At 40.4% G+C, this 72,089-nt stretch overlaps 2 protein-coding genes and 1 pseudogene across 3 annotated transcripts; 2 read left to right on the forward strand and 1 right to left on the reverse strand.

The window, feature by feature from the left end:
- Positions 1 to 9,808: 9,808 nt before the first annotated feature.
- Positions 9,809 to 18,734, reverse strand: NXF3 (nuclear RNA export factor 3). Its single transcript, XM_088794755.1, is given in 20 exon segments — positions 9,809 to 9,913; positions 9,916 to 9,997; positions 10,533 to 10,605; positions 11,166 to 11,208; positions 11,304 to 11,419; positions 11,523 to 11,581; positions 11,701 to 11,808; positions 11,948 to 12,003; positions 12,088 to 12,156; positions 12,506 to 12,542; positions 13,888 to 13,991; positions 14,149 to 14,256; positions 14,373 to 14,455; positions 14,610 to 14,685; positions 14,807 to 14,887; positions 15,003 to 15,107; positions 15,202 to 15,285; positions 15,903 to 16,050; positions 16,261 to 16,435; positions 18,707 to 18,734. Coding segments are annotated over 20 exon segments (1,740 nt in total).
- A 24,308-nt stretch (positions 18,735 to 43,042) lies between these two features.
- LOC109439298 (ribosome biogenesis protein WDR12 pseudogene) lies at positions 43,043 to 44,343 on the forward strand (annotated as a pseudogene).
- Positions 44,344 to 47,168: 2,825 nt separating this feature from the next.
- On the forward strand, positions 47,169 to 48,997 carry BEX4 (brain expressed X-linked 4). 2 transcript variants are annotated; one of them, XM_074323784.2, is made up of 3 exons: positions 47,169 to 47,551; positions 47,951 to 48,038; positions 48,404 to 48,997. In XM_074323784.2, the coding sequence occupies exons 1-2, from the start codon at positions 47,184 to 47,186 to the stop codon at positions 48,030 to 48,032; spliced, it is 450 nt and encodes a 149-aa protein (XP_074179885.2). In that variant the 5' UTR covers positions 47,169 to 47,183; the 3' UTR covers positions 48,033 to 48,038; positions 48,404 to 48,997. The 2 variants fall into 2 exon arrangements, with proteins under 2 accessions (XP_074179885.2, XP_074179886.1); XM_074323785.2 differs by having other exon boundaries at positions 47,394 to 47,551.
- The last annotated feature ends 23,092 nt before the right edge of the window (positions 48,998 to 72,089 follow it).

The raw sequence follows: 72,089 nt of genomic DNA on the forward strand, positions 1-72,089 counted from the left end.
ATAGAAAAAGCACAGAACCATGTGATTTCACTGATATGTGGTATATAAACCAAAAACAACAAAAGAACAAGACAAATAAATGAGAAACAGAAACTCATAGACACAGACAATGGTTTAATGGTTACCAGAGGGTAAGGGTTTGGGGGGTGGGAGATGAGGGTAAGGGGGATCAAATATATGGTGATGGAAGGAAAACTGACTCTGGGTGGTGAACACACAATGGGATTTGTAGATGATGTAATACAAATTGTACACCTGAAATCTATGTAACTTTACTAACAATTTGTCTTGTTGGAGACCCTAGTGGCTGCGCCATTTGTCGTGTGGAGAGGCCTGCGGGGTCTCTGCTCCCGCTCCCCACACAAGAACACAGGATATGGTGAGGCCAAAAAGGAACACCCACGGAGCCATAGGTAGGGGAGTCATACCACTATGGTCTCACTGGAGGCTGGGTTCACCGGACGTGCGACCTGCTGTCCGTTTCGCTGCCAACCGACCGACCACTCTCCTCCACTCCCCTCGACTCTGTTCCTCTGCTCTGTTCCTCTCTCCTCGGCTCTGCTCGGCAATGCTAGGTTCTCCTCTATAGCCGCAGCTGTTATATTAGCAGCCAATTGGCTAACCGGCCACAGCCCACGGCCAACCAGCCCCAGCCGACGGCCATCCACCACCCGAGCCAGCATCCCTCCACGTGAGGCCGAGAGCCTGTAAACTACTTTCTGGGTTTCTGTCCCCACACTCCATCCCTACAGGGTCTCGCCTCATAATCTACATGACAAGCATCTTCTGCGAGGGTCCCTGTGCCATATTAGCGTACTGACACCTACGGACAAAAAGAAACGGTAGTCTTAGGAACCAACAATGGCAAATCCCTTCCATCTGGGATGATACATGCTAGCTTTTTGTCCTGGGAAAGGAGGGTCGCTGCCACTGGCACCTTTCCCGGTTTGTGGTACCAGACCTTTATGGCAGTGCTTGGGGTCCCTTGCATAGTTTCAACATGTAACAGAAGAGGGGACCCCATAATAGGCCATAGTGAGAGCACATAGTTTCCTCACAAAATCATCCCGGTATCGGGACCTCTGTATACTACAGTCACTTGCGGTGGCCACTTAGCCACCACCCCTGGTGTCACTTGCAAATCATGAGTCAAACCGGCCCCCCAATGGGGCTATCAGGCCCAAACATCGACAGTGGGGGCTTTTGACCTGCCAGGGCCAAGTCCACTACATAGTAATATGTCCCCAGGCGGACAGTCAGACGATCCATTAAATCATGAATTGAAGGCACTGCAGCATGCAAGGATGGCGGCACCTTATTTAACTCCCTATAGTCCACAGTCATTCACCAGGTCCCATCTGGCTTCTTCACAGGCCATACTAGGGAGTTAAAGGGACTGTGCGTTGGCCTCACAATATGTGCCTTCTCCAATTCCAATATTGTACGACCAATCTTCTCCTGCCCTCCTGGCAGGTGGTACTGTCCCACTGTAACCACGCGCCAGGGCTGTGGCAACACTTGAGGAAGGTGGTGAGCATGCCCGCGTGTCACCGCTTTCAACACCCAGATACGGAGATAGAACTCTCCTACCGACGTCTGTAAGCTGAGGCCACGTAGCACGTCCACCCCTAGAATATACTCCGGGATGGGGGAGACATAAACCTTGTAGGTACGAGGAGGAAGCCTTCCTATACCCAGTGGTAAGGAAATGGCTTTCATAGTCACAGTTTTTCCCCCATAGCGATCAATGCAGACTGCTGGTCCAGGGAACAGTTCTGGGTTCCCATAAACGAGACTGCAGTCAGCGCCAGTGTCAACTAGAGCCAAAACCCTCTGTACATTTGAAGGGGACCAATGTATGGACAGTTCCACGTGGGCCTCTGGTCCCTGCTCGTCCCCTCTGACCAGGTACCTTGGCCCCACCCCTAATCAAGCTGAAAGGAGTCAGCCTCAAGTGGCTGCATGAAGTCCTGGAGGGACACGGGTCGCGCTTTCCCAGACTCCTCCTTTATGCTTCTCCGGAATTGTTGTTCCGGACGCAACTGTTTCCAAAGTTCCAGCAGGAATGCATTGGGTTGTCGGTCTATTTTCTTCCTATCAACCCCTGCTTCCACGAGATCACGCCACATCTGTGTGCGTGTTACTCTCTGAGGCCTACGACATCGCCCCTTTACCTTTGGTTTGGGCTTCCAGGTCTCAACTGCACAGACCTCCTTTCTTAACTTACTTCACCTCCGGCTTTCAACATCCCGTAGGGTGGCCATGGCAGTTGTAACTTCATGGATCCGTCGCCCTACATACAGTGTAAGAATAGCAACCAAGGATCCAAAAGCACTCGCAGGTGCAGTATCCAAAACCAGATCTCTCATGCTGGCAGTAAAAACTCGTCATCTGGGCCCTGCATGTTAAGGTTAAAAATAGCATGTCTCATACCCATTTCATGGATTATTTGCATAAGTTCTGTATATGACTGCCATTGACTCACAGTGTCTGGCAGCTCGCCAGCCTGTCCCCATACTGTGCATACCGCAGCAGTGATCCACGCCATTAGAGAATGGTTGCCCTGGTTGTTGGCCAACCTATGGCAGTTCTGTAACCTTTGTCGCAGGGATGGATGCACTGTCATGAAGGCTAGCTTTTCCATCTTGCATGGGGAGCAGAGAATGTTGTCTGCTCCCTCATGCCATAAGCGTAATAGCCAAGCCGAGACTGGCTCTCCAGGGCGCTGTCTGTACTGCCTCCCTAGCTCCTGCAACTCAGTGGGAGTGTATGGGGCATAGGTCGTGAACTCAGTCACAGCTGGGTTGCCAGCAGCAACGCCCTGGGGGCCCAAAGGTTGCTCACGTTTTACCCTTTGCTTCAAGATTGGCCAGGCTTGGGGGTTGGGAGCTACATTGTCTCCACTTGCTTCCTCCGCCTCTGCCTCAGAGTCTCCACCTTGGGGCACCTGTTCTAACAGGCGGACTCGGGCTTCCAGCGCTTCCAACCGGGACACCTGGTCAGGCACCCGGGCCATTTCATTAAGCCCATTTTCCGTGTTGAGACTCAAGACCGTGAGGAACATCCAGCCCATGCGGCCGGCTGTAGCCTTCTCCTCCTCCGGCAACTGCTCAGCCAGAGAATGCAGGGCCCTCTCCACACTGGCTGGAGAGCCGTCCATGTCCTCCCACTCCTCCTAGGGGGTCCAATTCCTGATAACAGTGGCCACCGAACACCATATACTGTGTGGGTGCCACACATCCTCCTGCCCAGAGTCAGACACCATTCCTACCTTGTTGGAATCGTGCTCACCGTGCCAGGTGTCTGAGTGGGTGGAGGCCTCGGTGTAAGATGTCCACCTCTCTCGGAGCTTAAGGCTGCAGCAGATCACCAAAATGAAGACAACGCCGTCCATGGCCAAGAGGGTGATGTGCCAGCTGGAGGCTTGTGTCTCCCAGGAAGACCGTGCCTCCTGCTCCAGGCGTCGCTCCCCATGGGCCTCCCGAAGCTGGGCTCTCACACGCACAAACCGCTCCACCATGCTTTGGTAGGTTTTGGCCGGCACCGTACTCCGCTTATGAAGCTGAGCTTTTATACACGTAAACTGCTCCAGTATATTCTGGAGAGTTTCAGCTGACACCATACCCTGCTCGCTGCGCCATTTGTCGTGCGGGAGACCCTGCTCGCTGCGCCATTTGTCGTGCGGAGCGGCCTGCGGGGTCTCTGTTCCCGCTCCCCACACAAGAACACAGGATATGGTGAGGCCAAAAAGGAACACCCACGGAGCCATAGGTAGGGGAGTCATACCACTATGGTCTCACTGGAGGCTGGGTTCACCGGACGTGCGACCTGCTGTCCGTTTCGCTGCCAACCGACCAACCACTCTCCTCCACTCCCCTCAACTCTGTTCCTCTGCTCTGTTCCGCTCTCCTCGGCTCTGTTTGGCAATCCTCGGCTCTCCTCCATAGCCGCAGCAGTTATATTAGCGGCCAATTGGCTAACCGTCCACAGCCGACGGCCAACCAGCCCCAGCCAACGGCCATCCACCACCTGAGCCAGCATCCCTCCACGTGAGGCCGAGAGCCTGTAAACTAGTTTCTTGGGCTCTGTCCCCACACAATTGTCACCCCAATAAACTTTAATTAAAAAAACAAAAAAGCAAAAAACAAAAGATGAATACAAATCATGTTTGACTTCTGCAATTGCAAGAAATGGTCAAAGTGGTTATGTCCAGACACTTCCAATTTTGGCAGACTACTGCTTGAGCAATGTTGACCAAAGTGTCCTCTTGTATACATTTTCTTTTAAAGTTTTTTTTTTTTTTTTTTTTTTTTTTTTTTTTTTAGATTTTATTGGGGAAGGCGAACAGGACTTTATTGGGGAACAGTTTGTACTTCAGGACTTTTTTTTTTTTCAAGTCAAGCTTTGTCCTTTCAATCTTAGTTGTGGAGGGTTCTGTTCAGCTTCAAGTTGTTGTCCTTTCAGTCTTAGTTGTGGAGGGCGCAGCTCAGCTCCAAGTCCCGATGCCGTTGCTAGTTGCAGGGGGCACAGCCCACCATCCCTTGCGGGAGTTGAACTGGCAACCTTGTGGTTGAGAGGATGCGCTCCAACCAACTGAGCCATCCGGGAGCTCAGCGGCAGCTCAGCTCAAGGTGCCGTGTTCAATCTTAGTTGCAGGGGGCAGAGCCCACCATCCCTTGCGGGACTCGAGGAATTGAACTGGCAACCTTGTGGTTGAGAGCGCACTGGCCCATGTGGGAATCGAACTGGCAGCCTTCGGAGTTAGGAGCATGGAGCTCTAACCACCTAAGCCACTGGGCCGCCCTCTCAATTATTTTTTCAAGAGGAAATAATGAAGTCTAAACTTGTGATGGTTAATTTAATGTGTTAACATGACTGGCCAAAGTATATACATAGTGGGACTTCTTATCCTCCATAACTGTAAGCCAATTCCTTTAAGAAGCATATATATACATATACATATACATATACATATACATATACATATATATATATATATATATATATATATATATATATAAACAAATATATGTATATGTTTTGCTTATATGGTTATGGAGGCTGAGAAATCCCAGCGTCTGCCATGTGTAAGTGTGTAAGCTGGAGAACCAGGATATTCAGTTGTATAATTCAGTATGAGTCTAAAGGCTTGAGAACCAGGGGAGCCCATAGTGTGATTTCTACTCTGAAGTCAAAGGCCTAGAACCAGGGGGACACTGGTGTGAGTGCCAGAGTCCATAGGCCCAAGAAACAGGAGGTCAAATGTCTGAAGGCAGGAGAAGATGGATGCTTCAGAAAAAGAAGAGCGAATTTGCCCTTCCTTCTCCTGTTTGTTCCATTTGGGTCCCCTAATGTATTGGATGATGCCTGCCTACATTGATGAGGGTGGGTCTCTTTACTCAGTTTAATGGATCAAATGCTAATCTCTTCCAGAAGCACCCTCACAGACACACTTAGAAATATTGTTTTACAAGCTATCTGGGCACACTTTGATAGCTAAATTTAAGTAAAGTATGATGAGCCCATGTGTCTACAATAGCACAAAGTTGCCCAACCATATAAGGGTGTTTGGGCAACATACACAGCTCTGTTTGGGAGGAGAGATCACATCTTAAATTTGAAGACATGATAACTTCATGAAAGAAATATGTAAATTATAGTGAAGAGAATAGAAAAACATTAAACTAAGAGTTGTTTGTTATTTTTTAGAAAAGATCAACAAAATTGATAAACCCTTAGGTAGATTAAGAAAAAAGAAATAAGATCTAAATACCTAAAATCAGAAATAAAAGAAGGGACACTGCAATCGATGCTACAGGATTATAAAAGAATACTATGAACAATTATATGCCCCCAAAATTGGATAACTTAGAAAAAATGGATAAATACCCACTAATATATAACCTACCAAGATTGAACCATGAAGAAGTAAAAAATCTGAACAGTTTTATAAATAATAAATAAAGAGATTAAACCAATAAGCAAAACCCTCACCTCCCCCCAAAAAACCCCAAGCTCATATGACTTCCTTGGAGAATTCTACCAAACATTTAAAGAATTAATACCAGTCCTCCTCAAACTCTTTCAAAAAACTAAAGAGGATGGAACACTGCCAAGCTCATTCTATGAAGCCAACATTACCTTGATGTCAACGCCAGACAAAGATACTAGAAGGAAAACTACAGACCAATATCCTTGATGAATATTAATGAGAAGTACTCAACAAAATACTGGTATACTGAATTCAGCAACATATTAAAAGGATTATGCACCATGACTAGGCTGGATTTATTCCCGGAATGCAAGCATGAGTTAATTATGATAATCAATCCATATAATCACAGCATTAACAGAATGAAGGAGAGAAAAACATGATCATCTCAATTGATGCAAAAAAACAAAACAAAACCCATTTGACAAAATTCAGCACACTTTCATGATAAAAATATTCAACAAACTAGAAAGAGAAGGAAACTACCTCAAATAAGAAAGGTCATATATGAAAAGCATATAGCCAATATCATACTCAATTTTCAAAGACTGAAAACTTTTCTTCTAAAATCAACAACAAGGCAATGATGCCCACTCTTGCCACTTTCTATTCAACATAGTACTGGAAGTCCTGGCCAAGGAAATTGGACAAGAAAAATAAGTGAAAAGCACCCAAATGGAAAAGAAGAAAGAAAATTATCTCTGTTTGCAGATGACATGATCTTATATGTAGAAAACCATAAAGATTTCAGGGGGGAAAAACTGTTAGAACTAATAAACAAATTTAGCAAAGTTACGAGACAAAATCAACATGCAAAAATTAGTTGCACTTCTATACACTAACAATGAACAATCTGAAAAGTAAATTAAAAAAACAATGCCATTTACAGTAGCACAAGAAAGTAAAATACACAAGAAATAAAATTAACAAAGGAGGCAAAAGACTGGAAACTACAAAACATTACTGAAAGAAATTAAAGAGGATAGAAATTAATGGAAAGGCATCCCGTTTTCATGGTTTTGAAGACTTAATATTGCTAAAATGTCCATACTGCCCAAAGTGATCTAGACATTAAGTACAATCTCTATCAAAATCCCAATGGATGTTTTGCATAAATAGAACCAAAAAAATCTAAAAACTCATATGGAATCTAAAAGAACCCCAAATAATCAAACAATCTTAAAAAAAAAACAAAGTTACAAGCATCATATCTCCTAATATCACAACATATTACAAAGCTCGAATCATCAAACAGTGTGGTACTTGCATAAAGACAGACACATAGATCAGTGGAACAGGATAGAGAGCCCAGAAATAAATCCTCATGTATATCATAAAATGATCTTCAACAAGGGTGCTAACACCACACAATGGGGAGAGTCTCTTCAACAAAGGGTGTTGGGAAAACTGGATATACACATGGAAAAGAATGAATTTGGAACCTTACATTAAACCATATGCAAAAATTAACTCAAAATGAATTAAAGGCCCAAACATAAGACCTAAAACTGTAAAACACTTAGAAGAACATAGAGAAAAAGCTACATGACTTTGCATTTGACAATGATTTCTTGGGTATGACACCAAAAGCCCAGGCAACAAAAGCAAAAATAGACAAATGGAACTACATAAAACTTAAAAACTTTTGTGCATCAAAGGAAACAATCAACAATGTGAAAAAGCAACTCACATGATGGAAGAAAATATTTGCAAATCATATATCTGACATGAGGTTACTATCCAGAATATATAAATAATTCCTGTAACTCAACAACAAGGAAACAAATAACCTGATTTTAAAATGGTCAAAGGACTTTAATAGACATTTCTCCAAAGAAGATATATAAATGGCCAACGAGCATATGAAAAGATGTTCAACCTCATTAATCATTAGGGAAATGCAAATCAAAATTGCAATGAGATATCACCTCACACCCATCATGATGGCCACTAACAAAAACAGAAAATAATAAGTGTTACCAAAGATGTGAGAAATTGGAACCTTTGTGCACTGTTACTGGAAATGAAAAATGGCGCAGCTGCTATGGAGAATAGTATGGAGGGTTCTCAAAAAATTAAAAATAGAATGACCATATGATCCAGCAACCCCATTTCTGGGTACATAACCAAAAAAACTGCAAACAGGCTCTTAAAGAGATGTTGTCATGCCTATGTTCATTGCAGCATTATTTGCAATAACCAAGAAGTGGAAACAACCCAATTGTCCATCAATAGATGACTGAATAAAGAAAATATGGTATACACATAAAATGGAATATTATTCAGCCTTAAAAAAGGAAATTTTATTACATGTTACAACATGGATGAAACTTGAGGACATAATGTTAAGTGAAATAAGCCATTCACAAAATGACAGATGATACATTATTCAACTTATATGAGGTATCTAAAGTAATCAAGCTCATAGAGACAGATAGTAGAAGTGTGGTTGTCGAGGGCTGGGGGAAAGGAGACTGAGGAGTTGTTGTTCAATGGATATAAAGCTTCAGTTTGCAAGATGAAAAAGTTCTGGGATCCTCAGATCATGCATTATCCAGCCACATCACATCAGGATTTCAACCATCTGCTGTCTCCCTGTGTGGCAAAAATAAAAATTACTAGCATCTCTTTAACATACAACTATCCATTCTACCATTCACTAATAGCTAAATATATAATACGTTTAAAACTCATCCTCTTTGAGGGCGGCCAGATGGCTCAGTTGGTTAGAGTGTGAGCTCTCAACAACAAGGTTGCCGGTTCAATTCCCATAAGGGATAGGGCTCCACACCCTGCAACTAAAGACTGAAAATGGTGACCAGACTTGGAGCTGAGCTGTGCCTTCCACAACTGGATTGAAGGACAACGACTTGGAGCTGACGGACCCTGGAGAAACACACTGTTCCCCAATATTCCCCAATAAAAATTAAAAAAATAAAAACAACAACAAAAAACTCATCCTATTTGGAGGCATCTCCAATCTCAAATAAGATGAGGCATCTCATTAATTCTATAGTGGAAATAAGAGAGTAAGAAGGGAAGTGAATACATCGGCAAACTCAAGGGTTAAATTTGAGCTGACATGGCTTCTTCACATTAACTTTTAAACTTGCTCAATTTGTAAGGCATTGAAGATTTAAAAGTCCCTCCTTGGACTCTTTATCCCCAATGCAGCCACAAGCCTCTCTGTCTCTCTCTCTCTGTCTCTCTCTCTGTCTCTCTGTCTCTCTGTCTCTCTGTCTCTCTCTCTCTCTCTCTCTCTCTCTCTCTCTCTCTCTCTCTCATTTGCTGTTTTTTTTTCTTTGTTTTTTTTTTTTTTGTCTCTCTGTCTCTCTCTCTCTGGTAAGATGAGACCTCATTGTTTGTAGATAAATATACAAATGTATGCATACATGTATAAATATACAAACATCTGCATAAGCAATCTTCTGAAAAGATATAATGCAAATGAAAACATTCAGGGCCTATCTTTGAGTGGTATATTTTAGGGTGGTATGATTAAGTGGTTGAGTGGTATGATTCTTTTCCCTCCATGTTTACTATGACATGTGCAGTGGAATGAGCCCTGTCACACAGGGTGGCATGAGAAAAAGTCCTGAAACCCAAATATATCAATAAAGGAACAAGGTCCATAAAATACATAAAGGAATACACACCTGTTCAAAACAACTAGGTTGTTTAATATGTACTGAGAGTGAAATGTTCAGGGTGATAATGAGTGAAATACACAAGCAAAAAATTACCTGCAAGTTCCTATTATTCATTCGTCAGCTCCTCCTAGCTTCTTCCTATCCCCTACCCCTGCAAACCCAGCACTCACTTCTGAGAACACTGGAGGCTCATCCCAGATGGGGTGGAGAAAGCCTCCAGCATTTCCTGCTGCTCCTGTGACAGGGAGGGTAGAGAGCTGAAGGACGGTATGCAAAGTCAGATGGAAGATGAAGACTCTGAATTTCATCAGGGATGGCATCCCTCACAAACAGCTCCTCATTCACGATGCATAGACTGGGAAATAAATGGGCCCTCAGACAACTGATGAAAGGACAACCCCACACCACTACCAATGATGCTACTCCCACTGCCACTCGGCAACCACATTACTTCCGTACTCCAACTGTGGCTGCCACCCAGATTTCTAGGCTGCTAGCTCTGTCCCTACCACAGAGCTTAACCTTGGAGAGATTGTCTACTAGCTTCACTAGATTTCTAGTTTACCTGCAACCCAGGGAAGATTTCACACTTGCATTTTTCCTTTACAAAAGCCCAAGGGAGTGGACAGTCTAATCCCAATTTCAAGAAAGACACTGAATCACAGGGAAGTCACATGACTTGATCAAGATCACAACCTACTGAGTGAGGGGTCAGCAATAGAACCCAGTGCTCTAACCCCAGAGCCCATGCTCTCAACCCCTATGCTGGACTGCTGCTTGGATCTACCTGTTGGCTTCCACAAAGTTGAGAAAACCCCAAGGACATGCATGTTCCCACACCCCTGGCCCCAGGCTGGGCTGGGTGTTCCCACCCACAGTGCAGGACTCACCCGGAACTGCTGTCAGGGGTAGCGATGAAGGTCCGGGTGAAGGCACGCACAGAACCCTGACACTTTTCTTCCCCTTCAACAACAACAAACATCAGCCCCCTAGAGTCGCACAGGCATCACATGCTCACACTGCCTTCCCCTGTGATGGTCTGGCTTGATTCTCATGCCAAAGAGAACAACTGTTCACTGGGAATCAGGGTATGGGGGATGGGGAGGGCAACAATAGGGGCCATCTGCTCTCACTGACAGGGATGTTACCCCGTGCTGGGCCCTGGGACAACCCCTTCACAAGTTCATAGGTTTCATTTTGCACAGCTACCCAGAGGTGGGATTTATTAAGTCCATGAGGCAAATGAGGAACATGAGAGGTTAGGTAATGGGCCCAAGTTCTCAGAGTAAGCATCTAGGCAGACAGCCATCAAAGGCCACAGTGTGTGCCCATAACGCCCGAGCTGTGTGGGCATGGATGCAGGTCATACCAGGATGGTTTGGGGGCAGAAGGGATTCAGGAGAACACAGAGGGAACAGGAAGGAAAGGGCAGGGATAAGGGATTTGGGAGAGTTCTGAGAGGGAGCCCAGCTGAGGGGAGGAAGCCGTGGGACATCTGGGGAGGGGAGTCGACACACACTCACCTTCCTTGAACACCCCATTGACAGAGAAGCAGAGCATCCTTTCCTGAAAGGGAAGGGCCCAGGTGCTCATTCACCACCTACGCCTCCTACCCACCTACAGCTTTCTGGGCCTGCCCCAGAGAGGAAGGAGGTGCTCACCGTCTGGAACCACATGTCCACCACGAAGGAGAGGAGGTCATGCTGAGTTTTGGGCAACACACAGAGGGAGCACACAATGTCACGTTTTGTACGCTTCAGCAGCTGAACCCGCAGGTCTGTGGGGAGGACAGTGAAAGTCATGGTTGCCACACCCTGGGCTCTATGACTGACCCCTTCATGCCCGCTTTCCCTGCCCAATCTAACCCATCACACACGCACAGGGGTCCTTGAGGTTCTTCATATTCCTGTTATCCTTGAAGTACTCAAACAAGTTGCTGCTAGGAGAAAAGAGGAACAGGAGGTGGTGGTCTGGCCAGTGTGGGTGTTTCCTGAAGCTGGCCAGTATACACTGGGGAGCCAGGCGGCCCAAGAGCAGGGCCTGAGCTGTGATACTCACGAGGCTGGATCCTCGGGGTTGAAGGGAATGGTCAGGGAGAAGCAGGCCTCGTCGTGATAAGCACCAAGGAGATCCTGTCGGACTCCAGAATCATAGATCAAGTAATACCTGTGGGGGAGCAAAAGGGACAGGTTGTCTGTGTGAACTGGGCCCCAAATGAGATGCGATAGACCCAGTCAGCACTCCTGAGCCTGGGTGACCTCACAGTCCTAGCCCTCCCCTTCCTCAGATTCCCAGGAGTGCTTACTGGTGCAGGAATTGCAGGACTAGACTCTTCAGCACATCAGATCCAAAGGAGCTTCCCTGGAATCAAAACAGTCCTCAGGACTATGGCTGATACTCTGTCCTCATGCACCACCTGAAACCTCCTGGATCTCCACTCCTCACCTTGCAGGTTGGTAACTTCTTGTGAGCTTCAATACCAAAGTTAGTAGGTGGGAGTGGCTCCTGGCCATCCTGGGGAAGGGAGAGGAAGTCAGCAGTGAAGACCAGGGACGTGGTCTTGGATAGTCAGGAAAAGGCCCAGGACAGGGTGAGGGTCAGAAATTGGATGTGAAAGAGCCCTGGAAATGTCAATGGGCAGGACTATATTTGGATCATCATCATGGGGTCCCTGCAGCCTAAGGAGAATTCCTGTGAAGAAGGTTCACATCCTTTGTCAGGTGCCCACATGGGTCTATCCACCAATGAGAACTAAGGGTGAGATCCAAAAATGTAACTTGGGCCAGTCCTAAGGGGGTTCAGGGTAGGTTGTGGGCAGTGTCAGTGCCACTTAGAGGAGTCAATGATCACGGAATACACTTACCAGGCACAATAACTTGGGGAACAATTCCAGGATGGAGCTGCCAAAATCAACAAAACAGAAAAAGTAAGTGAACCCGCAGAGCAGCCCTGCCTCACGGGAGCAAGCACACCTACACCAGACACAAAGCCACTTATACCAGTGTCCCAGCATTCCAGGGACCTGGACACCTTCCCCATGGACTGACCCATAGGAAGAGCGCTCACTCTTCCTCCTTCCTTCCCTCCCTTCCTCCTCCCTCTTCTTCTCCCCGGGTAGCTCCCACCTAGCCTGACCTGACTCCTTTCTCCAGTGGCATAAAGAGAAGCATTTGGGGTTGGGTGCCTTTCCTTCACCTTCCCCTGGCTGGCCCTGGGACCCCGGGTAGAAGTGCAAAGCTTGCATGTGTTTGGCTAGGGGCCCATTGGATGCTTGTTGAAACTTTGTCACCTGTGTGAACTCAGTCTGACCTGAGCAAAGGAAACGAAGCAGCCACAGGGTCTAGAGACTGTCCCCAGAAGGACTAAATGGTCAGGCCCCAGCTCAGCATGGAGTTGAGGGTCTGTGGCCTCCTCCTATGATCACCGCCTTCCCTTCTCATGGCCCCTGTGCACCTGTGCTTGTCTTAGTTGGTCCCGCACCTGACGAACCATAACTGTGAGGCTACCCAGGGCTCCTCTGAAGGACCAGGCAGGGTGATGTGATGTGTGGAGGGAGGGAGGGGCAGTGCCTCCAAGAGGTCTGTCCTTCTGTCTCCTCAACCACTTTTGTCATCTACCTTCCACTGTTACCCTGGAAGGCCCTGTGGTCACTTGGGGAGGCCCATTTCTGACCCCTGACTCAGGGAAACCTGGTATTTCTCGATGAGGGCCCAAATCGTGGCATCGGGCCAGAAGAACAGATGTCATAGTGGCACCTACCCAGGGCCTCAGCCCTCAGCATGAGGCAGGAAAGTCCCCACATCAGCCTGGGATTAGAGGGGAGACCTTTTTAGACCAAGGAAAAGAAGACCCCTCTCAGGGCAGGGGAGGTAAGCCCCATCTCAGTGCAGAATAGAAGGCCTGTCTCAGCATGAGACCCTGGGCTGGAGAACAATTCTCATTCCAGGTCACCAGCATTCAACCCTGGTCTTGGTGAGGAGGGGGTGTCCTGCTTTCTGGAGCACACTCTTGAGAGGGCATGCTAGAGAAAACAGGGTGCACAGAGGAGGGAAACCGACTCCAAACCAGCAGAACAGGTAGGCAGGTCAGAAGAAGGAAAGGAGTCCTCTAAGCACAGATGAGGGACACAGGGAAGAAAGCATAGGGCCTGCGGTCATCCCAGAGGTTCAGGGTTGCTGCCTCCTACCAACAGGCACCATCAGGGGTAGCTCAGGCTCGCCAGGGGTGACAGAGGGTACAACTGACCTTATGTTGGTTGACTTATCTGGGATGGCGGTGCATAGACTGTTTGCACTCATCTCTTCTGGCCACAGCCCTTTGCCCTTGGCCAACTGCCCTACAGACTTCACCTATAATTATGGGAAACAGCCACGTGGATCAGAGAAAGAGAGCCAGGATGATCTGCACCCCACGTCCCTTTCTTTTCTAATGAATCCACTTCCCTGCCACCACTCCATGAGACCTCCCACCTTCCTTTCAAAAAAGGATCTATGCAGCAAAGTTTACCCCATTGTTGGAGAGGTTCAAGTCCTCGATGTTGGAGGCATTCTGCATAGTGTTGGACAGGTCATCCAGCTGGTAGGGTTTCTGGTTGCTCTGGTTAAAGAACAAATGCTACAATGACGAGAGAGTTAGAGGTCCCCAACAGGAATTATCTGGGAACAATCTGCCTCTTCTACCGAATCTCTCCACCCTCACCATCAATCCCAGTACTGGGCCCACATCCTCACCTTGCGCATGTTCCCTTCATCGATCTGCAGGGAGGCAGCCATGCAGATTCTAGGATTCGGTGCTGTTTCAGTATCACAGGTCATCCAATCACAAGAAAGCCAAGAGGAGGAAATCAGAACAATGAAAGGGGCCCGGCTGGTAAAGCTGCAGCACCAACACCTCCCCAACTTACCATCCCTAAGTCGCCTCCCCAGACAGACCCTCTGCCCTCACCTGCCTTAGAATCACTGCTATAGCCATACCAGGGTCAAAGCAGAGTCTTTGGATGTCAAGAGAATCCAGGGAGACACCACATTGCTTGTTCATGGTCAGCTGCAGAGTTAGACATGGGGTTCAGTGGCTCTGAGTCTGAGGTGGTGAAGAGGGGCAATAGGTGGGGGAAGAAGAGGTGGGTCTGGATGTGGATGCACAACTTGTCTTGAGTCTGCATTACCTTTATTAGCTCTGCCTTTTCTGACTTCAGCTCCTTCTGCACAGAATGTGGTGCATCAGAAGGGTTGATAACGACAGATATCTGTAAAAAGGGCTGCGTGAGAACCAGGAAATCTGATCCTAGGGATCAAGCAAGACCTTGCCCCTGTCCTGCCCTCTCGCCCATAGCTAGACTTGGTCATAACCTTGACACACACCTTCTCATTATCCTCATCCCAAATCTTGCCATTGACAGTCTTCAACGCGAAGGCAATGCTGGCATCCTCAACAAAGAACTGGGCCTGCATTTTCTCGTAGTGAAACTATAGGGAGAGTGGCAAGAGAAACAGAATATGAGACCAGAGCCACTGCTCATCTGTCCTGTTTCCTCTCATCCACTTCACTGCCCTCTCTTACTTCGACTGGAGTGAAGGGGACACTGCACTGCTTCTGAATCAAATTCAGCAACCACTTCTCATCATATCTTATGCCAAATGGAACCTAGGAGCCAGAGAAAAGACGGGAGAGGAGATTGACATAATGGAATCTAAAGTTAAGATAAAACCCAACCATGTATTTCTTTCAAATGCTTTTGTCAGGCTTTAAAATAATCTTTTTGAGATAGGATAATATGCATTATTGCTAACTTTTGTACCAGACATGGATTTCCTAAATACCCTTTCTTCCCATTCAAATAGTTTTCCTCAAATAATCAACTGAAGATATTTAACGTGTACTTCCTTTTATAAAGTTCCAAGAGATCCAACCTACGGCAGACCTGGCCTGCTCCTCTGACAGAGACTGCAGAGTCTCAACCTCTTCCCATACTCAGCTTGGGCCAAACTGAGCCATCCAGGGTGGAGCTTCTCCATCTCCTTAGCAGCAGTTTCCTCCTTTGCTTTTGGACAACCTCTCCCATTCTGCCTGCAGTCAGTCTGTTCCCTTTATATTGCTTCTTTGAGTCTGCCCTTAGATGACCTAGGACTTTAACTCCTAGTAATAAAAAGACAGATTACCAACTCCTCTGCCCCAGAAAACTACTTAGCATCTACATGAGTTCACCTCAACTCCTTCTGTTCACCTTCTACATATTAGGTCCCTTTTTCCCGGACACTCACAATGACCTTGAACCAGCTCCCCGAGGTCTCATCCTGCTTCTCCTCCATTCTCTCTGGAGGCTTTTGCTCTTTCTCCATGTTAGCATGGGTTTGGTCACGTTTCTTAAAATTGTCTCTCTGATGATAGCATGGAATTGTATAGGGAGCGCTGTGGGGAAGTGGAGCAAAATAAGTAGTCCATATATGCTTAGAAAGTCTCCTGTATGTGTTTGTCCCACCGATGCCAGGGCTGAAATAAAGTTTGCTCAACCATTAACCCGATCCTATCATTTTTCACTCTTCCAGGTTGACATTTTTAACTACAGAGTTATGAATTCCACTGGCTAGTATATTTCAGCTACGTTGACTGATCACTTACTATCTTATTCCGGTGCCCATGTGAATGCCACTTGTTGCTGTATCTCCATCTTGCTGCTGGTGGGATGAAAAATGAATGCCAGAATGGACGTGTTCAGACACATAGTTATATCTCCTTCGATACATAGTCCTGCCTCTTGGTCTTCTTTGCAAGGTGTTATCTTGGGTGTTGTGCCCTGAAATTGAGAACAAAACATCAATGCTCCCAGTACCAGGAAAAGTCCTGAGGGAAATATCATAGGTAATGAAGAAATATCACTGACTTTTATAATCTCAAATGAAATACATCACAGAGCTAAAATCATTCAGAGACTTCACAGTGGTTCCACTTCCTGGGAGATGAGAGGAGGGAGCATTTGCAGCCAAGAAGAAAATAATCACAGAGGAGAGGGTTTGGGTGTTGGGTTTAATCTTTAATGTCAGTCCCTGCTCTGTCCTTTTCAAGCCTAGTGACCTGGGACAAGTTTTTATCATCTCTAACTTTCACTTCTCTCCTCTGCTCTAAAGGGATAATAAAATCTACTCTGAAAGTTTGGTGTTATTTACAAGGGTCAAAGGCAAGTTTCCACCTGAGAGAACAATTAGAGAAATGAAAGAGAAGTCTCATGAAAACATCCAGAATGAAGCCTGGAGAGACATAACGTGGAGAATACCAAAAGAGAGGGGGATAGAATTAAAGGAGATGTAGTGAACCTATCTAACCCATGTTTAATTTGAGTCCCAGAAAGAAGAAAGAACAGTATAGAAGCGGCTTTTGAAGGGATCTTGGTTGAGAAATTTCCAAAAGTAACAAGATATCAAGCCAGTATAACAATATTAATAGGAGAAAAAGTATGGTTTAAGGAAAAAGATTCCTTAAAAAATGATATACACTTAATAATTATATTAATGTAGCAAAAACTGGGAATGTTTGCGACCAGAAGACTTAAATAAAAGAAATATTAAAGGTTCTTCTTAAGGCACGAGAAATATGATCCCCAATGGAGGTGCATAGATGCAGGAAAGAACAGATGATGACATGTGTGATTAGGAAAATCTAAATGAGTATTGACTATATAGCACAATGATAATAATGTCTCCTGTGGGTTTAAATATATATATAATTGAAAATGCATGACAATAAATTGAGAGGCAGTAAAACGGAATAAAAGTGTTCCAAGGTCCCTTCATTGTATGAGGAGCTTTAAAGAACTAATTTACATTAGACTGTGTAAAGTAAAAAATGTACATTGTAATCTTAAGTGTAAACACTACAAGAATGACAAAAGAATGTTTAACTATCTAGCCAAATGAGGGAACAATTTAATAGTTACGTATGTTAATCATTTCAAGAAAAGGAGAGAAAAGTGACTTAGAGTAGGCAACAATAAGAGTACAGTACTACGGTATATATAAACCAATTTATGTCTATATTTACAACAACGGTTTCAGACTAAATATTCCAAATAGAAAGACAAATATTATCAAAATGGATTAAAAAAAAACATTCCATCAAGTGCTCCTGCAAAATTTAATTATCCAAAAATTTTGAAATTAAAAAATGACAAAATGTATACCATTAGTACTCTAACCTACTAAAAGCTTGTTTAACCATATTGGTAGAAGAAATAGTATAAATTAAAGGAAAAACATTACTGGAGAAAAGAGGGAGGTTTCATTATGATAAAAGGTTCAATGCAAAATGAAGACAGTTTAAATTTTTTTAAAATTTGTACGCATGTCTTAGAAGCAACATATGCAAAGCAAAAGCTGATAGAAGTAAATGGAGAAATGGACAAATCCATGGTCACATTGGGCAATTTTCACACACCTCACTGAGTGACACATAAAATGGTAAACAAACATTGAGTTAGATGGAGAAGATTTAAAAATGTGAATTAAGTAAATTAACAAACTTAGTTAATTGACATAGAACAATGCACATAAGTACACAGGGAATATTTCAGAATAGATCATATGTTGGGACATAAAGTAAGCCTCAATAAACTGCTAAGGGGTAATACAATCTACCCTGAATAGCTGATGTAAGATTCAAGGGTAATAGTGCATTTTCTGCCCCACCACCCACCTCTAATATAAATCCAAAGAATGTTAATGCATACCAATACCCCCAACAAAACTTGGTGCCCCTTCCCACTCTCTAAACCCTGGATCTGAGGACTACATGATTCGGGTCTTTCCCCTCAACCAGGGAAAAATTTTCACCTCAGCCATGACCCCTTCCATGGGAGGGGATGTTTACCATATGGAATCAGATTGGGTGTGTAAGGGGCCACTTGGCTCCTTTCCTCAAGAGGGTGGAAAATAGTCCACCTGGGCCCTGCCACCCCTCTTCTAAAGGGGAGTTGGTTGGGTGTCCTGTATTTGGGTTGGGTTACAGGAGGGGACCCAGAACCCCCCCAGTCCTGTGGGAATCTAAGGCCAAGGCCTATTGCTGACCAACTTACCCATGGTGTGGTCTGAAGGCAGTGACATGTCACCAATGTCTTCACAAGCTGCTTTTGAAGAGAACCTGTGCAGTCTACAGCTGGAGGTTTGGAGAAGATCAAGGGCTGCTGAGGAAGATGAGAGCTGATCCCAAACCACTTTGCCAGGGCCACACAAACAAGATGGAGCCCTTACTGGAAGTCCCTTCCCCAATGGCATAGAGAAGAAATTCTTGAGAGCCAGAGGAGACTAAACTTCCTGCAATCACTGCTCTTAAAGTTTGCTACCAGTCTAACACCCAGGAAACTATTCCCAACAGAACCACCCCTGCAGAGGAGGCCAACTAGAGTCAAGAGGCCTGAGGCCTAGGTACTTGTATCTAAACACAGGGAACTCTAAACACCAGGTTCTGTGTTGGCTGTATTACATTGTGTTCCTTCATTCTGCAAACCGAGAGAACTTTGAGTGCCAGCTGTAGACAAGGCTTTCTATTTGCTACATTTCATGTGTTCTTTCATGTATTCTTCACAAGGGGACTCTGATATCAGAATCACTAGTTTTCCAAGGTTACTGAGGCTGAATGAGGTGCTTGATCTTGTCAGATGCTAACTGGAGAAACAGAGACTTGAATTGAATTCTGTGGAATGGGGATGACTTCTCCATGCACAGCTTTACTAAATCTTGCTACATTATGTGGAATTTTCTTAAGTTAGTGTAATGTAACAAAATGTTCTGAAAATAATCACATGGCTGGAATTAACTCCATTCCTACCCAGAGAGATAATATCATAAAAAGAAAAAAATAAAAGAAAGAAAAAAGAAAACCGATATGGAAAATATAAAGGAAATAGCAAACAGAGTTTGATGGGTCACTATAATGAGAGTAAGAAAACAACAAAAAAACAAATCATGAACTTTCCTTAAAAAACAAGGGGAGGCATCACTTCATAAATTTTATAAATGTCTAATCATTATGCTGTACATCTTAAACTAATATGAAATAATATTGAATGTCAACTATAACTGAAAAAATAATAAATAAATAAATAAATAAATAAATAAATAAATAAAGATAGATCCCTCCTAGTGGTCAGAGCCAGAAAGAATTGTAGCTCTGATAGACCAGAGGGCTTTGCAAGGGGGAAGGAAGAAGGGAAGAGCCTCCCCTGCAGTGCATCAGGCAGAACTTTCTCGAATTTTCAAACATTTTCTTGAATTTTCCACTCCTTGTCCACAATCCCTTCCTGGATCTCTATGTTCTGAGAGAGTCAAGTCCAGCCCATGAGAGAGGTGAAGAAAAATCTGCACACAAAAGTTTAAACATTTGAGGACAGGGAAAATGTAAGACAGAAACGCACATACACAGATAAACTGTCAACTCAAAAGTTCACCTTTTTTCATGTTTTATAAAACAGTATCGCGTGAACAGTTTATAACCATATATATATATATATATATATATATATATATATATATATATATATATATATATATAAACTTTTTATCAATTGCTTATATAAATTTGCCTAATCACAAAATATTAAACATTAAACATGTATACTTAGAAAATGAAATCATTCTGTACCTTCTGTCTATATCGTATGATCTCCTCACAGTCAATCACAGATATGCAAGATATCCAATGTAAATAGATTGGTACATGTTTTCTAGATGTGTTTTTCCTTGGGTAAGGTGTACCTAACTTGAAACCTATGAATTTGTGCCAACTGGACAAACAGTTATAGATATATATTTACTCCCAGCTTTTCAAACTTTTAATTTTTTTCTTTTGACAATACAAAAATTGCTTTAATTTTCATGGATTTTTCTTTATTTAAAAATAATACAGCTTTGGCAAAATAAAAATGAGTAATACATAAGATTGCATCAAATACTAGTCCACTGGGAATTTTAGATTCAAAGCACTGAAGGCTTCAGGGTACAATGGAAAAAAACATTAGACCTAATTCTATATTTGTAAATAATGGGGGAAATAATTGAATACTTGTTTTCTCGTGAGAGTTACCAAGTGCCTCTGGCTTAAAATAAGCCATAATTTCCTTCCCTCCAGGAGGTTACTTTTCCTGTGCTCTTGCCTGGGTCCACACATCACCCCCAGGACAGTTCAATCGATGTGGTCCTATATTTAGGTCTCCAGGCTAAGGAATGGGATTTCGTCTCAATCTCCATGCCCATATTCAAGACCAAGACAAGAGGGAGAGAGTTGTTTGAGTACTCCATCAGCATGAAATAGCACGAAGGGAATTCAAAACAATACATGTGACCCAAGAAAAGCTTTTAATTATGTTACAAACTTAATTAGAGAATTTAAAAGGAAGTTTAAAAAAAAAACTTGTCTATACAGATGGCTAATAGACATATGAAAAGATGCTCAACTAATCATCAGATAAATGCAAATTAAAACCACAACGAGATATCACTTCACACCTATCAGAAAGGCTATCTATCTTCAGTATCATTAATAAATCAATAAACAACAGTTGGCAAGAATGTGGGAAAAAAGGGCACCCTCATGCAATGTTGGTGGTATGGTAAATTAGTGCAGCCACTATGGAAAACAGTATGGAGATTTCTCAAAAAAGTGAAAATAGAGCTGCCATACAATGTAGTAGTTCCACTTCTGGGCATCTAGCTAAAGAAAACAAAAACACTACTTTGAAAGGATATATGTATCCATCCCTGTGTTCACTGCAGCATTACTAGCAATAGCCAAAATGCAGAAGCAACCTAGATGTCCATCAATAGATGAATAGATAAAGAAGATGTGCTATATATATATATATATATATATATATATATATATATATATATATACACAATGGAATATTATTCAGCAATAAAAAATGAAATCTTACCATTTGCAACAGCATGGAAGGACCTAAAGGGTATTATGCTAAGTGAAATAAGTCAGACAGAAAAAGACAAATACCATATGATCTTGTCTATATGTGGAATCTAATGAATAAAATAGATGAACAAACAAAACAGAAACAGACTTTAAGATAGGAGGTCCGACAATTAAGCTTGCAAACTTGCTGCGACGATGTTGCTAACCTTTTTTGATATCAGAGGTAGGGATTATTCATTATGAATTTGTACAAACTGGACGAACAGTTAACCAAGTTTACTATTTGGAAGTGCTGAAAAGGCTGCGTGAAAAAGGTAGACGACTTGAACTTTTCACCAACAATTCATGGCTTTTGCATCACGACAATGCACCAGCTCACACAGCACTCTCTATGAGGGAGGTTTTAGCCAGTAAACAAATAACTGTACTGGAACACTCTCCCTGCTCACCTGATCTGGTCACCAATGTCTTCTTTTTTTTACCTGAAGCTAAAGGAAACATTGAAAGGAAAACACTCTGATGACATTCAGGATATCAAGGGTAACATGATGACAGCTCTGATGGCCATTCTAGAAGAAGAGTTACAAAATTACTTTGAAGGGTGGACTAGGTGTTGGCATCAGTACATAGCTTCCCAAGGGGAGTACATCAAAGGTGACCATAGTGATATTCAGCAATGAGGTATGTAGCACTTTTTCTAGGATGAGTTCGCGAATTTAATTGTCCAACCTCGTACAAAGAACAAACTGATGGTTGCCAGACAAGAGGAGGGTTGGTGAGCTGGGTGAAAAAGGTGAAGGGATTAAGAAATACAAATTGGTAGTTACAAAACAGTCATGAGGATGTAAAGTACAGCATAGGGAATATAGTCAATAATATTGTAATAACTATGTACAGTGCCAGGTGGGTACTAGACTAATCAGAGGGGATCACTGCATAAATTATATAAATGTCTAACAACTATACTTTACACCTGAAACTAATATTGAATGTAGAAAATGAAAAGAAAAAAAAACCTTGTCTATCCCAAACAAAAACATCACATAAAAGGAAATGTAAATTATTGGAAAATTACTTGTAACATATTTTATAAGCAAATGTTTACTATTCTGTTATATAAATAAATCTGATTAGTAAAACAGTGTCATTCAAAGTCTACTGAAATAATTCACATCAGAACTATGCATCACAAACATAAACATTAAACAAGTACAAAAACATTTACATATGTATGTATGTATGTGTGTACTGTATTTACATTTACATATATACATAAACATAGACATATAATACATGAAGAACAGTGTATACGTATTGTGACCAAATTTTGGAAAAATATACATGTTCATGTAAATTTACTTATATAGTACTGTACACAGAAAAATATATCTGGGAATTATAAATTACCAAGGATGTACATCTTGCTATGTAGCAAAATGAAAACCTTTACAAAAATATTTTCTCTAATAAAGAAATACTCTTGCACTGCATTAGCTTTTATAATAAATATACTAAGTTGAAATCAGTAAAATAACTGATATAAAATTTTATAACATTATAGTATATACCTGGTTGGGAATTTCATTACAAAAATGATATGTATGTATGTATGTAGCATAACTGTATATAGCTGTATCCAGATATTTTTCACGTTATTTTTGTCTCTCCGTCACACACATACAGGTTTCTTGTCATAGTTGGAAGGGAGGGGCTAAAGAAAACTTCTTGCCACTAGATTTAATGTATGTGCGTTCTGACTCACCCTTAATGCTTCACTTACCACAAAATCTTCCAGAAATTTCCCCCTAATGGGGACCTTGCTCCCTCTCTCTTTCCAAGACTTCCTAAATGATGTCCACACCCCATTCTAGATGTGTTCATCAGGTGGCACGGACCTCCAATTTCTGAATTTTCCCCAGTGAAAAATATTGTTTGGGAAAATAAAAGAAAACTCTGTTAAAAGTTATTTTGCACTGAGAGTGGTGAAAGAACATGTAAAATAAAATTATGCTCAAATTAATTTACCCGGTGATTTTTTTCTCTTTGGTTTCACAGATAGAAATCATAATAATATCATACTCCTCTTATAAGGCTGGTGGATATTATAAGCCTGAAGTGGGAGCAAAGAGGGCAGAAGGAGCTCAGGAAATTTCTACAATTGTCCTGTAAAGTTTTCCCGGCATGCCAAATTGCTGGGTAAGGGATTTCCGCACTGAATTTCCCAAGGGATAAACCATGTTGTAAAGTATTTCCTTCCTGTTATATCTGACTAGTCTCCACTCTTTCCTCTTCTGCTGGCTGATGCCTACTTAGCCTCAGATTGCACCTTAAGCTTCACTTCTTGTGCGAAGTCTCAGACACACCCTACTGGTTTGATCGCCATTAGGCATCTAGTAAGTCCACCACCTTTATTATCTCCAGATACACTTCTCATGTAAAAGGGGACCGAAGACTGTGAGCTCAGATTTTCTCATGGGCTGCAGCTTCACACAGTAGACTGAAGGCTGAAGTATTCAAATATATTATCTGAAGATTTGCCTCAGATTCACCTCTTCCACTTTTGAGAGGAATGCCTGGAACACAGGTCAGTTCAGGAATGGAACCTCAGAGTTGTTCCACAAATAACAACTGGGGTGTGTACTTCAGAGAAGCTGTAGAGACTGTAGATTGATGCTTCCTCTTCAAAAAGAGCCCATGAGAGTACTGTAATGACAGTATGTGATTTTGCATTGCAAAGACCAAATGAACCTTCCAGAGGTAGCGTTGCAAATTTGAAAGTTTTTAAATAATTTGCTTTGTGGAATATTCAAATACACTTCAAAACGTTTAAATGAATTTTGAAAATAGTAAAAAAAATTAAAGAAGGAAGCAAAAATTTCCATTAAGGCCTGATGGGGTATCATCATTCTTCATATTTTCAATCGTGTGCATAATATGACAATGAGGTATCTCTCATTTTAAATTCTTATTTTTATTTATTTTCTTTCAGTTACAGTTGACATTCTATATTATTTCATATTAGTTTCAGGTGTACAGCATAGTGGTGGGACATTTATATAATTTATGCAGTGATTCCCTGCAGTTAATCCAGTACCCACCTGGCATTGTACAAGTTTTGCAACATTGTTGACTATATTCTCTATGTTGTACTTTACACCCCTGTGACTATTTTGTAACTACCAATTTGAATTTCTTTTTTTAAATAAAGTTTGTTGGGGTGACAATTGTTAGTAAAGTTACATAAATTTCAGGTATGCAATTCTGTATTACATCATCTATTAATCCCATTGAGTGTCCACCACCCAGAGTCAGTTCTCCTTCCATCACCATATATTTGATCCCCTTTACCCTCATCTACCAACCACTTCCCCCTTACCCTCTGGTAACCACTAAACTATTGTCTGTGTTTATGAGTGTTTTTTTTTCATTTGTTTCTCTTCTTCTTTTGTTGTTTTTGGTTCATATACCATATACCAATGAAATCATATTGTTCTCTGCTTTTTCTGTCTGACTCATTTCGCTTAGCATTATGATCTCAAGATCCATCCATCTTGTCACAAATGATCTTATATCATTTTTTCTTACCACGAATAGTATTCCGTTGTGTATATATACAACAACTTCTTTATCCACTCATCTATCGAACGACATTTTGGTTGTTTGCATGTCTTGGCCACCGTAAATAAAGCTGGAATGAACACTGGAGCACACTTGCCTTTATGCATAAATGTTTTCAGATTTTTGGGGTAGATACCCAGGAGAGAGATTACTGAGTCACATGGTAATTCTATTCATAATTTTTTGAGGAACCTCCACACTGCCTTCCATAGTGGCTTCACCAGTCTGCATTCCCACCAACAGTGTATGAGGGTTCCTTTTTCTCCACAGCCTCTCCAACACTTGTTACTATTTGCCTTGTTGATGATAGCCATTCTAACTGGGGTAAGGTGATATTTCATTGTGGTTTTTATTTGTATTTCTTTTTTTTTTTTTTTTTTTTTTTTTTTTTTTTTTTTTTTTATTAAATTTATTGAGGTGACAGTTGTTAGTAAAATTACATAGATTTCAGGTGTACAATTCTGTATTACATCATCTATAAATCCCGTTGTGTTCTGATGATTAGTGATGTTGAGCATTTTTTCAAAGTCTATTTGCCATTTGTATGTCCTCTTTGGAGAAATGTCTCTTCAGGTCTTCTGCCCATTTTTCAATTGGGTTGTTTGTTTGTTTTTTGTTGTTCTCGTATATTTTGGATATTAGCCCCTTATCAGAGGCACTGTTTGCAAAAATTATCCCGTTCAGTTGGTTCCTCTTTATTTTGTCGATGGTTTCTTTTGCTGTGCAAAAGTTTTAAGTTTGATAAAGTCCCATTAATTTATTTTAGTTTTTACTTCCCTTGTCTTTGGAGTCAAATTCATGAAATGCTCTTTGAACCCAAGGTCCATAAGTTTAGTACCTATGTTTTCTTCTATGCAATTTATTGTGTCAGGTCTTATGCTTAAGTCTTTGATCCATTTTGAATTAGTTTTGGTACATTGTGACAGATGGCAGTCCAGTTTCAATCTTTTGCACATGGCTATCCAATCTGCCAGCACCATTTATAGAAGAGGCTGTCTTTTCTCCCTTGTATTTTTTTTGCTTCTTTGTCAAAAATTATCTGTCCATATTCGTGTGGTTTTATTTCTGGGTTCCTACTTCTATTCCATTGGTCTACGTGTCTTTTTTTCTGCCAATACCATTCTGCTTTTTTTAATTAAAACTTATTGGGGTGACAATTCTTAGTAAAGTTACATAGATTACAGAGGTACAATTCTGTATTACATCATCTATAAATCCCATTGTGTGTTCACCACCCAGAGTCAGTTCTCCTTCCATCACCATATATTTGATTCCCTTTACCCTCATCTACCACCCCACTGCCCCCTTAGCCTCTGGTAACCACCAAACTATTATCTGTGTCTATGAGTTTTTGATTCTCATTTGTTTGTCTTGTTCTTTTGTTGTCTGTGATTTATACACCACATATCAGTGAAATCATATGGTTCTCTGCTTTGTCTGTCTGACTTACTTCACTCAGCATTATATTCTCAAGATCCATCCATGTTGTCATAAATGGTCCTATTTCATCTTTTCTTACCACCAAATAGTATTCCATTGTATATATATTTACTACAACTTCTTTATCCATTCATCTATCGAAGGACATTTTGGTTGTTTCCATGTCTTGGCCACCATAAATAAAGCTGCAGTGAACTTTGGAGCACACGTGACTTTATGGATAAATGTTTTCAGAATTTCTGGATAGATACCTAGCAGTGGGATTCCTGGGTCATGGGGTAATTCTATTTTTAATTTTTTGAGGAACCTCCACACTGCCTTCCACAGCAGCTGCACCAGTCTGCATTCCCACCAACAGTATATGAGGGTTCCTTTTCCTCCACAGCCTCTCCAACACTTGTTACTATTTGTCTTGTTGATGATAGCCATTCTCACTGGGGTGAGGTGATGTCTCATTGTGGTTTTTATTTGCATTTCTCTGATGATTAGTGATGTTGAGCATTTTTTCATATGTCTATTTGCCATTTGTATGTCCTCTTTGGAGAAATGTCTCTTCAGGTCCTCTGCCCATTTTTCAATTGGGTTGTTTGTTTTTTTGTTGTTGAGTTTCACAAGTTCCTTGTATATTTTAGATATTAGTCCCTTATTGGTGGCACTGTTTGCAAAAATCTTCTCCCATTCAGTTGGTTGCCTCTTTATTTTGTCTATGCTTTCTTTTCCTGTGCAGAAACTTTTAAGTTTAATATAGTCCCATTCATTTATTTTAGCTTTTACTTCCCTTGCATTTGAAATCAAATTCATAAAATGCTCTTTGAATCCAAGTTCCATAAGTTTAGTACATATGTTTTCTTCTATGCAGTTTACTGTTTCAGGTCTTATGCTTAAGTCTTTGATATATTTTGAATTAATTTTGGTACATGGTGACAGATAGCAGTCCAGTTTCATTCTTTTGCAAGTGGCTGTTCAATTCTGACAGCACCATTTATTAAAGAGGCTGTCTTTTCTCCATTGTATCTTTTTTGCTTCTTTTTCAAAAATTATCTGTCCATATTTACAGGGGTTTATTTCTGGGTCCTCAATTCTATTCCATTGGTCTACGTGTCTGTTTTTCTGCCAATACCATGCTGTTTTGATTATTGTTGCCCTGTAGTACAAGCTAAAGTCAGGGAGTGTGATACCTCTAGCATTGTTCTTTATTCTTAAGATTGCTTTGGCTATTCGGGGTCTTTTGTGGTTCCCAACAAATCTGATGATTTTTTGTTCTATTTCTTTAAAAAATGCCATTGGGATGTTGATGGGGATTGCAATAAATCTGTATATTGCTTTGGGTAATATGGCCATTTTAACTATGTTGATTCTTCCAATCCATGAGTATGGACCGTCTTTCCATTTCTTTGTGTCTTCTTCAATTTCTGTTAAAAATGTCTTATAGTTTTCAGCATATAGGTTTTTCACATCCTTGGTTAAGTTTATGCATAGGTATTTTATTCTTTTTCTGCAATTGCAAATGAATTTTTTTAAATTTCTTTTTCTGAGATTTCATCGTTAGTATACAGGAATGCAATGGAATTTTGTACGTTGATTTTGTTGCTGGCAACTTTACTGTATTCGTTGATTGTTTCTAATAGCTTTTTGGTGGAGTCTTTAGGGATATATATATATATATATATATATATATATATATATATATATCTCTCATCATGTCATCTGGAAAGAGTGACAATTTAACTTCTTCATTCCCAATTTGGATGCCTTTTATTTCTTTCTCTTGCCTGATTGCTCTGGCAAGGACTTCCAACACTATGTTGAAAAGCAGCGGTGATAGGGGACAGCCCTGTCGTGTTCCTGAACGTAGAGCAAAGGGCTTCAGTTTTTCTCCATTAACTATGAGATTAGCCGAGGGTTTGTCATATATGGCCTTTATTATGTTAAGGTATTTTCCTTCTATACCCATTTTATTAAGTGTTTTAATCATAAATGGATGTTGTATCGTGTCAAATGCTTTTTCTGCATCAATTGATATAATCATATGATTTTTGTCCTTTATTTTGTTTATGTGATGTATCACATTGATGGATTTTCGTATGTTGAACCATCCTTGTGCGCCGGGGATGAACCCCACTTGGTCGTGATGAATAATCTTTTTAATGCATTGTTGTATTCGATTTGCTAGAATTTTATTTAGAATTTTTGCATCGTTATTCATTAGAGATATTGGTCTGTAGTTTTCTTTTTTTGTGCTGTCCTTACCAGGTTTTGGTATCAGGGTAATGTTGGCCTCATAAAATGAGTTAGGGAGTACTGTCTCTTCTTCAATTTTTTGGAAGAGTTTGTGCAGAATTGGTATTAGATCCTCTTTGAAGGTTTGGTAGAATTCACTAGTGAAGCCATCTGGTCCCGGACTTTTGCTTTTGGGAAGGTTTTGGATGACTGATTCAATTTCGTTACTGGTGATCGGTCTGTTTAGATTTTCCAGTTCTTCATGGTTCAGCCTTGGAAGGCTATATGTTTCTCAGAACTTGTCCATTTCTTCTAGGTTGTTGAATTTGGTGGCATATAGTCCTTCATAGTATTCTTGGATGATCCTTTGTATTTCTGTGGTGTCCGTGATAACTTCCCCTTTTACGTTTCTGATTTTGTTAATCAGTGTCTTCTCTCTTTTTATCTTAGTAAGTCTAGCCAAGGGTTTGTCAATTTTGTTAATCTTTTCAAAGAACCAGCTCTTTGTCACATTAATTTTTTCTATTGTCTTTTTGTTCTCTATTTCATTTAGTTCTGCTCTAATTTTTGTTATTTCCTTTCTTCTGCGGACCTTGGGTTTTACTTGTTCTTCTTTTTCTAGTTCTTTAAGGTGTAACATGAGGTTTTTTATTTGGGAGTTTTCTTGTTTCTTGAGATAGGCCTGTAATGAGATAAATTTCCCTCTTAAAACTGCTTTCGCTTCATCCCAAAAATTTTGGTAGGATGTATTTTCATTGTCATTTGTTTCTATGTATCTTTTGATCTCTCCTCTAATTTCTTCTTTGTCCCAGTCCTTCTTTAAAAGTATGTTATTTAATCTCCATGTATTTGTGTTTTTTCCCGCTTTCTTTTTACAGTTGATATCCAATTTCAAAGCCTTGTGATCAGAGAATATGCATGGTATGATTTCAATCTTCTTAAATTTGTTGAGACTGATTTTATGTCCCAATATATGGTCTATCCTTGAGAATGTTCCATGTACACTAGAAAAGAATGTATAGTCTGATGTTTTAGGATGAAGTGCTCTATAAATGTCAATTATGTCCATTTCATCTAATGTGTCATTTAGGGCTACTATTTCGTTATTTATTTTCTGTTTGGATGATCTATCCATAGTTGTCAATGATGTATTTAAGTCCCCTAGTATAATTGTATTTTGGTCAATTTCTCCCTTTAGTTCTGTTAGTAGTTGCTTGGTATATTTCGGTGCTCCCTGATTGGGGGCATAAATATTGATGACTGTTATGTCTTCTTGTTGTACAGTCCCCTTCACCATTATGAAATGTCCATCTTTGTCTCTTGTTATCTTTTTCACCTTGAAGTCTGTTTCATCTGATATCATTATGGCTACACCTGATTTTCTCTGGGCACCATTTGCTTGGAGTGTCAATTTCCACCCTTTCACTTTGAGTCTATGCTTGTCCTTGTAGCTGAGATGTGTCTCTTGGAGACAGCATATGGTTGGGTTTAGTTTTTTGATCCAATCTGCTACTTTGTGCCTTTTTATTGGTGAGTTCAGTCCATTTACATTTAGAGTGATTATTGATATGTGCGGATTTCCTGTCATTCTATCTTTAGTTTTCTGGTGAGGCTGTGTCTCCATTGTTTCTTTGCCTTTTTGTTGTTGTCTATTATTTCTGTGTGGTGGTATTCTATGATGTTTCCCTCCGTTTCTTCTTTTATTTCAGTATATATTTCAATTTTGGATTTATTTTGAGTGGTTACCCTTAAGTTTATGTAAAAGAAAGTTTGATATTTAGAGTATTCCATTTTCTTCAGCACGCTTACTTTCTCCATTCCCAGATTGCGGTTCAGGCCTTTACTCTCCCCCTTTTTGAGTTGTGGTTGCCACAAATTGTCCCTGTTGATGGTGGTCGAATAGCCTCCTTTAGTATTTCTTGTAGTGCAGGTCGTGTATTAGAAAATTCCCTCAGCTTCTTTGTGTCTGGAAAGGTCTTTATTCCTCCTTCATATCTAAAGGATATCTTTGCTGGATATATTATTCTTGGCTCATGGTTTCTCTCGTTCAATAGTTTGAATATTTGGTTCCACTCCCTCCTGGCTTGTAGAGTTTCTGCTGAAAAATCTGATGATAATCTAATGGGCTTTCCTTTGTAAGTTACCGTCTTCTTTTCCTGGCTGCCTTGAGAATTCTCTCTTTGTCATTGATTTTAGACAGCTTCAATACAATGTGCCTTGGAGAAGGCCTGTTGGGATTGAGGTAATTAGGTGTTCTATTTGCTTCTTGGAGTCGAGGGTCCAGTTCTGTCCACAAATTTGGGAAGTTCTCATCGACAATTTGTTTGAATATATTCTCTGTTCCCTTCTCTCTTTCTTCTCCTTCTGGTATGCCCATTATTCTTATATTGCTCTTTCTGATGGAGTCAGAAAGTTCTTGTAGAGTTCTTTCATTTCTTTTAAGTCTCAAGTCTCTTTCTTCTTCAATTTGTGTCATTTCCAGGTTTCTATCTTCGATGTCACTGATTCTTTGCTCCATCTTGTCAACTCTACTACCTAAGCTGGTTATTTCATTCTTAATTTCTTCTATTGAGTTCTTAATCTCCAGAAATTCTATTTGGTTCTTTTTTAAGATTTCAATCTCTTTCGTAAAATGCTCATGCTGTTCTTTGATTGAGTTTCTGAGTTCCTTTAACTGCCTATCTGTGTTTTCTTGTATCTCGTTGAGTTTTTTCAGAACTGCAATCTTGAATTCTGTGTCATTTAAGTCACATATTTCTGTATCTTTAAGTGCCTTCTCTGGAGATTTTTCACTTTCTTTCTGAGCTATCTTGTTGCCTTGGTTATTCATGGCGATTGCTGGTTTACTATTTCTCTTCCTAGACATCTACAGGAGTGACTTCTGCAACAGGTTGATAGAAAGCGGTCTTTCTTTTGTTTGCCAGTACTTGTTGGTAGAATGTTTTATTATTTCTCCAACTGCAACTTATTTTTCTTCTCCCACACGGTAGTGCTGTTTTCTCTGCACTATTCCAACTTCTCACACAATGGGGGGATTCCCTGGGAGACGGGCTTCTCCTCTGTTAATAGTTCGTCTAGGTCACAGGGCGCAGTGTCCCGGTGGGTATGCGGAGAGCTTTTGATGTTCCAAAGCTCTTCCAGCTTCTGATTCAGAGCCCGTATATTTCAGCAGTTCTGTTTACTCCTGCAGGGATCCGCCCAGATAGGTGGGGTCAGGGGCGGGGTGAGTTGTGAGAGGTGGCCTAGAGCAATGGCAGCGACCACCACCACAGCCGGTCCTGCTTCCACAGCTCTCTCCCATTTGCTGGAACTAGTTGGGCTGTGAATTTGTGTTTGCGGTCCACAGTTGTCAAAACAGCAAATTTTCTGTTGTTTTGATCTGACACTGCTACTGTTTTGCTTCTAGCACTGGGCAGGTGGGGGCGGGGCGAGCTCTGGGAGGGGAGGGAGGGGGCGGCTAGTCTCAGTGCCTAAGGCTCCGTTCTCTGCTCGGCAGTGCGGGCTTAAACCACCGTTTTCAGCCTTTTTCCCTCAGTCTTTTCTCCGAGGTCTCTGCCGTGAGCATTGGGTTCAGCCGTTTTATATGCTGTCACCTCAGCCCTGTGGAGCCCTAGCAGTCCGATCTCCCACAGCTGCGGTGGTTCCGGGAAGCAGCGAGCTCGGCTCACTGAGCGAGGTCTGCGTCCTGCGCCTGCGCAGCTCCGTCTCTGCGCACTTCTCCCTTCCCTCCTCCCTCCTCTCGCGCGAATCTCCCACCTGTAGGTGATTTCAGTCGGTAGTGGGCCTCTTCGTCTTGCCTGTCTGCTGTGCAGGGAGTCCTTTGTGGAGTTTTTGTTGTTCGATTCTTTGTAAATTCCAGGGGAGCTTTACAGAGGCTCACCTCATGCCGCCATTTTTCCGGAAGTCTCCATTCTCATTTTCAATGTATTTCCAATTTACAGAAGGACATTCTTTTCCTATGTTACAAACACTTTGAAATAATTATTTTATGTCTGGCCAACATTTTAACATATTTTCATGGTCAGCAACGATAGCTGTCTTGTAGGCACATGCCTAAGGCTATCTCCTTCCGTTTCCATACAGTCCAAAATCTCATTGAGAGCTTCAGCTCATTTTGAGGAAACTGAAAAGTGACCAAAATTTTCCTTATGAAAGTCTTAAAGTCACAGGTAAGTTTTACCATGTTATGTACAAGTAGAACACCATATTTAACAGATAAGATCATTTCATTTTCTTTGGTACGGAGTTATGCACTGAATGCAATTTACTAGATTTCACATTTGCACCATCTTCCAAATATGCACATAGTGATCAAAATCTAGTTTGAACTTAGATAAGATATAATATATTTTGTTTTATGTTTTCTGTGGTTGCATTAAAATCTTTATAGAAATAAGAAACACAATTAAAATCTCTGTTTTTCAAACCAAAGTACCTAAAGGCCAAGGTATCTAAAGGGGATTTTATTTTTCGGTTTTATTGGCCATGATATGAAGCGTCACTTTATATACTGTAGAAAGCATGGTTGTTGGTAAGATCTGACAGAATTGGTCCTACATTGTAAGGGGCCTTCACATTTGTTATCAAAATTTCCCCTTTTGTTCATCCACAGGATGTTTTAATTGTATCCTTTAGATCACAGAATATAATTTTACTCAGTTCCATAGAGCAATCAAAAGAACTATATGGTAATGTAAGTTCATTTTTTGGTATATGCAAGCTAATTCAGCTGCCATTATTTTTAACTGAACATTGGTTCTTTTCACGAAATGGAAAAAAAAAAAGACTGATTTAGAAAAACTTGCCTGTCTCATCCTGTAATTGTGAGATTCAGTCTACTTATGTGCTTCCACATCACCTTTTCCACTATGCTCAATTCAAAATTCTTTTCTGCATATTGTACAGGATGTTTTGTTTTAGTATTTGCCTTCCTAGATCCAGTTTTATATATCTTCCCACCTGTCATTAAAATAACACAGTCATTTAGTCTATTTTTTTTAGTGATGTCTGGGTCATGCAGCCATTGGTATTTCAATTGTTCCCATTTTCATTATCTGAACTTTCAGAAAACAAAGTCACTAAATTCATAATGTTAACAATTTAAATAATACTATCTCAATAAAAATCACAATGGTTAATCTACCAGCAGAGTTAAAGACAGTGTTACTGCCTTTATTGTGAGCAACAAAATATAATTTCTAACATCAGCAGTAGTAAAGCTAGCAAAGGGTCTAGAGAAGCTGGATAATCTATGCCTTATCCATTTGACACTAAGAAGAATGTTGCTTTTATTCCCTAATTTGGGGGCTGCCTTACAGATTTTGTATTTCTCCCTTAATCTTCTGCATCCATTGCCCAAACCATAACTTTTCACATTCTGAGGAGGGATTTCCCATCATGCAAGGATTTCAGTGCTAAAATCAAGAAAATTTTCAGGAAAACTACAATGGCCAGTTACCATTGCTTGGAGACCAAGTGGGGAGAGGAGGAGGGCCTTCATGCAGGAGGCAGGTTGGCTTGGATTGACAGAGCACAGGAAATTTGAGGAGGGTACCCCTTCATGGTGATGGAAGTAGCAGCAATGGCCTACTCAGGGTATAGATGCCTGAGTCAGGTGAAGAGGCCCTCAGTGGAGGAGAAGGGATGGTGTCTGCAATGAGAAATTATCTACATACAGGTGATTGGTGATTGCATAAAGGAGTATTGGGCACATAAGTAAATATATTAAGGAAATTGGGAAACAGGTTTCTCACTGTTGGGGAAGGGAATTACAAATATGAAAATGAAAAGAAAAACTGGAATGAGCCCAAGAGTTTTGGATTGGAGTTGGAGTTATAAATGGGAACCAATAATTTTCAAGGTGTTTAAAGAGATTTGGAAAAAAATAGATTAAAAATAATAGTGTGTGTGTGCATGTGTGTGCACACCCTAGCTCTCTCTGTCCATTGAGAAAACTCAGAAGTAGCAAAACTCCAGTAGCATTCGAGCCACCTATATCTTGCTTTCTAAATACTTTTCCTCATTAAAATGAACCATATATCCTTGAAGAACTGTTTAATTCTGAGTCTGGGACAGGCAAGTACCAGATGATTTGGGGATATTTTATGCCAGATAGCAAAGAAGTACTCAAAGAAGATTGGGAGCATATTCAAAAGATACAGAAAGCAGCCTGAAGAGGAACAATTTGAGCATCAAAACAAATAACAATAGAATACATTATAGCCAATTCAATTACACAGGAAAACATGGGTCCATGATATAAATGTATTATTAATAAATAAATGTAAAGCTTTAATGAGGAATGGGATATTTGCATAGTGTCAAATACTTATTAATTGCAGATGGAGTTTCTTTACAATGAGAAAGCCTGGGAGACAACACAATCAAGTGATCCAAGTAGAATGTCATAAATAGTAGAAAAATCCAAATTACACACTGTCTGCAAGGATGCAATGAGAAAAAAACAGCATCGCTTCTATAATATCCCTACATATAATCATGAGGAAAACTTCAGACAAACCCAAATCAAGGGGCAATATACAAAATAACTGGCCCACAATCCAAAAAATGTCAAAGTCATGAAAGTCAAGGAAAAACTGAGGAACTTTTCTAGGCTGTAGAAAATTAAAAAGATATGGCAACTATATACAATACAGTACAGGATTCTGTCCTGGAACTTTTTGCTATGAAGGCCATTATTGAGACAACTGGTGAAATCTGAACATGGTCTGAGGATTAGCTTGTGGTAAATATTATTAATGATAATGACCTGATTTTGATGGTTGCCTTGCGGTTATATAAGAGAGCATTCTTATCTGTAAGACATACACATCAAAGTATTTCGGAGCTATGGGGCATCACGTTAGCAACTTATTTGCATATGTGTAATGGTGACCCTATATCTTCTATTTTTTGAAATTTAAACCTCTGATGTAAATTGATTTGACAGTGGTTTGGCTTGGGACTTTTTGAAAGTTTCTTTTTTCCTTTCTTTGCCTCCATCCCCTCCCACCAAACCTTGATGACTCTGTTTACTGTGCGTGGACTATGCATATCAGTTTCAATGGTTCTGTTTCCTTCGGACCAGTGTGCACATCTGGTCTGGTAATTTGGGAGGGGTTTTTGCATCTCTATGGGTTTCACTCCTGACCCTGGGGCAGACCAACTTCTAGGAAGCCTGAAGTTGCCTAGACAACTTCTCTTTTCTTTGTTTGCCCCTCCTTGCATGTCTATAAAACCTTTCGGCAATATTGAGAGAGGAAGGCAGTCTTTGTGACAGGGAGTCCACCATCTTCCCTTAATGCTGGCATTTTGGAATAAAACCTGCTTTTCTTTCCACCAACCTCACCTCCCGAGTTTTGGCTTTCGTGCAGTCAGCAGCCCGACCTTTTGCACAGTAACATATGGTCCAGGGATGGGAGAAGGGGGATTCTTTGTTTTACACCGGCAACTTTTCTGAAAGTTTGCAATTTTTTTCAACAACAACAAAAAAACAAGGAGCATGTATTCTTTTCATCAGAAACAAAGTAAACATGGGCTGACACTCCAGATAAGGGATAAAAGGAACCCCTTTGGGTTTTATAACAATGATGCCATTGGTGACCTTGTTGAGAGCAGATTCAGTGGAATGGAGAGACAATAGACAGAGTGGTGAGGAATGACAAGGAGTTTGGAAAGTGAAGATAGTGAACATAGTCTTCCCCCTTGAGAAGTTTGTTGTTTGTGAAAATGAGAAGAGAGAGGGGGAGGATGTAGCTTAAGGGAATCAATATGTAGGAGAGGGTTTTTTGGTATATTTCATTGTCTATTTTATGGAGAAACATACACCAGTTCATATTAATGATATAAAGGGAAGGCCTAATAAAGAAAATTGAGGGCTCAAGTTCTAACTGTTCAGACAAAGATGAGGAACACTCAGCTTTTAGTTTGTCTGGCTCTTCTGCATTGTCAAGACAATGTGCAACCACTCAATTCACTATTTTCAGGGGGTTGGGTGTAGAGGATGTTCTCCTACAAAAAGGTCTTGCTATAAAGCTATTCAAATAACATATAATTGGCAGAACATACACCAAACTACAAACAATGGATAGCTCCAGGGCCGTGAGGAAATAAATAAGTTATGTATTTTCTTTTTTAAATTTAATTATCCTTTTTACTGAGGTGAAATTTGCATAACAAAATTAATATTATAGGGTGAAAAATTCAAAATTTACTACATTTATAATGTTGTGTAACTACCACTTCTTTCTAGTTCTAAAACATTTTCATCACCCAAAAATAAAACTCTGTACCCCTTTAGCAGTTAATCCCCATTGAACCCTCCCCCAACCCCTGGCAACCGTCAATCCACTTTCTTTTTTTATAGTCTTTATGGATTTTTTGCTCAATCATAGTTGACATTGAATACTATTTCATATTAGTTTCAGGTGTGCAGCATAGTGATTAGACATTTATATAATTTACGAAGTGATCCCTCTGACTAGTCTGGTACCCACCTGGCACTATACATAGTTATTACCATATTATTGACTATATTCCCTATGCTTTACTTTATATCCCAGTGACTATTTTGTAACTACCAATTTGTAAGAAGTTACATATTTTCATGTTGTGTGAATTTATTTTACAACCAGGGTTTACTACTTGTGTAATTATAAGAAAAATAGCGTTTAAAAATGGGTGGTAGTAATATGGTCTTAAATTTATTCACAAAATTGTTATTGTAGAGAGAGATTTACTTATCTGAAAATATGTCCACAACTAAACATGAAGGGGGGCAGATTAGAAATTATGTATAGCATCATCCCAAATTTTGCTAATCAGACACAGTGTCTGTCATGAGGCTCAGAGCCCACAGAGATAATAGCAGTGGCAGCACAGGGTCTTGTGTCACATTTCACATGTAGAAAATTCCATCTGGTGGGTCTAAGGAACCCCCTGGTTCTCCCTCAACCCCTCCTAATATGTTATCCTCAACTGTGAGGTTCAAACTGCAATTCCAGTTCTTGTCACCAGAGTAACAAAGACCTCTATTTTCTATATTTTCTCCAAGCATACTGTGGGGACAGAGCCAGGAGTGCAGTTTCCAGGCTCTTGGCCTCACACAGAAAGGTGCTGGCTCAGGTAGTAGATGGTCATCAACTGTGATTGGATGGCCATCAGCTGTGGCTAGTTGGCCGTCAACTGTAACCGGTGAGCGATTGGCCACTAATATAACTGCCGTGGCTACGCTAGCAGAAAATGGGGGCTAGCAAGAAGATGGTGGCTGAGCTAGCAAGAGCGGATTGCAGTTAGCACAGCGGATTGCAACTAGCAAGTGGGGTTGGTTGGTTGGCAGAAAAGCAGATGGCAGGTTGCAGATCGTGTGGCTCCTGCTTCCTGTGTCTCCAACCCAGCCACCAGCAAGAGTATAGTGGTATGACTCCCCTATCTATGGCTCAATAGGTGTTCCTTTTTGGCCTCACCATGTCCTGTGTTCTTATGTGGGGAGTGGGACCAGAGACACCGCATGGCACCCTGCATGACACACACCTTTTTAGCAAGGAGAGAAAATCAAAGCGATAACAGTTTTTGTTTGTTTAAATAAAATTTATTTTGTAGAGCAGTTTTACGTTCAAGGCAAAATTGAGCAGAAAGTACAAAGTTCCCACTATCAACCTCCTGCCTCAAAATGCTACATTTGTTACAGTCAATGAGCCTACATTGACACATCCATTATCACCCAAAGTCCATATTTTACATTGCCAAAGCAAAAACATTTTGAAACTAACTTTTACAAAACAGGTTCTAAAGCAGGAAGTATGAAATAAGCCTCCATCTCACATACAATTAAGAAAAGGTTGGAAAAAGTTAAATGAGATCCCATCTGGAAAATCAATCTGAGGTCCTAAATGAACACTGGGCTTCCCAGTAGTTACACCAGCATTCATACTGACAATTATAATAGAAATCTGCCTGATAAGTAATAGATTAATGGTATAGAAGCGTTTTCCCTAGTGAAACACCATTTTTAAAAGTTTGTGTTGGTCTAAGCATGAGCCATGGGCCAGCTTTATTAGAAGCACCTGGTATCTTGTTAAAACTGCAACTTCTCAGACCTTAGCCCAGACCTGCTGAATGCTTACCCTGATGTTGGAGGCTCAGGAATCTGTATTTTGAACAATTTCCCTGGCAGATTCTGATATTTCCTATAGTTTGAGAACTGCTAAATAGATCATGTCTGAGATTTCTTTAAGTGTTTTGTATACTGTGATCTCTGATTCCGATGTCAATTGGTTTTGCCACTCAACTTTAAGTACCTGTTTGTGTTTTGCTGTATCTGGTAGATAACAATTCTGACATGCAGAACTTGTTTACCGAGGGCTTACTCTTCACCTATCAGGCTGGTTAATAGGCAACAAGATAGAAAAGCCCCCTCCCATTATGGGGCTTATTTTCTCTTTTGGATACACATAAACAATAAACAATGTAATTTCAGTGGGTGAGGAGTGCCATGAAGAAAATAAAACAAGGAAACAGGATAGAAAACAATATTTATGGAGAAGCCAGTTAAGGGTGTCTAGGGCCACCCAGCCTAACAACTTCAAAGACCATCACTTACTTCAACTACACTATGCATGATGATCCCTGGAGTTGTGCTATGCTCTATCGCTAGAGGCCACACTATGGACGTGACTTTTCAGCTCAGACCTTGATGACAAGAAAGAGCTGTGTGGGTATGAAGATCTTTTAATATCAGACTAGGGAACAGTACATTCTGAAGTGGGAGTGAGCAGGAAAAGACAAAAAACAATGTGACTGGAGCCTGGTGGGAAAGGGGGGAGGGGTGAGTTGTGGGAGATAAGGTAGAAGGAAAGCTATGGAGCAGTACTCAGGCCTAGCTGGCAATCTTACCACATTTCCACAGTCAACATACTTTCTCAATATCTGAGACCACTGTGGCACAACATTTATTCTCTGCGCAAACCTTCAACACCTCAACATTCTCAACTGCTCTTTTGGCTTGTTTCTTTGGAAAAGTAGATGTTATCACAAAGGAGATTGTCTATATGCTCCCACCACCAAACCTACCAACTTACCTGAATCAGCAACTATACAGTCTACTTTCCCTCCTGTGACAAATCTTCCTAAGGCAGCTCCTTCTCATTGGCATGGATGACACACTCCAGGACTGTGAATGTGTAATTACCCACCTTCTCCCTTGAGCCAGCAATATTCCTCTCTCTACTAGATGAATGAACATATGCATGAATGAACAAATAGATGAATTCATGAAAGATTTGAAAATTGGGTGGGGGGTATAAAGGGAGGTGTTTCTATGATTCTCATAAGTTTTTCCCAATTATGGGTAGTGATATTAACTGGGATGGGCAACACATCATATATCCTTTTTGGAGGGAACAAGATGGGCCATTTTGATTTCTCAATACCTTTGTATACCCCATTGGGGATGTTAAGAATACAGCAAGATATTTAGATCAGAGACTGAACTAGAAAGAAAAATGTAGAAATCATATGTGAGTGAATGGCAATTGAAGATATGGTTATTGATGAGATGGCTGCCTAAGGAGAGAGCATGGTGTGAAAAGAGGTGGCCAAAAATGGGCACCAAGAAACTCCCAACATATGAACTTCAAGAATCTTCAGTGAGTGTATGGCAGAGCCCAGAATCAATAGCCAGGCTGTCACCTGATTCAGTTGTGCTCTTCTCTCTACAGGATGCCACCCCTGGAATGAACCTCTTCAAGGTAGGCCCAGCCTTGGGTCTAATAGTCCCAAACAGAATTCTGTGAAATAGCTTTTTTGTGGGTTCTACCCACTCTGGACAAGTAACCCTCCCACTTCATTAGACTTATGCCTCCTATTGTAATAGCCTATTTCTCCAGCATACACTCCACTAGGATGTAAGCCCCTTAAGTACTGGGCACTATCCTGTTCATCACTATGTCCTCTTTAGCCCAGGTCAGATGGATTTAACCTAAATATCCATCAGTAGGGTTCTGGTTGAATACATAGATATGACAGAGTACACAGACATGTCAGAACACCATGTAGCTATTTAAGAGAAAGATGTAATTCTATACATAGTGGTATGGAATTACATCTTAGATATATTATTATGTAAAGCAAATGCAAAGCGTAGAACAGTGTATGTAGTGTTTCTTGTCTATTTTCTAATTCCATTGCTGTGGAAAATGAGCTAATTCGGCAGAACATAATTATTCCAACTCTAGCTGCCAGCCATGTGAATGAGCCACTCTAGGTATTCCATCAGTTCAACCTCCAGATTGCTACATCCCCAAACAAAACCACATGGAACAGAAAAATTGCTGAGCTGATCCCAGTCAACCACAGAATTATGAAAGATATTAACGTTTGGTGTTCTTTAAGCCATACCAAATTTTGTGGTGGTCTTACGTGGAAATAGGTAACAGAAACACCTTAGTTTAATGTTGACACCTTAGACTCTGGTCAACAGCCCCAGCTGAGCTCCCTGCCAACAGCCAGCATCCACTGCCATTTAAGTCCTCAGATGCTCAAAGCTCCAACTGAGATTTAACTGCAACTTCATAATGGATGCCATGGGAAAAACACCCAGGTGAGCGCAGTCAACCCACAGAACTATAAGAGATGATGATGATAATCATGATAACAATAATAAAAAAAATAACTCATTCTTTTAAGCTACTAATTTGGGGCCTTGTTTCATATGCAGCAATAGATAACTAGAATGATATATCAAGTGAAACAAGTTAGAGTGTAGACTTTAAAATTTTTTACTATGTATATACAGAAACACATGTATTATACATTTATAAATGTATTTAGTGGAATCACATAATGTATACTGATCTGATTTTCACTTAAAAAAAAGTCTTGGCTAAAGCTTTTTGTCATTGAAAATACAGCTACCACATTCCCTGAAATTTATAAAAACTAATCCATTTAATTTTTAAATAATCATATGATATGAATATAGCTGAGATCTCCTTCCTTTCCATTCACCCCCATCCTCGCTCCAGGTAACCACACTCTTAAATTGATGTATACCTTTCCACATGTGGAAAGAGTTGTGTTGTGCCAGAGTTGTAGACTCAAGTTTAGGTTGTTTGTTTTACAGGTCATGCTTTGCTTATTAGGAGACAAGGAAGAATGTTGAAGGATATATAATAACTTCATCCCAGTGATCGGTAATATGGAGACTTGAACTGAGAAGCATCCTTGTGCAATGAAAAATATACCAAATTCAGTCACAAAACTTGCATTTCAGCCTCCTCTGCAATGATGGGTGGAAAATGAAGTTGATGTTTATTCAAAGTCAATTTACTATTAATGATATGAAACTTCACTCCCAAAGTCTATGAGGTATATTTTAAGTGGTAGAGCTCTGAGTTTCAATATGCAAATTCTTTTTCCATTTTTGGAGTTGGTAATTTCTAGATAACTGCAGAGTTTGGCTCATGCAGCAAGTGTGTTTGTATGTATAATGCGCCGGTTTCTTGAGTTTGGGAGGTGTTATTACAACATGAATGGGTTTTTTAAAATGTTGCCAGGACTAATTCTCTTCTATAATGATGCACTTAGATAATTTTGGATTTTTGCCACTTGCAGTTATTTTTGTTCACTGTTCTTTTTTCCTTGTTATTTTTAAGAGATTTGAAGGAGGGAATGTATTCTCTCAGGAGACACAGTAAGAGCATGAGGTAAAAGGAAAACAAAAATTTTACTAGTAACCATTTAAATTAAGAAAATTTCGTTCAAACAGACAGCTTTTAAAATTACATTTATACCTTTTAGAAGCACTCAAATAGTACCCAAATAGTTACTACTCATGATGAACAAGACTTTTGTTACCTTTTGATGTTCATCTATCGTTTTTAACCTTGCATATAACTTTTAAACATATTTTGAACGATGAAATTTCCACAGCTATATTTCAGAAAGCAACTAAAAATAATTTTTTAAATCAAGTCAAGTATATCAAATATTATTTGTGACAAAGTACCAAACATTATAATTAACCAAGTATTCTATTTAAAAATTCCTGAGAGAGAGGAGGCCTGAGGAGAGAAAGAGGAATCCAAGTCTTGGACTGCAGCTTCTGCTTTTCTGTGGAGTCTAATTTTGAGCTGCTTCTTTTTGTAGTCCTAAGGGACCAGAGCACCTGTTGTCTGACCATTACCCCATACATTTCTGTAGGCAAGTCTTGCATGTGCGCTCCGCCATGGCTCAGCTCCAGACACACTTCTTCACTGACAACAAGAAATATGCAGTAGATGATGTTCCCTTCTCAATCCCTGCAGCCTCTAAAATTGCTGACCTTAGTAACATCATCAATAAATTGCTGGAGGCAAAAAATGGGTTCCACAAACATGTGGAGTTTGATTTCCTTATCAAGGGCCAGTTTCTGCAAATGCCCTTGGTCAAACACATGGAATTGAAAAACATCTCTTCAGAAGAGGTTGTGGAACTAGAATACGTGGAAAAGTACACCGCACCTCAGTCAGAGCAATGTTTATTCCACGATGACTGGATCAGTTCAATCAAAGAGGCAGAGGAATGGATCTTGACTGGTTCTTATGATAAGACTTCTTGGATCTGGTCCTTGGAAGGAAAATCAATAACGACAATTGTGGGACATACAGATGTTGTAAAAGATGTGGCCTAGGTGAAAAAAGATAGTTTGTCTTGCCTATTACTGAGTGTCTCTATGGATCAGACTATACTCTTATGGGAGTGGAATGTAGAGAGAAACAAAGTGAAAGTCCTACACTGCTGCAGAGGTCATGCTGGAAGTGTGGATTCTATAGCTGTTGATAGCACAGGAACTAAATTTTGCAGTGGCTCCTGGGATAAGATGCTAAAGATCTGGTCTACAGTCCCTACAGATGAAGAAGATGAAATGGAGGAATCTACAAATCGACCAAGAAAGAAACAGAAAGCAGAGCAATTGGGACTAACACGGACTCCCACAGTGACCCTCTCTGGCCACAAGGAAGCAATTTCCTCAGTTCTCTGGTCAGATGCTGAAGAAATCTGCAGTGCATCTTGGGACCACACAATCCGAGTATGGGATGTTGAGTCTGGCAGTCTTAAGTCAACTTTGACAGGAAATAAAGTGTTTAATTTTATATCCTATTCTCCGCTTTGTAAACGATTAGCATCTGGAAGCACAGATAGGCACATCAGACTGTGGCATCCCCGAACTAAAGATGGTTCTCTGGTGTCGCTGTCCTTAACCTCACATACAGGCTGGGTCACAGCAGTAAAGTGGTCTCCTACCCATGAGCAGCAGCTGATTTCAGGTTCTTTGGATAACATTGTCAAACTGTGGGATACAAGTTGTTGTAAGGCTCCTCTCTACGATTTGGCTGCTCATGAAGACAAAGTTCTGAGTGTGGACTGGACAGACACAAGGTTACTTCTGAGTGGAGGAGCAGACAATAAATTGTATTCCTATAAATACTCACCTACCACTTCCCATGTGGGGGCATGAAAATGAATGAGGAATTTAACTACAGAGATTATTTCTATAAGTGTAACTGGTAGATATTCCTCAGATTACATCAATGCAGATCACCTTGATAATAGTTATCACTATCATTTTTCTTTATTTTGTATTTATTATGACAGTTTGTGTTTATAAAGTATAAAATGTGACCTGCATTCTCTACCTTATGCAAACTCTTGAAATTGAGTTTTTCATTTCTTTTTAAAGGTACTGTTTTAAATTAAGATTTGCTTTTGAAATAGTATAAAAGCATATATTAAAAACACAGTAATTGTCCAGAAATTTATTTCTGATGGAGAAAAGAAATGTGGCTCAAAGAAATGTGGCTGTGGGTCTCAGGCATGTTCTCCTCCAGCACCAAAGATTTTCTTTGTTTTGCTGACTCAGAGCCTTCCCAGGAGAGGAGTAGCTTTTGCCACAGCAGCCTGGGGCAAAGGATAACACTCAGGACAAACAATAAAGAAAGAGAAGCCTTGGAGGAAGAGGCTCGGAAAGGAGATACATGGGGTAACAAGGGCTTTTTAAAGTTCACCAATATACAGAGGAATTGAGAAGGCCACACAGATGCCCAGAATAGGATACCTGTGCTGTAAAGGCCTGAGGAAACCCAAAGCTCTCACTTCTGGCTGACTTTCAGATTCTGCCAAGCAGGAAATGAAAACTAACACAGACTGAGAAAGACAAATACCATATGATCTCACTTATATGTGGAATCTAAAGAACAGAATAAACAAACAAACAAAACAGAAATAGACTCATAGATGCAGAAAACAAACTCATGGTTGCTAAATGGGAGGGGTTAGGGGGATGGTTGAGAAAGGTGAAGGGATTAGAAAGTGCAAATTGGTAGTCACAAAATAGTCACAGGGTGTCGTGCTGGAGACCCTGCTCCCTGCGCCATTTGTTGTGCAGGGTGTCATGCGGGGTCTCTGTCCCGCTCCCTGCACAAGAACACAGCTGTTGTGCGGGATGGCCTGCGGGGTCTCTACTCCCGCTCCCCACGTAAGAACGCAGGATGTGGCTAGGCCCAAAGGAACACCCACGGAGCCATAGGTAGGGAAGTCATACCACTGTGGTCTCACTGGAGGCTGGGTTCACACGACGTGCGACCTGCTGTCCGCTTTTCTGTCAACCGACCGACAACTCTCCTCCACTCTCCTCAACTCTGCTCTTCTCCCTCCGTAGCTGCAGCAGTTATATTAGTGGCCAATGGCTCAATGGTTACAGCTGACGGCCAACTAGCCACAGCTAACGGCCATCTACCACCCGAGCCAGCACCCCTCCATATGAGGCCGAGAGCCTGGAAACTGCTCTCTGGGGCTCTGTCCCCACACAGGGGATGTGAAATACCGTATGGGGAATATAGTCAATAATATTATAAAAACTATAGTGTCACATGGATACTAGAGTTATGAGGGGATCACTTCATAAATTATATAAATGCCTAACCAATACACTGTACACCTGAAACTAATATAAAATAGTATTGAATGCCAGCTGTAATTACATATATATAGTCACGGGATGTAAAGTATAGCATAGGGAATACAGTCAATGGTATTGTAACAGCTCTGTATGATGTCAGATGGGTAGTAGACTTGAGGGGTTATTACTATGTGAGGGGTGTAAATGTCTAATCACTATGTTGTTTTGTACACCTGAAACTAATAATAATAATTAAAAAAAACTAATGCAGAGTTGTAAAAAGTCTGGCTAAGCATAGAATGACTTCCCCAGCACAGAGCAATTTGCAAAGACTGGGACAGCGTTTCTTCTTTTTTCTTATACTGGCTCCAGGTATTTAAAGTAATTGTCAAAACACCAGCTGACCACTAAGGGCAACACAGATTTCAGTGGACACACATGATAAAGAATGCAGACTTTACAAAAATAGTTTAGAAAAGTAACTAAACAAACAAGTCACAACAGCCAGCAACAAGAAATCCTTGACAGAGAATATGATTCCCAGAGGTGTGACATCATAATATTCAAAATATCCAGTTTCGATAACAAAAAAATTTACGAAGCATGCAAACAAAGTATGGCTTATTCACAGGAAAAAATAATGCCTGTTAATATACCATACTTTCTTGGGAGTGATGAGACATTTACACACCTCACAAAGTGATAACCCCAACAAGTGTGCGACCCATCTGACATTGTACATAGCTATTACAATACCATTGACTATATTCCCTATGCTATACTTTACAGCCCATGACTATACATTGTTAAAAATTATCGTTGACATTCAATATTATTTTATATTAGTTTCAGGTGTACAGTGTAGTGGTTAGGCATTTATATAATTTATGAAGTGATACCCCACAGGTTGGGGGTGGGGTAGGTGGGGCATCTTGCTCATCATGGATATTCTTGCATTCATTTTTTAAAAATACTGCATTAAAATGCGATTTATCTTCACTACTAGTTTTTTTTTGTTTCGCTTTGTTTGTTTGTTTTGTTTGTTTGTGTTTTTTTGTTTGTTTGTTTTGTTTTGCATCCCCTTAAATTTTACACCTGAGTCCTGGTGCGGAGGAGGGTTGTGTCCTGGAAGCACAAGAGGGAACAGGCAAGTCCTCAGAGTATCAGTGAGAATGGCGAACAGGTCTCTGAGTAAATACTGCCCGTCCCTTGCAGCAAAGGACCAACAACAAAACAGAGATATTAAGAATGTTTTAAAATCCACTCTTCTGGGTTGTTTTCCTGACACATCTCTTCTACGCATTTTAGTGGAGGGAAAATGGAGAGCACTGGCAGCAGACAGAACAGCAGGTGGAAGGAGGCGTGTCCCGGGAGCTTGGGAGGGAAGAGGCAAGTCCCCAGAGAAGCGGAGGGAATGGCCAACAGGCCCCTGAGAAGATATAGCCCATCCCCGGCAGCAGAGAAAGGCCCAGGAATACACAAAGGAGGGACAGCGATAGGGCCCAGGCTGGTGCTGTTAAAAGGGAGCCGGGGGCAGGGCCGGTTGCCGGCCGAGGGCTCTTCCAGACCCCCCGGAGCAGGAGAGGGGCGGGACGGGGGCGTCGCCGCTCGCAGTGACGAGGGACTCTCACGTGACCGACCAACGCTGAGTCTGGCGCGCCTCGCTCCAGCGTCAGACCCGGCCATCGCTCGCTCCCTTCTGGCGTCTGCTCCGGGTGGCCCTGAGGGCGTGCTGGCCGGGGGTGGCCCCGAGAGTAGGAGGCGGAGGCGCAGGGGGACCAGGTAAGGGGCCCGGAGCGGCTCCCTGGGGTTGGTGTGGAGAGCAGGCGGAGCCCTTCGGGGGGTCGGTCCAGTCCCCCGGGGCGAAGCAGCGCAGAGACAGAAGCCCCCACGCCCCGCAGCGGCCCCGCGTGTGGCGGCAGAAAATGGTGGGCCTTTCCGGGGGGAGGGCTGGACGGCCCAAGGCGACGACCCTTCGGAAACACTTGCCCCTCGGTCTCCCGCCCCGCCTGCCCCCGCGGTCCTTCTTGGGGTCGAAAATGGTGGTCAGCTGGGGCTTGGGGGTGGCCGAGGGAAGGAGCGGCCGGGCTGCGGCGCGGGGGGCGGGAGGCGCGGGGGCGCCGTGAGGCGGCGGAGGGCGCCCAGCGCTCGGCTGCAGCGGCCCCGGCTCCCCCACCCCAGCCCTCTGCAGGTCTGCGGGTCCAAGTGTCCGGGCGGCGCACCCGCGGCGAGAATCGGGAGGAAGACGAGACGGCAAGGATAGGCCCAGGTGGGTGCGGGGGCGGGGGTGGGGGACGAGTGGAAAGCCCTGAGACCCCAAATCCTTCCCCCAACCCCGTCCTCCGTTTTGGTGCCTGCAGAGGCCTGGGCATGGATCCGCAGGGAAAATGGTGGGTTTGGGGCGAGGGAGGGGAGAGGAGCCCGAGGGATGGGGGAGAGCTTGGACTGGGGGCCCCCTAGAGGGCGTACGGACTCTCTCAGGTGGGGAAATATGCAATTTTAAAACGCCTTTGAAATCCAGGGCTCTGAATCTTGAAAGGTCCACAGTAGGGCCTCTGTCCTCGGTGCTTATCAGTCCACCAAAATAATAATAATAATAATAACAATATAGTAATTCATTTTCTTGTCTCTTAGGAGCAATGGCGTCCAAAGAGAAGCAAACAGTAAAAACTCTCAACATGGAAAATGTCCAACAGGAGAAGGAAGGAGGGGAACAGGCCCCAATTCAGAAGGGAGAGGAACCACGCCATTTGGGAGGAGCCGAAGTCCAGAAGCCTGGAGGAAATGTTAGGCTGGGGTGGGTTAGGAGACTTGTCCCTAACTTTCGATGGGCCATACCTAACAGGCATGTTGATCACAATGAAGTGGGAGATGATGTAGAAAAGATCATAGTGCAGCGAATGAAAATCAAGAGAAGGACTAGGGAGCAGCAAATGAGACATCATATGCGCTTCCAAACTCCTGAACCTGATAATCATTATGACTTTTGCCTTATACCTTGAATCCTAAGGTTTTCTCAGAGGTTAATAATGTGGCCTCTGCTCTACAATCTTGTAGTTTTGTGATTTACTTTTCTGTAAACCTTTTGGTGTTTCCTCTTACCAGTTTCTAATTGAATATTGTTTTCTCTCAGTGGAAGACTTTCTGTCCAGCAGGACAATTTCACCTAGTTGTGAGGGAAAATATTGTTTTCATAATGTGAAATTAATAAAGCAGTTTAAAAAACAATCTTCCTCTTCCCCACTTTTTAGTTTTTGTTAATATTGCCTTTCCTCTCCTAGCTACCTGGACTGAAAATTTCTATTTTTCTCTTGCCCCCCACCAATCAGAAAGGAAGGATCATACTCATAATTCAACATTTGATACCTTTTTAAGAATGCACTTCCTACTATTTTTCAGAGTGTGAGTCCATCATCTGCATAAAAACACCTTGGTGGGGGAGATTTTTGAGAATGTAGGTCCTCTAGTTCCTATTCTCCAGGTACACAGGGTGGGGCTTTAGAATCTCCACTTTTTAACAAGCTCTCCAGGTAATTCTAATGTATACCAAAGTCTGAGGCCACTATTGTGTGTATGTATGTATCTATGTACAGGTTTGTGTGTATGTATGTGTACATATATCCATGTATTGTCATATTAAGTGTAAACAATTCAGTAGAATTACATAGGATGAATACTTATCTGAATTCAATGGGCAAACATATTAAAGGAGAAAAACACAAGACCTTAAGATAGACTAATTAGTAAAATCGTAGGTTCAGTGGCAGATGAGGGTACTGGAGTTTAGAGATGCTAAGTACCAAGACTACTACCTGCTGTATATCTTAGGTGGGCCGTTCTGGCCTGAGCCGTTTCTATAGGACTTTGTCATATGGAGATTCAAAGAATGTTTGACTTTGGTAACATAAGCTGAGGAAAGTCAAGGAAGACAGCAAGTCTGAGGCTGATTTTCTTTTTGTATTTTGTTTTTCTACATTTCCAATGCAGACGCTAATTTTTAGAATACAGCAGAAAGCAATCTTGAAGACTCCAAAACAGTGTTCTTCAAAGTGAGGATTGCGACCCATTATGGCTCTTGAAATTTTTGTGGGTCACAACAAGCAATTAAAAAAAAAAAAACTGGGCCAGCCGGGTGGCTCAGGTGGTTGGAGTACTGTGCATCTAACGCCAAGGTCGCGGGTTCAATTCCCACATGGGCCAGTGAGCTGTGCCCTGTACAGCTAAGATTGTGAACAACGGCTCTCCCTGGAGCTGGGCTGCCGTGAGAAGCCAGAGCTCGGTGTGAGCTGTGGCGTGCTGCCGTGTGCTCCCTGGAGTGGCCAGTGGCCAGCCGAGTGACCGGCAGCCAGCGTGAGCTGCCGTGGGCTGCCATGAGTGGCCGGCAGCCGGCGTGAGCTGCTGTGAGCGGCCGACCGTCAACTGGCGACTGACTGCTTCAACCGGTGGGGAGCGCAAGGCTCATAATACCAGCATGGGCCAGGGAGCTGTGTCCTACACAACTAGACTGAGAAACAACAGCTTCAACCAGAGTGGGGTGGAGTGGAGGTAGAGAAGGGGGAGGAAAACAAGAACAAAAAAAATCAGAGCCCATCACCCATGAGTAGTGTTAATTCTTTTGAGAAGCTTGTTTTAGTTTTACATGTAGGAAATAGTGTCACGTCATAAATGCATAAAAGGTATAATTTTAAAAAGTATTTCAAACTGTAGGTCACGGAAAAAAATTGAAAGCCACTTCTTCAGTCCAAACCTCATTTCACAAATGAAGAAACGGTAGGAAAGTGATTTTCTCAAGGTCATACAGCGAGTTAGTGGTAGAGCTAGGACCACAGTTCCAAGTTTAGGGTCCTGGTCTACCACAGTGCCTCCACAAGGCACAATTTGGAAATTCTTGCGGTGTGTACTGATTGCCAGTGGTATGTATGAACAAATACATACAACTTATACAAAAATCACTTTATTTAATGTTCACATTTTATCACCAGAGTTCCTGCATGTTCTACTGAGAAACGTTTAAGGAGAACTCTGTGCCCCTTACAACATTTTGGAGCTAGAAAGATCTTTCATCTGTCTAGAGGAAGGGGAAGATGGAGAGTCTGATCTAAAAATGCAAGGTGGTAAACTCAGGGACTTCTTTAAGGCAAGGTGATTGAGTGATATTTGTTAATGGGCTTTTGGTCCCTCTGAAAGTCAATATTGCACCTTATACACCAATCCTAGATTTCCCAAAGTAGCCTCAACTTTAAAACTAATCTGGGGATAGAAGGTGAGATAAGAACTTGACTGGTAGAAGAGCTGAAGGAAGTCTTACCAGGGTTTTGGGGTAATGATGAGAATGAGGACAGACTTGCTGGAAGAAGTAAGGGTCGATGTTGGGTTTCAGAATATGTTTGTGTTGTGTGTTTTTTTAAGAACTGAAATAAATCCCTTCCCCTTGGTGTTTCTCAGGGAGTAGGATGATGCTGTCAGAACTTTGGGAAAGTGGTAAAAGTCAGGGAACCAGGTTACAATATGATTGGTTGAAGGATAACCAAATTAAGACACCCTTCCTGGGAGTTTCTCTAATGGTAGGGGATGAGTACAGAACTTTCTAGAAACAGTAAAATTCAGGGACCATGATCAGAACATGATTGAGGGCGAACTGAAGGAAACACACTTTCCAGGGCATTTCTGCAAGGGTGGAGGAGTGAGAACAGAACTTTCTGGAAAAAGTAAAAGTCAGGGAGCCAATTCGGAAGGTAACTGAAGGAGAACTGAGTCACCACACAGTGAACTCGTCCATTAATTTATACATCCCATGGGAGTGTCAACTCTTCCTGATCCCTGAACTTGGTGGGCAGTACATTCTGACTTTTTAAGTTGATGATAGAGAGTTGTCAGTGGGAGTGTTCCTAAAGAGGCCTGTAAGAAAATAAAACAGATCTCTTATGAAAACAAAACAAAAAAAGTGAATCAACCAGGAACAACAAAAGGGACAAATACGTTCATCCCAATCAATCATTTATACATCCATATTTGTAAACTTTTTAGTTTCTTGAGGAAATCTGTATGTTTTTATAGATTTTGAAACAATGCTTGGGATAGAAGCCTAGAAATTAAGGAGAAAAAGAGATTGCAGAAGAGGAGTCAGACTTTCAGTAGCATATGCTATTGTCTTCAAATTACAGAAAATGGATATATAGCTAAGGGAGTCTTTTAAAGAGGCCAGCAAGGAAAAAAGTGAAGTTACAATGAAAAAAGCAACAATAAATCAAATATCACGAGAATAAAACACCCAAACAGGTTGCCATTTTTAGACCTTTCAGTCTGTATCTACACGTGAGTAAGCATTTCAGTTTTATTAAGGTATAAAGTTTTAAAAGTTCCTAAAGTATTCAATTTGATCTCTTTTACATATATTTAAGCCTATGAAACCATGACCATAATTAAAATAGCAAACACTTCCATCATCTCCAAAAGTCTCTTTCTTCCCATTATAACCCATTTCTACTTCCACCCCATCCCCAACCAACCTCTGATCTACTTGCTATCACTATACTTTGCATTTTATAGTATTTTTATATAAATTGACTCATAGAGCATACACTCTTTTATTTTTGCCTGGTTTTATTTATTAAACATAATGATTTGCATGTAACAGTAGCATATTCCTTTCTATTGCTGAGTAGTATTCCATGATAGGGTGAATGTTTATCCATTCATCTATTGATGGACATTGACGTAATTTCCAATTTGGGGCTATTACAAATAAAGCTGATATGAATACGCACATACAAATTTTTGTGTAGATATATGTTTTCATTTCTCTTGGGTAAATACCTAGGAATGTAATGGCTACACTGTATGTAAGTTTTAAGTTTGATTTTTAAGAAACTGACAAACTGTTTTCCAAGGTGGTTTCACCATTTTACATTCCCATCAGTAGAGTATTGGAATTCCAATTTCCCCTAATTCTCACCAATACTTAGTATGGTCAGGGTGGGTTTTTTGTTAATATTTCAAAATTTTAGCCATTCTAAAGTGTGTGTAGTGGTATCTCGTGGTTTTAATTTCTATTTTTCTGGTGATTAATGATGTTCAGCATCTTTTCATGTACTTCTTAGCCATTCATACATCTTCTTTTGTGAAATAATTTGTCCAAATATTTTGCTTATTTTTTAAATTTGGTTGTTTGTCTTCTTATAACTGAGTTGCAAGAGTTCTTTATATATTCCACATTTAATTTCTTTGATACATATCGTGAATTTTTCTCTCAGTCTTGGCTTGCTTTTTCATTTATTTAATGTTTTCTTTTAAAGAACAAAAGTTTTAAATTTTTATGAAATTCATTTAATCCACTTTTTATTTTATAATTGTGTTCAATTTAAGAAATGTGCTGCCTAAATGGACGTAAGAGAAAAAAAATAAACATATTGGATTACATCAAGCCAAAAAGTTTTTTCACAGCAAAGGAGACCGTCAATAAAACAAAAAGGCATTCTACAGATTGGAAGAAGATATTAGTCAATGATACATCTGACTAGGGGTTAATATCCAAAATTTACTTTAAAAAATTCATTTAACTCAACACCAAAAAAACACAAACAACTCAATTAAAAAATGGGCAGAGGACATGAAGACACAGTTTTCTAAAGAGGACATACATAGGGCCAACAGACATATGAAAAAATGCTCAACCTCACTAATAATTAGAGAAATGTAAATAAAAACCACGATGAGAAATACCACCTCACTCCAGTCAGAATGGCTATCGTCAATAAATCAACAAACAACAAATGCTGGCAAGGATGTGGAGAAAAGGGAACCCTCATGTACGGCTGGTGGGATTACAGATTGGTGTAGCCACTATGGAAATCAGTATGGAGGTGTCTAAAAGAACTGGAAATGGAACTACCTTATGACCCAGCAATTCCACTCTTAGGTATCTATCCAGAGAAATCCAAAATGCTAATTCAAAAAAAAATATGCACCCTTATTCACAATAGCCAAAAAATGGAAACAACTAAAATCCCCATTGGTAGATGACTGAATTGAGAAACTGGTATAGAGCACTTCATCCTAGAACATCAGACTATACATTCTTCTCTAGTGTACATGGAACATTCTCAAGGATAGCGATATATTGGAACATAAAACTAGCCTCAGCAAATTTAAGAAGATTGAAATCATATCAAGCATATTCTCTGATCACAAGGCTTTGAAATTGGATATCAACTGCAAAAAGAAAGCAGAAAAAATCACAAATATGTGGAGAATAAACAACATATTTTAAAGAACGATTGGCTCAAAGAAGAAATAAGAGATAAGAGGAGAGATCAAAAGATTCATAGAAACAAATGAGAATGAAAATACATCCTACCAGAAATTTGGGGATGCAGAAAAGCAGTTTCAAGAGGAAAATATATATCATTACACATCTATCTGAAGAAACAAGAAAAATCCCAAATAAATAACTTGACATTACACTTTAAAGAAATAGCAAAAAAGAACAGATGAAACCCAAAGTCAACAGAAGGAAGGAAACAATCAAAATCAGAGCAGAACTCAAAGAAATAGAGAACAAAAAGACAATAGAAAAATTAATGTAACAAACAGCTGGTTCCTCGAAAAGATTAATGAAATTGACAAAACCTTGGGTAAACTAACTAAGATAAAAAGAGAAAAGACACAAACAAAATCAGAAATGAAAGAGGGGAAGATACCATGGGTGCCACAGAAATACAAAGGATCATCCAAGAATACTACGAAGGACTATATGCCATGAAACGCCATATCCTAGAAGAAATGGACATCATAGAAACATACAGCCTTCGTAGGCTGAATCATGAAGAATTGGAAAATCTAAATAGATCAATCAACAGTAAGGAAATTGAATCAGTCATCCAAAAACTTCTCAAAAGCAAAAGTCCGGGACTAGATGGCTTCACTAGTGAATTCTGCCAAACATTTAAAGAGGATCTAGTACCTGTCCTACTCAAACTATTCCAAAAACTTTAAGAAGAGACAATACTCCCTAACTCATTTTATGAGGCTAACGTTACCCTGATACAAAAAAACTGGTAAGGATAACACAAAGAAAGAAAATTACAGGCCAATATTTCTGATGAATGCAGATGCAAAAATCATAACAAAATTCTAGCAAATCGAGTGCAACAATGCATTAAAAAATTATACATCACGACCAAGTGGGGTTCATCCCAGGAGCACAAGGATGGTTCAACATACGCAAATCGATCAATATGATACACCACATAAACAAAATAAAGGTCAAAAATCATATGACTATATCAGTTGATGCAGAAAAAGCGTCTGACAACACAACTTACATTTATGATTAAAACACTTAATAAAATGGTTATTGAAGAAACATATCTCAATATAATAATGGCCACATATGACTAATCCTCAGCTAATATCGTAATTAACAATGAAAAATTGAACCCTTTGCCAAACATTCAGGAACACAACAGGGCTATCCCCTATCAGCTCTGCTTTTCAACATAATATTTGAAGTTCTAGCCAGAGCAATCAGGCAAGAGAAAGAAATAAAAGGCCTCAAAATAGGGAATGAAAAAAAAAAAAAAAGAAGTTAAATTGGCACTTTTTGCAGATGACATGATGCTATATATAGAAAACCTTAAAAACTTCAATAAAGCTATTTAAAAAAATAAACGACTACAATAATTTTGTGGGCTACAAAATCAATGGACAAAAGTCCATTTCATTCCTATATACTAACAATGAAACCTCAGAAAAAGAAATAAAAAGAAAACGATTCATTTTGCAATTGCAACTTAAAGAATAAAATAACTAGGAATAAACTCAACCAAGATGTGAAAGCCTATATGCTGAAAACTACAAGACATTTTTTAAAGAAATTGAAGAAGACACAGAAATCGAAAGAGATTCCGTGTTCATGGATTGGAAAAATCAACATAGTTAAAATGGCCATATTAACCAAAGCAATATACAGAGTTAATGCAATCCCCATCAAAATCCCAATAGTATTTTTTAAAGAAATAGAACAAAAAGTCATCAGATTTGCGTGGAACCACAAAACACCCCAAATAGTGAAAGCAATCCTAAGAAAAAAGAACAATGCTGGAGGTATCACAATTCCTGACTTCAGGTTCTACTATAGGACAACAATAATCAAACCAGTATGGTATTGGCAGAAAAACAGGCACACAAACCAATGGAGTAAAATCGAGATCCTAGAAATAAGCCCACATAAATATGGACAGATAATTTTCAACAAAGAAGCCGAAACATGCAATGGAGACAGCCTCTTCAATAAATGGTGCTGGGAGAATTGGAAGGACACATGCAAAAGAATGAAAGTAGACTGCTATCTGTCACCGTGCACCAAAATTAACTCAAAATTGATCGAAGACCTAAACATAAGAACTGAAACAATAAACTACATAGAAGTTAACATAGGTTCTAAACTTATGGACCATGGGATCAAAGAGTATTTTATGAATTTGACTCTAACGGTAAGGGAAGTAAAAACTACAATAAATGAATGGGACTATATCAAACTAAAAAGCTTCTGCACAGCAAAAGAAACAAAATATAATAAAGAGGCAAGCAACCAAATGGGAGAAGAGTTTTGCAAACAATGCCTCTGATAAGGGACCGATATTCAAAATATTAAGGAACTCATACAACTTGACAACAACAACAAAAAAAACCCCAAACAATCCAAATAAAAAATTGGCAGAGGATCTGAATAGACATTTCTCCAAAGAGGACATACAAATGGCCAACAAACATATGAAAAAATGCTCAACATCATTAATGATCAGAGAAATGCAAATAAGAACCACAATAAGATATCACCTCACCCTAGTTAGAATGGGTATCATCAACAAGACAAATAGTAACAAGTGTTGGAGAGGCTGTGGAAAAAAAGGAACCCTTAGACACTGTTGGTGGGAATGAAAACTGGTGCAGCCGTTACGGAAGGCAGTGTGCAGGTTCCTCAAAAAATTAAAAATAGAATTACCATATGACCCACAAATCCCTCTCTTGGGTATCTACCCAAAAAATCTGAAAACGTTTATCCATAAAGATATATGTGCTCTGATGTTCATTGCAGCTTTATTTACGGTGGCCAAGAAATGGAAACAACCAAAGTAGTCTTCGATAGATGATTGGATAAAGAAGTTGTGATATATATACACAATAGAATACTATTCTGCCATAAGAAAAGATGAAATAGTGCCATTTTCGATAATGTGGAAGGATCTTGAGATAACAATGCTAAGAGAAATAAGTCAGACAGAAAGTCGAGAAACATATTTCACTGATATGTGGTACATAAAACTGAAAACAACAAAATAACAAGACAAACAATTGAAGAAACAAAAACTCATAGACACAGACAATAGTTTAGTGGTTACAAGAGGGTAAGGGGGGAGGGAGGAGGAAGATGAGGGTAAAGGGGATCACATATATGGTGATGAAAGGAGAACTGACTCTGGGTGGTGAACATAATGGGATTTATAGATGATGTAATACAGAATTGTACACCTGAAATCTATGTAATTTTGCTAACAATTGTCACCCTAATACATTTAAAAAATAAATTAAAAAAAAAAGACTCGGGAGACATCATCAAAATGGTGGCGTGAGGTAAGCCTCTGTAATTCTCCCCTGGAATTTACAACAAATGTAACAATTATAACTCCACAAAGGACTCCCTGCACAGCAGACAGGCAAGACGAAGAGGCCCACTTCTGAATTCACCTAAAGGTGGGCGAATCATACTAGCAGAAGAAGAGGGAAGGGAGAAGTGTGGAGACGGAGCCGCGTGGGTGCAGCACGTAGACCGAGCTCAGTGCTCCGAGCTCGCTGCATCCTGGAGCTACCGCACCTGCGAGAGAGGGAAAAACTCAGACTGCTAGCACACCGTATATGGCCCACAGGGCTGAGGGGACAACATATAACACGGCTGAACCAAAATCTCAGGGCAGAGACCTCGGAGAAAAGACTGAGGGAAAAAGGCTGAAAATGGTGGTTTAGGCCCACACTGCTGACAAGAGAACGGAAGCCTTAGGCACTGAGACTAGCCGCCCCTCCCTACTCTCCAAGTGCTCACCCAACCCCAACCTGCCCGGTGCTAGAAGCGTAACAGTAGCAGTGTCAGTTCAAAAGAACAGAATATTTGTAGTTCTGAGAACTGTGGTCCCCAGACACAGATTGGCAGCCCAACTATTTCCGGCAAAGGGGAAGAAGCTGTGGAAGCAGGACCCACTGTGGTGAAGGTCACCACAATTGCTCTGGGCCAACTCTCACAACTCACTCCACCCCTGGCCCCACCTACCTGGGTGGATCCCTGCAGGAGTAAACAGAACTGCTGAAACACATGGGCTCTGAATCTGGTGCAGGAAGAGCTTTGGAACTTCAAAAACTCTCTGCATCCCCACACAGACACAGCACCCTACAACCCAGGTGAGCTGTTACCAGAGGAGAAGCCCATCTCCCAGAGAATCCCCCCATTGTGTGAGAAGCTGGAATAGTGCAGAGAAAACATAGTACTACCATATGAGAGAGAAAAAAAAAAGGCTGGAGAAGGAGAAAAAATAAAACATTTTACCAACAAGTACGGGAAAAGAAAGACCTCTTCCTATCAATCTGTTGCAGAAGCCACTCCTGTAGACGTCTAGGAAGAGAAATAATAAATCAGTAATTGCCATGAATAACCAAGGCAACAAGGCAGCTCAGAAAGAAAGTGAAAAGTCTCCAGAAAAGGAACTTAAAGATAGGGAAATATGTGACTTAAATGACAGAGAATTCAAGACTGCAGTTCTGAAAAAACTCAACGAGATGCAAGAAAACACAGAAAGGCAGTTTAATGAACTCAGGAACACAATCAAAGAACAGCAGGAGCATTTTAGGAAAGAGATTGAAATTTTTAAAAAAGAACCAAATGGAATTTCTGGAGATTAAGAACTCAATAGAAGAAATTAAGAATGAAATAACCAGCTTAGGTAGTAGAGTTGACCAGATGAAGGAAAGAATCAGTGACATCGAAGATAGAAACCTGGAAATGACACAGATGGAAGACGAAAGAGACTTGAGACTTAAAAGAAATGAAAGAACTCTACAAGAACTTTCTGACTCCACCAGAAAGAGCAATATAAGAATAATGGGCATACCAGAAGGAGAACAAAGAAAGAAACAAACAGAGAATATATTCAAACAAATTTTCGATGAGAACTTCCCAAACTTGTGGACAGAACTGGATCCTCGAATCCAAGAAGCAAATAGAACACCTAATTACCTCAATCACAACAGGCCTTCTCCAAGGCACATTGTATTGAAGCTGTCTAAAATCAACGACAAAGAAAGAATCCTCAAGGCAGCCAGAGAAAAGAAGACAGTCACTTACAAAGGAAAGCCCATTAGATTATCATCAGATTTTTCAGCAGAAACTCTACAAGCCAGGAGGGAGTGGAACCAAATATTCAAACTATCGAAAGAGAGAAATTATGAGCCAAGAATAATATATCCAGCAAAGATATCCTTTAGATATGAAAGAGGAATAAAGACCTTTCCAGACATACAGAAGCTGAGGGAATTTTCTAATACATGACCTGCACTACAATACTAAAGGAGGCTACTTGACCACCATCAACAGGGACAATTTGTTGCAACCAAAACATAAAAAGGGGGAGAGTAAAGACCTGAACCAGATTATTGGAATGGAGAAAGTAAGCATGCTGAAGAAAATGGAATACTCTAAATATCAAATTTTCTTTTACATAAGCTTAATGTTAACCACTCAAAAAAAATCCAGAACTGAAATACATCCTGTAATAAAGAAGAAACAGAAGAAAACATCATAGAATGCCACCACACAGAAATAATAGACAACGAAAAGGCAAAGAAACAATGGAGACACAGACTTACCAGAAAACTAAAGATAGAATGACAGGAAATCCTTACATATCAATAATCACCCAAAATGTAAATGGGCTGAACTCACCAATAAAAAGGCACAGAGTGGCAGATTGGATCAAAAAACTAAACCCAACCATATGCTGTCTCCAAGAGACACATCTCAGCTACAAGGACAAGCATAGACTCAAAGTGAAAGGGTGGAAATTGACACTCCAAGCAAATGGTACCCAGAGAAAATCAGGTGTAGTCATAATGATATCAAATGAAACAGACTTCAGGGTGAAAAAGATAACAAGAGACAAAGATGGACATTTCATAATGGTAAAGGGGACTATACAACAAGAAGGCATAACAGACATAAATATTTATGGCCCCAATCAGGGAGCACGGAAATATACCAAGCAACTACAAACACAACTAAAGGGAGAAATTGACCAAAACACAATGATACTAGGGGACTTAAATACATCATTGACAGCTATGGCTAGATCATCCAAACAGAAAATAAATAACGAAATAGTAGCCCTAAATGACACATTAGATGAAATGGACATAATTGATATATAGAGCACTATATCCTAAAACGTCAGACAAAAAAAAAAAAAAAAAAAAAGAAAAAGAAAAAACGTCAGACTATACATTCTTTTCTAGTGTACATGGAACATTCTCAAAGATAGTCCATGTATTGGGACATAAAATCAGCGTCAGCAAATTTAAGAAGATTGAAATCATACCAAGCATATTCTCTGATCACAAGCCTTTTAAATTGGATATCAACTGCAAAAAGAAAGCAGGAATAAACACAAATACATGGAGATTAAACAACATATTTTTAAAGAACGACTAGGTCAAAGAAGAAATTAGAGGAGAGTTCAAAAGATACATAGAAACAAATGAAAATGAAAATACATCCTACCAAAATTTTTGAGATGCAGCGAAAGCTATTTTAAGAGGGAAATTTATATCATTACAGGCCTATCTCAAGAAAAAAGAAAAATCCCAAAGAGTAACCTCATGTTACACCTTAAAGAACTAGAAAAAGAAGAATAAGTGAAACCCAAGGTTAGCAGAAGCAAGGAAATAACAAAAAAATCAGAGCAGAACTAAATGAAATAGAGAACAAAAAGACAATTGAAAAAATTAACGTGGCAAAGAGGTGGTTCTTTGAAAAGATTAACAAAATTGACAAACCCTTGGCTAGACTCACTAAGATATAAAGAGAGAAGACACTAATTATCAAAATCAGAAATGAAACATATAGCCTTCCAAGGCTGAACCATGAAGAACTGGAAAATCTAAACAGACTGATCACCAGTAACAAAATTGAATCAGTCATCCAAAACCTTCCCAAAAGCAAAAGCCCAAGACCAGATGGCTTCACTAGTGAATGCTACCAAACCTTCAAAGAGGATCTAATACCAGTCCTGCTGAAACTCTTCCAAAAATTTGAAGAAGAGACAGTACTCCCTAACCCATTTTATGAGGCCAACATTACCCTGATACCAAATCCTGGTAAGTATAACCCCAAAAAAGAAAACTACAGACCAACATCTCTGATGAATACAGATGCAAAAATCCTAAACAAAATTCTAGCAAATAGAATACAACAATGCATTAAAAAGATTATTCATCACAAGCAGGTGGGGTTCATCCCCAGGGCACAAAGATGGTTCAACATCCGCAAATTCATCAATGTGATACATCACAAAAACAAAATAAAGGACAAAAGTCATACGATTATATCAATTGATGCAGAAAAAGCATTTGACAAGATGCAACATCCATTTATGATTAAAACACTTAATAAAATAGGTATAGAAGGAAAATACCTTAACATAATAAAGGCCATATATGACAAGCTCTCAGCTAATCTCATAGTTTATGGTGAAAAACTGAAGCCCTTTGCTCTACGTTCAGGAACATGACAGGATTCTCCCCATCACCTCTGCTTTTCAACATAGTGTTGGAAGTCCTTGCCAGAGAAATCAGGCAACAGAAAGAAATAAAGGAACCCAAATTGGCAATGAAGAAGTTGAATTGTCACTCTTTGCAGATTACATGAGGCTACATATAGAAAACCATAAAGACTCCACCAAAAAGCTATTAGAAACAATCAACAATTTCAGTAAAGTTGCTGGCTCCAAAATCAACGTATGAAAGTCCACTGCATTCCTATATACTAACAATGAAATCTCAGAAAAAGAAATACAAAAAACAATTCATTTTGCAATTGCAGCAAAAAGGAATAAAATAACTAGGAATAAACTTAACCAAGGATGTGAAAGACCTATATGCTGAAATCTATAAGACATTTTTTAAAGAAATTGAAGACGACACAAAGAAATTGAAAGACATTCTGTGCTGAAGGATTGGAAGAATCAACATTGTTAAAATGGCCATATTACCCAAAGCAATATACAGATTTAATGCAAACCCATCAAAATACCAATGGCATTTTTTAAAGAAATAGAACGAAAAATCATCAGATTTGTTTGGAACCACAATAGACCCCGAACAGCCAAACCAATTAAGAAAAAAGAACAATACTGGAGGTATCACACACCCTGACTTTAGCTTGTACTACAGGGCTACAATAATCAAAACAGCATGGTATTGGCAGAAAAGCAGACACATAGACTAATGGAATAGAATTGAGAACCCAAAAATAAAACCACATAAATATGGACAGATAATTTTTGATGAAGAAGCAGAAAACATACAATGGAGGAAAGACAGCCTCTTCAATAAATGGTGCTGGGAGAATTGGATAGCCACGTGCAAAAGAATGAAACTGGACTGCTATCTGTCACCATGTACCAAAATTAATTCAAAATGGATCAAAGACTTAAGCATAAGACCTGACGCAATAAACTGCATAGAAGAAAACATAGGCACTAAACTTATGGACCTTGGGTTCAAAGAGCATTTTATGAATTTGACTCCAAAGACAAGGGAAGTAAAAGTTAAAATAAACGAATGGGACTATATGAAACTTAAAAGCTTCTGCACAGCAAAAGAAACCATCAACAAAATAAAGAGGCAACCAACTGAAAGGGAGAAATTTTTGCAAACAGTGCCTCCGATAAGGGGCTAATATCCAAAATATACAAGGAACTCATGCAACTCAACAACAACAACAACAACAACAAAACCCAATTGAAAAATGGGCAGAGGACCTGAAGATACATTTCTCAAAAGAGGACATACAAATGGCAAATAGACATATGAAAAAATGCTCAACATCACTAATCATCAGAGAAATGCAAATCAAAACCACAATGAGATATCACCTCACCCCAGTCAGAATGGCTATCATCAACAAGACAAATAGTAACAAGTGTTGGAGAGGCTGTGGAGAAAAAGGAACCCTCATGCATTGTTTGTGGGAATGCAGACTGGTGCAGCCATTATGGAAGGCAGTGTGGAGGTTCCTCAAAAAATTACAAATAGAATTACCATATGACCCAGCAATCCCTCTCCTGGGTGTCCACCCAAAAAATCTGAAAACCTTTATAGATAAAGACACGTGTGCTCCAATGTTCATTGCAGCTTTTTTTACGGTGGCCAAGACATGGAAACAACCAAAATGTCCTTCGATAGATGAATGGATAAAGAAGTTGTGGTATATATACACAATGGAATACTATTCAGCAGTAAGAAAAGATGAAATAGGACCATTTGTGACAACATGGATGGATCTTGAGAGTATAATGCTAAGAGAAATAAGTCAGACAGAAAAAGCAGAGAACTATGTGATTTCACTGATATGTGGTATATAAACCATAAACAACAAAAGAACAAGACAAACAAATGAGAAACAAAAACTCATAGACACCGACAGTAGTACAGTGGTTGCCAGAGATTAGGGGGGGTTGGGGGTGGGAGATGAGGGTAAGGGGGATCAAATATATGGTGATGGAAGGAGAACTGACTCTGGGTGGTGAACACACAATGGGATTTATAGATGATGTAATACAGAATTGTACACCTGAAATCTATGTAATTTTACTAATAATTGTCACCACAATAAAAAAAAAAAAACCTCATAGATACAGAGAATAGTTTAGTGGTTATCAGAGGGTAAGGGTGGAGAGGTGTGTTAGATGAGCCTAAAAGAGATCAAATATATGGGGATGGCAGGAGAACTGACTCTTGGTGGTGAACACACAATGTGATATATAGATGATGTGTTACAGAATTGTATACCTGAAATCTATGTAACTTTACTAACAATTGTCACCTCGGTAAACTTTAATTTAAAGAAAACCACTGATACATTTATACAATGGGGTACTACTCGGCTATAAAGAAGAATTAAATCTTAACATTTGCAACGATATGGATTGACCTAGAGAAATTAGGCTAAGTGAAATAAATCAGAGGGAGAAAGACAAATACCATATAATCTCACTTATATGTGGGATCTAAAGAACAGAATAAATGAGTAAACTAATCCGAAACAGTCTCAGAGATATAGAGAAAAAACAGGGGTGCTATATAGGAGAGGGAAGGTGAGAGTATTAGAAAGCACAAATTGGTAACCACAATCTTGGGTGATAGAAAAGACAGTTTGGGAATATAATCAATAATGTTGTAAAGATTTTGTAGGGTTTCAGATGGGCACTTGTCTTATTAGGGAGACCACTTCATGGATAGTGTAAATGCCTGATCACTGCAGTGTTCACCTGAAGCTGAAGCTGAATAATACTGAATGTCAACTATAATTTAATATACATATAGTCACAGGATGTGGAGTACAGCATAGGGAATAGAGTCAATGGAATTGTAACAGCTATATACCATGTCAGAGGGGTAGTAGATTGGGGGAGGGGTTATCACTTTATGAGGGCTGTAAATGTCTGTTACATTGTTTTGTACAAGGGAAACTAATAAGAAAAATGTGCTGACTAATCCAAGGTTATGAAGATTTTCTCCTATATTTTCTTTGAATAGTTTTATACTTTTAGGCTTTTTATTTTGGTCTATGAACCATTTCAGGTTAATTTTTATGGATGGTGTAAAGTAAACGCTGGTGTTAATTTTATTGCATATTGATATCTAATTAATACAGTACCATTTGTTGAAAAGAATTTTTTCTTTCTCCATTGTATAGCTTTTGTACCTTTGTCAAAAATCAAGTGCTCATATATATGTAGGTCTGTTTCTGTACTCTCTATTCCGTTGATCTTTATGTCTATCTTTTCACCAATATCAAACTGTCTTGATTACTGTAACCTTATTATTACTTCCTGAATAGCTATGCTTTTGGATCTCAAGTAAACACTTGTTACCTCTCAATTTCGCTTTTTATTTTTAGGCATTTAAAAACAAAGGGTATTTAAAGTTGATTCCTTCCGTTTTATGGTTCCTTTGTGGATTCTGCAGGGAGTCACCCATTGTTCAAGAGTTCTCACCTGCTGTTCTCTTGACATGGCCAAATATATATCCCTGGTCTAGTCACTTTTGACTCCTTCTTTAGCCTTTAAGCTTCCAATAATGTATCTCCAGGTTGCTTCTGATGAGGTTTCCTTGCTCCTCCTGAAGACCATCACGACCTAGATCTATGGCATCCCCAAACTAGTCCTATCTCCTGCATGGCCCATGTTATATCTACAGGAACCACTCACACATCCTTTGCTCAATTTAACTCCCAAATTCAAGAAGTCCAGTTTCTTCTCAAAATTGCTTCATGCTGATGTCAAAGCAGCTGGCCAGTCAGTCTTTTAGATTTCTCAGAAATTAGTTAGATATCTACTGTGTTACTAATATAGGGAAGGGGCGTAATAATTTTTCTTTTCTTTTTTTTTTTTTTTACAAAAGAAGGAACTAGGAGGTTGGATTCCAAGCCTGCTGCCTACGTGCTGCAAGACACAGAATTCAGGCAGATGTTAATGAATCACACAGAACAAACCATCTGAAGGCTATTGAGCAAAGAGAGTCCATTATAGTCATTCCCGTGGTTAAACCTATTACAAACATGCCACAGGTTGTACCTTACAAAACTTAAAGATAAACTTGCCCCATATTCTTCTTATATCTTACAGAAGTTAAAGATAAACTTATCATTGTTCTTCTTTCCTTCTTTTCTCATACCAAGAAATTTTCCATAGATGCAAGAAAACACATATAAACCCAAGCCCAGTAGATGGAGGAGTCTCTCTTCCGCTAACAATTAGAGACTGCCACTCTGTGGAGTGGCCTTTTCTTACTTTCTGCTAAATAAATTTACTTTCATTTTAAACTGTGTCGGCTCACGTTTGAATTCTATACTACATGAAGCCAAGAACTTTCAGGGCCTAGAGCTTGAGTCTCCACTCCCCGGGGGGTTTGCTCCTCCAGCATCATTACCAAATTCCAGGGGCTCTGATTAGTCCCATAGAAGCTTCTTGCCTTAGGCTTAAGGTGACAAGGGAGAATGCCTCCTCCTTCTCTTTGGTGGAAACATTCATGAAATGCCAACAATTCTCATTAGAAATCTTCTAATCTCCAACAATCTTCTTGGCCTCTCAAATGTCTTTTGTGGGCTGGAAGTAGTTATTTAAGGCTGGAAGGTGGTTATCTAAGGGGAACCAAGTCAGTACTCATCTAAGTCCTTTGCAAGGCCTGTTTTCATCACCTGTTTTACACTTTGGAATTTGGAAGTCATTGGCACCTATTGTATTGGGACGACCTCAACCCAAAATGAGACTGAAATAGGTAATGTTTTATTTCCTAATATAACAATATACATGTTTAAAAGCTTGCCCTTCATCTGGTGTGTGAGCTATTTGATTTTTCTAATTGCAGTGTTCTCCTACCCACCCTCCATCCCTCCACCCCACCTTACCCCTGTCATCCTGCCCTGGTATGCTGTGATTTTATCCTAGTTATAGATTTAGAGAAAATGAGTGTGTCTGTGGGGCAAAGAGGAGAAAATGAGGACAATTGGTCTCCATTGCAAGATGCCTTCAGGCAGATAGTTACAGGTCTTCAAACAGGACAGTAAAACCCTTACCCATACAAGGGAAGGGAAGGAGACCCAGTAAGGGCAGAAAGTCAGGGCACTGAGTTAAAGTTCCATTTTTCCCCTTTCCTCTTTTGACCTCCTCTTCCTCCTAGATCCTTGTACTGCTCATTCCATGTGGCCCAGCTCTGATCACACAGCACTTGAGACCATGCCGACTAGAAGTGCTCTCTCCCATCTCTGTTACTGATGCACAGCACATGGGGTCTCCAACCCTCTTATAGTCCTTAACAAAGGATGGCCTGTCTCTTAACCCTTTTCAGCGTGCGTATGCCGGGTGGGGAGGGACTATCTTCTCAAGAAGTGAGGTGCCAGGGTAGCAGGCAGGTGCCCACTCTCATTCTGCTTCAGTGATTTCTGCTAATGTTTAAATTGTGCATCTCCAGAAACCTCAGAGGCTCAGGAGGAGCTATTTGCTGATTGGCTCACAAATATATCTTCTTTTTGCCCACACAACGTTGGGAGCAGAAATTTTATTGATTCTTCCTCTGCTTATTCTGTTTACATGTAGTCAGAAGCAACATCATCTTAATGGAGTTATTGACAGATGATGTCCTCAACTGGGTATGAAGGTGGTGATCTGTTTGTGATCAAGTGCTGTTTTCTGAGCAACAACACATAAATTCTATTCACCTTTGAATTTAACTTAACCACAACATGTTTTATATTTTTAGCTTGGTGATATATTCACAGTTAAGTCATAACACAGAATTAAAAAGCTATTTGTGTTCCTTTCCATCATCCCTTCCCAAACAATTCAGTCCTGACACCATTAGATGGGGGAAGAGCATATGAGAGAAAAAAAGCTGTGTCGGCCTGAGCAGGGTGAGAAAGGCTTCCATCCTCGGACAGTGGCTCATCATAGAGAGTCAGTGCCTAAGAATTGTGAGGAGGGCTTCCCAGGTAGGAGACAACCAGGTGAGGGGTATTGGGGTTCTATTTGGTTGAAGAGAGCGCCCACTTGGAGACATTGTGTGGCAAATTAGAGTAAGATTTCAGAGTCTGAGCAGGGTGAGAAGCATGTCCATGCAGAGAGCCGACAGCAGTCTGAAGAGGGCACCTATTTGGCTTTCAATAGATATACAGATATAGACATAAATAGATAGATATAGATATACAGATATAGAAACATAAATGTAAATGTGTGAATGTACATATGTGTGAGTACCTATGTCTGTGGTGAGCCACCAGGATTAGGGATCAACTAGTTCAAAGTAATGAGTATTGTCCATGCAGCATTATGCCTATATGTTTGGATAACATTTATCTTAGTCCAAGTGATCAATATCAGTAGGCAGTTGAATATAGAGTCTCAGGTGAAAACTCTGGGATGGATAAATTGATTTGGGCTAGCACAGCCTGACACATAGTAGGCATCCAGTAAATATCTGTTGAATGAGTAAATAAATGAAATGTACTGATCTTGGATTCAAAGAACATTTTAAGAATTTGACCCCAAAGGCAAGGGAAGTAAAAGCTAAAATAAATGAGTGGGACTATATCAAACTTAAAAGCTTCTGCACAGCAGCAAAAGAAACCATCGACAAAACAAAGAGGCAACCAACTGAATGGGAGAAGAGTTTTGCAAGCAGTGCCTCCAATAAGGGGCAAATATCCAAAATATACAAGGAACTCATGCAACTCAACAACAAAAAACAAACAACCCAATTGAAAAATGGACAGAGGACCTGAAGAGACATTTCTCCAAAGAGGACATACAAATGGCAAATAGACATATGAAAAAATGCTCAACATCACTAATCATTAGAGAAATGCAAATCAAAACCACAATGAGATATCACCTCACCCCAGTCAGAATGGCTATCATCAACAAGACAAATAGTAACAAGTGTTGGAGAGGCTGTGGAGAAAAAGGAACCCTCATACACTGTGGGTGGGAATGCAGACTGGTGCAGCCGTTATGGAAGGCAGTGTGGAGGTTCCTCAAAAAATTACGAATAGAATTGCCATATGACCCAGCAATCCCTCTCCTGGGTATCTACCCAAAAAATCTGAAAACATTTATACATAAAGACACGTGTGCGCCAATGTTCACTGCAGCTTTGTTTACAGTGGCCAAGACATGGAAACAACCAAAATGTCCTTTGGTAGATGAATGGATAAAGAAGTTGTGGTATATATACACAACGGAATACTATTCAGCGGTAAGAAAAGATGATATAGGAACATTTGTGACAACATGGATGGATCTTGAGAGTGTAACGCTGAGCGAAATAAGTCAGACAGAAAAAGCAGAGAACCATGTGATTTCACTGATATGTGGTATATAAACCAAGAACAACAAAAGAACAAGACAAACAAATGAGAAACAGAAACTCATAGACACAGACAATAGTTTAGTGGTTACCAGAGGGTAAGGGTGGGGGGTGGCGGGTAGGAGATGAGGGTAAGGGGGATCAGATATATGGTGATGGAAGGAGAACTGACTCTGCGTGGTGAACACACAATGGGATTTATAGATGATGTAATACAGAATTGTACACCTGAAATCTATGTAATTTTAGTAACAATTGTCACCCCAATAAACTTTAATTAAAAAAGGAAAGAAATGCAGTAGTATATTTGTGAGTCTGTAGCAAATGCAACTGAGGGTATATCTTTCCAGTATTTTTCTATACCTGTGTATTTTTGAAGCAGAATTGGGAATCAGTTTCATAATGTTATTTGTTATGTTTATTGCAATTTTATTTTTGAAAAATTAATATCGCTTCGTGTGAGGATATTTATAACATAGTTATGAAATGCCCCCTTGTGACCAAAGACAGAAATAGCATAAATTGAGCTGACAAGAGAGTGGCGAGGAGGTAGCATAGAGAGGGGAAACTTCTCAGCCTGGACCCGCAGAAATCTGACACTTACACCAGGTTCTTCTCAGAAGTAAGATGGGACAGAAAGCAAACAAGGAACTGGAAGAGCCAACAGCCCCATCTCACGGAAGAGAAAGGAGAAACAGATTTATACTATTTTCACTTTTACTTTTTTTTTAATCGTAAAAACTCCACATGCTCATTGAAAAAGTTAAAACTGGAAATAGAAGAATAAAGATGAATTTAGAAAATTTTCCATGAAAACACCATCTAGAAATATTCACTCAAATATTTTGATACTGATCCTTAATGAGTGTGTGTGTGTGTGTTGCATCTGACTTTTTCACAAAACAGAATGTCAGGAACAGCTTTCCATGTCAATTATGTATTTCTATATCATATTTTGTAATTCATGACAGTAAGGTTTTCCTCGTGATTTCAAATTTTCTGGCAGGTAACTAAGTAAAATGGAAATGTGGAGGGAATTTTCTTTCTCATCCTACATTACAGAAACTGCACCAGAGTGCATAAATGATATAAATGTAGATAGGATTCAATTATCTCTTTTATAATTCCAAGTGAATGACAGTTATTCTGATTTGTGTATTACTATTTGCTTCTTTCACACAAGGGATAAGTTTGGATGAAAGGAACGAACATAAACTTTTGCTTTAGAAGGGTGGTGTGGAGTCAAGGAAGCACGGATTTTCTGAGTTTTATTTGAATATTATCTCAACATCACCCCAGGATGATGATGATGATGACGACAACAACACTGATGATTATGATGATTAAAGATCTAACATTCTCTGAAGGCCAGGAATTTCATATAATTCTCTTCATTTATTTCCCACAATAGTCTTGTGGGTTGTATAGGGTTATACTCATTTTACACATGAGTGAACCAATCCAGCCTCACACTTCATATAAGCAGAGAATCCAATTCTAGTCAATATTTTACCATTCTACTGGATCCACCCTTTAAGATGATGAATTTCCAGAGCTTGGCCACTGATCGTTATAAACCTTCACCATATGTGGCTTGTGCCCAACAGTAATCCACTAAGTATTCACTCAATACCATGCCATGATGATGATGATGATGATGATGATGATGATGATGATAACAGCAATAATGGTGGAGGAGAGGAAATTTTCTCTTTAAGACTTTTATGTTCAGGGACACTATGAATGGCCTAGTCTCCAAGAAAGTAGGTGTCCTCCAAGAAAGAAGATAACTGATTTATGCAAGGTCACATACTGTAAAGGGAATAGCCCAGATTGCAACCCAGTTTTATCTGGCTCTAAGACCATACACTGAACCACTTTCCCTTCCTAAACCCAAGAATTTGAATTTTGTCTTCACCTTATTGCCCAACCAGTCCTTTAGCTTGTCAGAAAAAGTGGTAATGATTCCTCACATAACAGACCTGAAGAGCAAGGGTCACAATGGCATTGCTTCCTCCACCACCAATGCCTTCAAAAGAACCTTTACACAAATTCACAGCTTGACTGCCCAGGCCCCCAGGTTGTGGGCTGGGCCTGTAATGCATACAGGCATTCACACAGAAGGTAACACCCCTTTTCTCCTGAGCTGTAGGACCACGTGCCTTCACAAGCTCCCTTTACCTGGGGTCCCTGTGCCTCTGGGCCTGGGGGGATGCAGACATCACAAGCACTGCACCGGGCTCACACACAGCTACAGTCACCATAGAACCAGCAAAACAGGCTGCGGCACATCTGAGGCCCTTCTGGGTGTATGAACAAGATAGGAGAAGGGTAAAAGAGGTCTTGTTTGAAATCTATCCCCATTTTCACCACAATTGTTTTGGGAGCTACTTCACTGGACTCTGAGAGAAGGGCCAGCCCCTTCTGCTTTAACTCCAAGTTATCTGGTCGGACCCAGTTCAGACAAATGCTTGGCCAAAGACTATCATAACCCACGTTTACAGTTAGGAATCTTTGAGGCTTTATCTAGTCCCTTACAAAAAGTTCCCCAAAAGAAAAAAGGGACAGGAGGGAAATGCAAAGTGTTCTGACCTACAATGGGACAAGTCATTGTCCTCCAAGTAAGTATGTCCAGAACAGCACGGCCATAGGAGGGTCTGGTGCCCAATGCAGGCTGGAGCAGAGAAACACAAGTCAGACCACCGTGGAGAGGAGTGTGGTTGGGGTGAGTCCTTCCACATCCCACCTGAGCGCCACCCCTCAGAGTGCCAGGGGGATGGACTCGTCCTGTCTGTAAAACTGCCTATGAGTCTCATATGTGGAATCTAAATAACTGAATAAATGAGCGAAGTAAACAGAAATAGTCTCAGAGACATAGAGGAAAAACTGATGGTTACTAGAAGGGAGGGGGGTAGGGATGAGGGAGAAGGGGGAGGAATTAGACAGCATAAATTGGTAACCAGAATATTGCCACGGGGATATGAAAGACAGTTTGGGGAATATAATCAATAATGTTGTAAAGATTTTGTAGTGTCAGATGGGCACCTGTCTTATTAGGGAGTCCACTTCATGCACGGTATAGAAGCCTGATCACTGCATAGTACACCTGAAGCTGAAGCTGAATAATATTGTATGT

This window comes from Rhinolophus sinicus, chromosome 18, assembly GCF_057876585.1.
Source record: "Rhinolophus sinicus isolate RSI-liver-muscle chromosome 18, RSI-T2T, whole genome shotgun sequence".
NCBI lineage: Eukaryota > Metazoa > Chordata > Mammalia > Chiroptera > Rhinolophidae > Rhinolophus > Rhinolophus sinicus.

Coding starts and splice junctions, on each gene's coding strand:
- BEX4 (XM_074323784.2), top strand. CDS start 47,184: ATGGCCAACAGGCCCCTGAGAAGATATAGCCCATCCCCGGCAGCAGAG. Junction 47,552..47,950: donor CGGAGGCGCAGGGGGACCAG/GTAAGGGGCCCG, acceptor CCCCCACCCCAG/CCCTCTGCAGGTCTGCGGGT.